The sequence below is a fragment of the Nomascus leucogenys genome, chromosome 16 (genome assembly GCF_006542625.1).
Source record: "Nomascus leucogenys isolate Asia chromosome 16, Asia_NLE_v1, whole genome shotgun sequence".
NCBI lineage: Eukaryota > Metazoa > Chordata > Mammalia > Primates > Hylobatidae > Nomascus > Nomascus leucogenys.
Genome location: NC_044396.1, coordinates 55,136,617 through 55,205,609, shown reverse-complemented (window position 1 = coordinate 55,205,609; position 68,993 = coordinate 55,136,617). Strand labels below are relative to the sequence as shown.

At 39.6% G+C, this 68,993-nt stretch overlaps 1 protein-coding gene across 1 annotated transcript; it reads right to left on the bottom strand.

The window, feature by feature from the left end:
• Positions 1-12,372: 12,372 nt before the first annotated feature.
• ATP6V1C1 (ATPase H+ transporting V1 subunit C1) lies at positions 12,373-66,248 on the bottom strand. The gene is made up of 13 exons (XM_003256081.4): positions 66,040-66,248; positions 46,128-46,298; positions 44,681-44,748; positions 36,453-36,538; positions 34,266-34,360; positions 32,598-32,689; positions 31,439-31,537; positions 29,481-29,549; positions 22,384-22,476; positions 22,206-22,299; positions 20,608-20,705; positions 18,976-19,102; positions 12,373-16,783 (listed from the first exon to the last, which is right to left on the bottom strand). Exons 2-13 carry the CDS (start codon positions 46,257-46,259, stop codon positions 16,688-16,690), a joined length of 1,149 nt encoding a protein of 382 aa, XP_003256129.1. The 5' UTR covers positions 46,260-46,298; positions 66,040-66,248; the 3' UTR covers positions 12,373-16,687.
• Between the last annotated feature and the right edge of the window lie 2,745 nt (positions 66,249-68,993).

The following is a 68,993-nucleotide window of genomic DNA, read 5'->3' as shown; positions in this document are numbered from 1 at the left end:
AAGAGAAATACTGAATAGGTAGAAATAGATCTGGATTGCTCTGGTCTGAACTCAGACCACATAGGAATTTAATTATTGAACAAACGAACCACTCATTAATAGTAGTTACACTTTTGGAACGTCCTGATCCAACATTGAGGTCGCAAACCCTGTTGTTGATAACGAACTCTAAAATAGGGTTGTGTTGTTATCCCTAGGGTAATTTGTTCCATTGATTAAATTGCTTAGGTTAATAAGCGATTATGTTACTTTGAATGGTCTAGTCTAGATTTTAATCATTTGGATGTTGTGTTGTACTCTGAAGTCACGTAAGCCAAAATTTTTAGTCTGGTAGATTAGGTGTTATTCCTTTGAATAGTTAGGTTAAAGTTGTGTTATGTAGACTAATTCATTTACGTTCCATAGGGTCTTCCTGTTTTATTTTAATATCCCTGCCTTTCCGCAGGGGCAGGAAGGTCAATTTCACTAACTGGAAGTAAGAGACACTTGAACCCTCTCGTGGTCATTCATACAAGTCCCTATTTAGGGAACAAATGATTATGCTACTTTTGCACTGGTCACAATACTGCAGCTGTTAAACATGTGTCACAAGGCAGGTGACATACCAGTCTGATACTAGGTATATGAGAGGTAATGTTTTTGGTAAATAGGCAGGGTTTGTATCTGCTGAGCTCCTTTCAGTTTCTTTAATCTTTCCTTAAGTAGTGCAGTAGTGGATGCCTGTGTAGGATTAACAATTGGACTTTTTTGTTTTTTAGAGAAAAGATCTCACTCTGTCACCCAGAATGGAGTGCAAGTGGCGTGATCATGGCTCACTGCAACCTCCAACTCTGGGCCCAAGGGATCCTCCTACCTCAGTTTCCCAATTAGTGAGGACTACAGGCACATGCCACCACACCTGGCTAATTGGCTTATTTTTTGTAAAGATGGGGTCTGGAACTCCTGGCCTCAAGCAATCCTCCCACCTTGGACTCCTAAAACTTTGGAATTATAAGTGTGAGCCACTGAACCCTGCAATATTTGTTTAGATAAACAGTCAATTGATTGGTTTAATTTACTGAGTTGGTAACTATCAGCTAACATTAGGAATGCTATAGTATCTAATATAAACTTATGCAAGGATAAATTTTTTATTGTTACTTATATTAACAGAATCGCCTCTATTTATAGATAGCTTAGTCCAGTAAAATATTAGGAGTTTATATAAATAGTTGGAATTAAGATATTGATTGTTGAGCTTGAACCCTTTCTTAATTGGTGGCTGATTTTAAGCCAATTATGAGAATTTAATAGTTTACATTCTATAAAAGCCTGTTTCCTGTTTCTAAAGTGTTGTCCCTCTTTAGATTAAATTCACATTAAGATTAAATATTTCTTTAGGTAAATTTAAGGTTGAATTGAAATTCAGCGCTCACCCAGCTCGATTGGCATTTTACCTCTACTCAAGGATATTCTCACAATTTCACCACGTGGACAAGTTTGTTCTTGTAACTGTCCAGGAGTAGCTCATCTGGTTTTGGGGTTTTTAGCTAAAGTTTTCTTTGTAAAATTGTTCTAGTTAATTCATTACGCAAAAGGCATAAGGGGTAAGCTTTTTTTTTTTTCCAGTTTATTCTTTCATCTTTCCCTTACAGTACTTTTTCTATAGCATCTAAATAAATTTCTATCTCCTATCCTCCCTGTTGTAAATAATGTTTTGGTTAAAATGGGTATGTAGCTGTTAAATTTTGTTAGTTTTAGTTCAAAGTGGTCAGATTAATATGGAATCTTCCAGGCATAAGCCAGGTGCCTTGAGTTAAACTACACTTTGGTTTGTCCAAGCACACCTTCCCATATTCTTTGTTCTGACATCTCCTCTTATAGGTGGGTCTGTGTTAATTATAAACTTGGGTTTATTGAAGCATTTGAGGAAGGTAATGGGCGGTCTATGTGTGCTTCACAACCTTATTCAATTAAGCTCTCTATTCTTAATTTACTACTAAATCCTCCTTTGGCCTGTACTTTCATAAGCCTTATCATGGGTTGGGTGTACTTTAATCAGACAATGTAAGTCATTTCTTTCCATCTTATAAGCTACATGTTGACCTAATGTTTCCATGTAAGTACTTGTGCTTACTTTATGACCCTTTTAGGGTTTGCTGAAGATGGTAGTATACAGGCTGAATTGACAAGAAATATTGAGGTTTATCATTGCTTATTAATTATGAACCAGGCTCCTCTAGGGGGCATGGAAACACCATACCACCAAGTCCTTTGGGTTTTAAGCTGTTGCTGATAGTACTCTAGTGAATAACTTTAAGTTTATGGCTAAACATAGTGGGGTATCTAATTCCAGTTTAGGTCTTAGCTATTGTGTATTCAGATCATATTAAAGTTGTTTTTGTAGTTTATTTGTATTATCCTAAACACAAACGTGCTTTTCAGATTTTATTAATTTGGGTTTATGACTGTGGTGGCTGACATGAAATTTACTAATCCTAAGGAAAATTAGCATAGTTTAGTCAAACTTTTCGTTTATTGCTTTTTATTATTGCTATTTTCTGTAGAAGTGTGGCTGAGCAAGATGTTATGTGCCACCAATTAGTGTGCTTGATGCCTGCTCCTTTTGCTCTTTTGCTGATTACACATGCAATGTAGATACTTGCACATGTAATCTTACTAAGAATTAATAGAAGGGCCAGAACCAAACCTGTGTGTTCATGGAGTTACATGAACTCATCTAGGTATTTTCAGTGCCTTACTTTAGTGGACTGAGCTACATCGACTTAAATCTAGAAAATTCTCTCATGGGGAAAAACTGCTAAATTATGTGCTATGTTAGTATTGGGGGCTCTTTTGGTAATCTTAGTAAGAAAAAAACTTTTAGCCTGGAAAGCCTAATTTTTAATTGATGTTTGATTTTTGAAAAATGCTTTAATTAGGAGTTGGGTTAATGCTAGATGAACTTGTAACTACATTTAATAGCATGTGAGTATATATAGGAGCCTTAGCTAGCAGTCAATAGATACAAGGTTTCTTATTTGGGCAGGGTTGGCAAGAATAAAAGACTTATTCAGATACTATAAGAGCTTAAGGAGGGTAGAGGGGTTTACAAAGTTAATCATACATGGCAGGAAGAACTGCTTGTATGTTCTGTGTCTATATCTTGTTTTTATTATGTTCATTGAGCATGAATCAATTAGCACCAAATGATTTTATGTGAGTAAAGAACATTCCATTTAAGCGCAGCTATGATCTAGTTGACTGTGTCAAGGCATTGACAGCCATGTTGGATCACAGCACCCCCCAAAATTAAAAAATACCAAATGCATGACACCACACTTCCATGTGATCTTGTGCTAGTTAGTCATTAGTCACTGAGATGTCTTATTTAGGGGGAACAAATGAGTGGTTTCAAATCTATGGCCCTGAAGTAAGAACCAGATGCCAGGTATAGTTTCAAGTCTAGAAGCCCTCAGGTTTTATGGGCCCTAAAGCAAGAAGGACATTTCCCGAGTAGGTTGCTGGTTTCTCAAAGCTTGGTGGCAAAGAAATCCTATTGGAAGTGATAAGCATGTTGTTAAGGATTGATGTGACTTAATGTGCCATGCACAATCAATCAATGATATTATCTCCTATGTAAAATAAAGGAATTAATGTACTGGACAATATCCAAGTGTTGAATCTATTTTATGTAATCTTGCAATATAACATGCTGTGCACTGTAATTAGTGCAATGTACATGTGCATATGCATGGGGAATGGATCTTAATGCACAATAAAACATTTATGTACACTCAAGCATACATAGCACTAGTACATTATTAATGGGGCAAGGCATGTAATGCAGGTGGAGGGCCTCTTTGGAGGTTAAAAAGAACAAAAATGTGGAGGAAAATGAAAAGATAGATAGTTCCTCAAATGAGAGGGACATAGGGGTCAAAGAAAAGGGCTGTCTTTTTTTTTTTTTTTTTTTTCGAGACAGGATCTGGTTCTGTTGCCCAGGCTGGAGTGCAGTGGTGTGATCCTGGCTCACTGCAGACTCAACCTCCTGGGCTCCAACCATCCTCCTGTCTCAGCCTCTTGAGTAGCTGAGACTACAGGTGTGCACCACTACGCCTGGCTAATTATTTTTTTTAATAGAGATGGGGTCTCACTATGTTACTCAGACTGGTCTTGAACTCCTGGGCTCAAGCAATCCTCCCACCTCAGCCTCCCGAAGTGCTAAGATTATAGATGTGAGCCATTGTGCCTGTGAGAGGTGTTTTCTTAATGAAAGAAACAGAACTGTGTTTATATAATGCAAATAAAAAGGAGAAAATTAAACAGAAAAGAGAAGAAAATTATAGGAGCAAACAAAGCGCCAAAGGCCTGTGTGCAGAGGGACAGGTGCTGGGCGGAAGATCAGAGCAGAGTGTGGCATGCAGAAGGGGCAGGGCATGCTGGCTGGAAGAGGACACACCCTCCCAGCATGAGGAGGACCCAGCATGGGGAAGTCTGGGTCATTTAGCACATGTCACAGTGCCTAGCACCCAGCACCCAGCAGGCTCCCATGACTACCAAGACCAACTGCTTCAAATTAAATCCCAGTCTTACCATACAGTAGCTGTGTGACCTTAGCAAGGTACACAACCTCTCCTATCTGGGAAGAGGCCAGATCTTAAGCAAAGCACAAAAGAGCTGGAGTTTTGGGAAGGCACCCTGTGAAAAGGGGAGAAGATTTGGAACAATTCTTGTGAAGAATGGGAGACAGATGACCAGAGACCAGTAAAAAGAATGCATACAAAATGTGGTAAATAGGCATCAGGGTGGTATAAATGTAAAAATAATGCCATGGCTAGGAATTGAGATTTCAGTCCTTTTTTTTAAATTTGGGTTTAATTTTCTGTATATATCAAACAACAAATAACCCCAAGGCCAGGCTTGGGACCTGTTGTAACTGAGAAAGCAAGAGCTGCCTGAGATGTTCAATTTATGCATCAAGTTGACAGGGCCTCAAGGTGCCCAGATGGTCAGTCAAACATTATTCTGGGTGTTTTTGTGAGGGTGTGTTAGTCCGTTTTCAGGCTGCTGATAAAGACATACCCAAGACTAAGCAATTTACAAAAGAAAGAGGTTTAATGAACTCACAGTTCCACGTGGCTGGAGGGCCTCACAATCATGGTGGAAGGTGAAAGCTACATCTCATATGGCAGCAGACAAGAAGAATGAGAGCCAAGTGAAAGCCCTTATAAAGCCATCAGGACTCGTGGGACTTATTCACTACCATGAGAACAGTATGGTGGAAACCACCTCCATGATTCAATTATCTCCCACTGAGTCCCTCCCACAGCATGAACGAATTATGGAAGCTACAATTCAAGATGAGATTTGGGTGGGGTCACAGCCCAACCACATCAGTGTTTTACATGAAATTAACATTTAAATTAGTACTTGTCTTGAGTAAAGCAGACATAATGTGGGTGGGCCTCACCCAATCAGTTGAAGGGCTGAACAGAATAAAAGACTGACCCTGGTAAGACTAAACTCTCCTGCCTGATGCCTTTGCACTGGGACATCAGCTCTTCTGGGTTCTACAGCAGCTTCCAGCTTTCAGACTCAATCCAGGATGTCTACTCAGCAGATTTTGGACTTGCCAGCCTCTGTCATCATGTGAGCCAGCTTCTTATAATAAACCTCTTCATATACTGGTTCTTGTCTTTAGAGAACTCAGAACTCTGAACTCTTGTCTTTAGAGAACTAACACACTGCCTCACTGCATGATTTTATAATTTATTCCCCTCAACCTCAGAAAGAATTTGAAATAGCTGCTTAGCTACATAAAGTTTCAGGAAAGTGGGCTTTCTTTTAAACTACAATCCTTGCAGGAAGAAAATGGCAGGTTCATTGGAAAGCAGTCCTGAAATGAAGCAAGGAAAAGGCAAGAAAGAATAGAAACAGAAGAATTCCCAAGGTTGAAGAGGAACCAAAATATTAAAAGAAAGATTTTGACCAACCAAAATTAAGAAGCAAAGAACAGGGGGAAACTAGGCAACAAAAAAGACAAAAGAAAAATAAGTAAATAAAATAAAAAATCAATGGATAAACAATGGCAGCCCGGGCAACATAGTCTCTACAAAAATTTTTTTAAATACCTGAGTGTGCCTGTGGTCCCACCTACTCAGGAGGCTGAGGCAGGAGGACCACTTGGGCCTGGGAGGTTGAGGCTATAGTGAGCCCTGATGGTACCACTGCACTACAGCCTGGGCAACAGAGTGAGATCCGATCTCAGAAAAAAGAAAAAAAAATGAGGCACCTAATAAATGTTACTGTCTCCTTGCAACGCTAATGTGGGATTTAATGAGTGTTCAAGGGCTGCTGAGCAGGGACAACATTGTGTACCACCATGTAGCTGAAGAGTTAACTTTCCTAGTCAGGAGGAAATGAAGCTGTGTGCCTGGTTGTAAAGATAAGAGCCATCCAAAACATTTATTTTAGAAAAGAAAGTCTGACACGAGGGCAAGCAGCCAATTAAAATCTGGAAAGCTGCGACTATGGAAAATTTTACATTTCCTTTCAACATAAGTACCTAATGACACAGGACTCCATTCCAGAACACTAACACTTCTCAAGCAATCAATTCATATATTCCCATGTTCACGTCTCTCCAAAGTTTCTGTATTTCCCCTGGAAAAATGGAAGAAATCCAATATAGCTACCCAAACAAATACCTTAAATGACTTAAGAGGCAGGGACAGACAGAAGTTAGAGCAGCAACAATTTATATGATAGACAAACACTTCTTCTACTGAGTGGGGATCATAGCCTCTTGTCTCTCAGCAAAAGCCTATAATAGTTTGAAGCAAAAAGACAACCCTCCCCTCTAAGAAAAGTGGAAGTGAGAAATACGACATATTGGAAAAATGAAAAGGAAACCAGAATGCTCTCCGCCTCATGCAAAAAATCCCTGTTGTCACATGTTGGCTATTATCAAAAGACTACCGTGGGACTAATTTGGAGCTGTAGAGACAGCCAGTTATGTGTCAAATATTATTTAAAATGCCAATTTGATAAACAGATGATGACTATGTTTGTGAAGAAATCAGGGCAGTTGCAAAAGAATTTAATAATTTTACAAATTACTATTACTAAATTCTGCCTGGATCTTCATGGGAAGATCCAGGCAAAGCATTCAGTATGCTTGCAAAACACTCTTAAAGTTTGAGAAGAGAACTTTCGGGTGCAGAGTCTGGCACACTTCCAGGTTTAGTACATTCTCCATGAATTCATCCACCTCAGTTCTGAACCAGAACCCAGTGCCTGCTACGAATGTGCCAAGCATGACGTAAGAAATTGGGGTTATAAACACACAAGTATGACCACTGCTGGGGTGATCCTTGAAACATGCACATGAGACCCTAAAATGGGTTCCCTTTGTTAGAAGAAAAAAGTCTGAGTTCTTCACCATGTTCTGAAGACCCCACCTAGGTGCATCTGCTGCACATCCCACACCCCTCACTCAGCTATTGCCACACTGACCCTCTGTTACCCAACCTCTCTGAGACACTTCCTTCCCCTAGGTCTTCACGTGGCTGGCATCTTCTGGGGTACATCTAGACACCCCTCTGAAGCAGCTCTTCCTACCCATTCCCAGCCAAGGTCAGTCCTCAATGTCCTTACAGGTGCAGAGGGCGAAAAGTCTTACCTTGTTCACTGTGTTTATTGTGTATCGTCCACCAGTAGGTAGGCTTCAAGTGGACAGAGTCCTTTTTCTCATTTGGCCGCTCCTGCCCTAGTACCCAGGTATTCAACAATTACTAAGTATTCACTAAGTGAATGAGGATTCTGCCCTCAATAAATGGTTGTTGAACAAATGAAGGAACTATGGGCACTTTTACCTAAGCAAGTTGTCAGTGACACATGTACTGAAACAACAGAAGATATCATCAGACCAGCAAAGTTTCAGACGCTTTATCCCCAGCCAGCCAGCTATCTTTTCTTTGGGGACTGCTGACATGAGTGACTGCTAATGTGATAACCAGTGAGATGAGCTACTCTGGGACGGATTTGCAACCTAACTCCCAAGTGGAGGAGGTGGCTGCAGATGGCTGCAGCCAAGGCCAACTGAGATGCTGAGTGGACAAATGAAAACAACAAAAAAGGCAAATGGACAGAATCGACAGCAAGAGCACTGGACGGAGTGAAACCCCAAAGGGCAAATCTCCTTACCATTCGTAAAAGGGAATTCAAATTAATGTTTAAAAACTCTATCGATATAAACAGACAAGCAAAGAATTAAGAGAATTGGTAGAAAATCTGAGCTAATTCCTGGTAGGTTTTTTAAAATGAGAAACAATTCATATACCATAAAATTCACCTTCTAAAGTATACAATTCGGTGATTTTTAATATATTCATAAAGTTGCGTGATCATCAGCACTATCTTAACTCCAGAACGTGATTGCCCCTAAAGAAACCCTGTACCCATTAGCGGTCACTACCAAATCCCTTCCCATCCTGGTTCCTGGCAACCATGAATCTTCTTTCTATACCGATTTATTTGACTATGCATGACATTTCCTATAAATGAAGTCATCTGTGACCTTTCGTGTCTGGCTTCTTGCACTTGGCATGATGTTTTCTAGGTTCATCCATGTTGTGGCATGGGTCAGTACTTCATTTCTTTTTATGGCTGAGTAATATTCCATCGTGTGGATAAACCAGATTTTGTTTATCCACTCATTCATCAGTTGATGCACACTTGGGTTGTTTCCAATTTTAGCTATTATGAATAATGCTGTTATGAACTTTCGTGTACAGGTTTTTGTGTGAATATATGGTTTCAGTTTCCTTGGGTTTACACGTTGGTGTGAACTTGCTGGTCATGTGATGCCAGCAGGTTTTTAATGGGAAATCTGCCTTCTAAACAGATGCAGTTAAAGAGGAACTAATTTCATCTCACATAAGATATGAGGCAATAGGCAAAAAAGAAACACAAATCATGCAGCATGGAAAAGGGTAGTACTCACGGTAACAACAGCAGTTAATATGTTGAGCCCCTCCTCTGCACCATGTACCTCGCTAGAAAATTTGGACCTGTGATTTAATCCTCATTCTCACAATAGTCCTATAGTGTTATCCTCATTATCCTTCTTCTACAGAGGAAGGAATGATTCAGACCCTGGGATGCTAGGCTGCCCACGATTTTACATCCTGAGAGAGCACAGATGTGAAGCTGGCCCATGTGGCCCGCTTGGAGGAGGTAGGAAAGAAGAGGAGACTGCTGGAGCATCCCTAGGAACCATCTATGGTCTATAATTCCTCCTCCAAAGTGGCCCCCATCAAATCAACAACAGTAAACGATATTCTCCTTCCAGAGAACACATACAGAAGCCAATTATAAAAGGGAAAAAAGTCCAGTTTGAACAGAGACTTTATCCCGAGGGCAAGTGATTTGCAGCAATTCGGGATTTGTGAGCAGTGACTTGCCAGTCCTCTGGTCCCAGAACCAGGGTGAGCTGAAGGTGACCAGAGACTGGGGACAAGTGGCCAGTTAGGAGGCTGTCAGAACAGACTAGGAAAGAAATATGGCCAGTGGGGATGCCAAAGGAAGTGCTGGTAGTGAAGGATGGGGCGGGGGGCCTCCAGAATGCTTCACAAGCCTGAATGCAGAGGGTGGCCAGCTAACAGTAGGAGGTAAAATCCATGCCACATGTCACCGATGGAAAACAAGTCTCTGACAGAGGGCTCTCCCCTTCCTATTTGCCTCTTTCCAAGGGCAACTGTGAGTTGCTAGACTTCTCAAATAAGGCCTTAATGGCTTCAATGTTTTATGAACCTCTTACATTTCTCGGAGTCAATAAAGACAAATAATACCATTCAAAAGCACGTGGTGAGCATCTCCCTGATGTCTCCCTGCAGAGGCTGGAATAGTGAATGCTCTGCACACAATGGATACTAAGTGAGCACTGATTGACAGAAGAAATTATATTCCCATTAGAACCACACAGCTGTGTTTTCAATTCTGCTGATTCAATATTTCCCATCAGAAACAGCTTCTGGTCTTTCAGTATGACAACCAGTTTACTCTCGTGCACATCAAAGCACAAAGTATATGTAGTTGTCTTTTGTGATCAAAGAGAATGCTGTCCTGCATAGCAATCTGAGGCACATCAACGATGATTCCAAGAGCAATTCTTTCCTCTGTTTCTCGGGCTTGTGGGGATGTTAAATCTGGCAATCAAAGCAAACAGAAGCAAGGCTGGCTCTTCTAGTCATAAAAAACAAACAAAAAAGCCAAAGGATATGGACTATATTGGAAACTCAAGGTCAAAAATGCTCATTAGCCAGGTGTGACCAACTAGACCTGTATGTCCAGCGCAGTAGCCACGAGCCACATGTAGCTATTTAGTTAAATAAGATTGGTCAGGTGCAGCGGCTTTCACCTGTAATCCCAGCATTTTGGGAGGCCAAGACAGGCCAATTGCTTGAGCTTTGGAACTTGAAACCATCCTAGGCAACATAGTGAGCAGTCTCTACTGGGAGAAAAAAAAAAAGTCGGATGTGGTGGCATGTGCCTATGGTCCCAGTTACTTGGGAGGCTGAGAAGGGAGGATGGCTTGAGGCCAGAAGGCGGCCTGGGCAACAATGCCAGACCTTGTCTCAAAAAAAAAAAAAATTAGATAGAAAAAATTCAGTTCCTCAGTCACACTAGCCACATTTCAAGTGATCTTCAGTCACATGTGACTAGGGGCACCACACTGGGTAGCCCAGGCATAGAATGTCCATCATCATAGGAAATTCTTTTGGACACTGCTAAGCCAGGCTGACTAGGTGGTCAAACGTGATAAAATGTGTCTATTCTTTACCCTCTGACTGATACCATAGGTTGACTTTTCTGGACAGATACCCTTAAATCAGTTTGTTTTCAGACCGTGGGTTCCACAGATCAGTAAAATCCTTTTCCTAACTTAGGGCTGCCGGGTTTGTGTTTTGTCCAGTAAGACTGCCACCAGATCACCAGGCTGCATGCCCCATCAAGGCAGGTAGGCACTGTGCCCATCTGACTGCTTGCATTAAATCCCCAGCGCCTAACACAATGCCTGGTTCATCGCGCATGCTCAGTAACTATCTGAGTAAGTGATTATATATGCACACGCACATGCACACACATACATATATCCTTACCTTTTTCATTTGATCTTCAGTGAAAACTGTCACTGGCTGGCACTGGTCTGCTGAAAGATGTGTGGGTTTTATGCACACACACACAGAGGCTAGAGTGTCACAAAATAAGTCATCTAACATTTTTTGAGAACTTTATATTAATAAACGCTTGTAACAAAATATACCGAACCAGAATGCGGAGTGTAGGTTTCTCTAAACTGACTGTACGGGTCAGAACCAAAAATGCAGGGAGGAGAAACTACCTATTTGCTTTTCAATGGCGCCAGAGTGCCCTCTTGTGGTAAAATATGATATCTGCATAGTCACAATTTCTATTTAAAAAACAAGCGTCTTTATGCTTCTAACTGCATAAAACCTGTGCTGAACTATAAATCACTCTTGAGAAACAGTCTAAATATGTATCTAAGTAGTTTATATAAAATACGGCAAGTTGTGTTGGTAAAAAAAATAATTAAGATTTGTCACAGGACTATGTGGTGAGGCCATCCACGTACCTAGGAAACAGCAAAATACATGAAAGCTGCTCTTGGGATTTGATATTCTAAATAGTTCCTGTTCATCTTCTGGTTAAAAAACAAATGACTTTCAAGTTCAAGGTGGCGTCATACAGTTTATTCCTTCCTTTGTCCAACATCAACAATAACCTTTGCTGCCTCCAACTCCTTTTTCACTTTCATCTTAATAGCCCTTTTCTGGGGGGAGAGGAGGGCTTCCTCATCATATAAACCATTCCTTCAAAGTCTGTTTTGGTTGTTCCTTTTTACACTTTACAAGCAGTGACAAATCATGTCCACAATGAGTTCTCAATTAAAAGATGAAAATGTGACCTTGATCATTTTAGAGTTTTTGCAAATTTCAACTTGATATTCTATGGCCTTCCAAGGGCAAAAGACATCTTTATTGATCAATTTCTGCTGAGACAGAACTCTCCAGTTCTAATGATTTAGCGTTGTGGAATATTTCTTCATAGAAAAAGCTGATTTACCCATGATGATTCTATTAAGTGTGGTCTCTGTGAATAGAGAAGAATCACTATTTGAATGAGACCTCAAGATGCTCAGAAATTCTAAATCAACACCCCAATCTGAGGGTTCAGAGGAAGAATCTTTAAAAGGTAGTATCTGATTACAATTGACTAACCCCTAGCCTCTGATTCTCCTGGGTATTTGTTTAAAATGTAGGTTATTCCTTGGATCTACTTAAGACTTTAAACCACATCTCTATGGAGTTTGGTAATGAGCATTTTTATTAAATTCCCCAAGTACAAGCCCCGGTGTACACAATAAGCAATTTCAGTTTTGAGCAACTGCCAGGGAAGGAATGTCCCCGTTTGTGTTTGTTGACTGCCTTCTGATTTGTTTGAAAGCTTTTTTCTTCTTGCATTATCTTGACCATTCCTGGTATGAAGGATATTGTCTTGTTTCTCCTCAGTTTCATCTTCTGCAGAAGAAGAAACCATGCCAGGCGGCAGTCTCTTACTGTTCATGGCTTCCATGGCTTTACTCTGTTCCTTTTTTCTCTCACAAGTCATCAGCTCAGATCTAAAAATACTCTAAGGGTAAATCCACTGGTGAATAAACTGGTTCCAATGTGCCATATTCCTTTTTTTAGAAAGCAAGAATTACCTCCATATATGAATCTACAGAATCAATTGTTATCTATGCTAGAAAAATAAAGACCACGAGTAAGTCTGCAATATTGAGATGGGTGAACGTCAATTTAGAGACAAGTACTAAACTAGGGAAGTTTTTGCTAGGTTTCCTCCAGAACATAATACCATTTATAGACTTTCTAGGACAAACCATCTTTTATTGACATTAACAGAAGAAGATAATCACATTTTTTATAAAGGCAGGCAAGGTTTTCATTATAAGCTGTTCTATAATATTTGTATATGTGGTTTTTAACCTTGTGCATATGCTACTTTGATTTCTTCGACAGCTGAGAATGAAGGAGAAAAACCTCATATCTAGATCAATGTCTTATATTTTATTTCCAACATTTTGCACTAATTTTGAAGTAAGAGCAAATAAAGGTTCACACTTGCTGAGTATTCGTTATGTACAAAGTGTTACTTTAAAGGTACTACTAGATATGCACTCATTCAAAAAGCTGGAATATGTTCCACAAATATCTTTTGTTCCACGAAGATTACAAAGTGTGGAATATGTTCCACAAAGATTTTCTGCTGAAGAGCAACTTCGGCAGGGTAGTAGAGAGGTAGAAAAATCTAGGCTGAATAACTGAGGCTACTGAAATTGGCATGCAAACAACTAGACACCTTATCTAACCCATCATAGATGAAATGTTCTGACTCCTGGGTTCCTGCCAAATATAATAGCAACACAGGCCAGGCATGGTGGCTCATGCCTGTAACACCAGCACTTTGGGAGGCTGAGGCGGGAGGATCCCTTGAGCTTAGGAGTTCAAGACCAGCCCGGGCAACATAATGAGACCTCATCTGTGCTAAAATTTAAAAAATTGGCCAGGCGTGATAGTGCGCACCTGTAGGCCCAGCTACTTGGGGGTTGAGGTGGGAGGATTGCTTGAGCCCAGGAAGTCGAAGGTGAGGCTGCAGTAAGGCCTGATCATGCCACTGCACTCCAGCCTGGGTGACAGAGCAAGACCTTGTCTCAAAAACAAAACAAAAAAAATAGCAACACAAGTTAACATCTGATTCTCCATACCTAGTATCTTTCCTATACCATTGTCCATCTAGGACTCAGGTTAAGCAATGTGTCTGGCTCATTCACACAGCAGTTGAGTGTGGGGTGGGAAGTGTGACAACCAGCAGTCAGAAATCTTAGGTTCAAATTCTAACTGGCTCAAAATTTGTGACTCAACAAAGAATTCACTTAACTTCTTTGACCTAAAGTCTCCATACATGAAAATGGGGACCGCCAGTACTCCCTCCATGAACAACACAGGGAGGGGCCGGGAGGATGATGTGGATGTGAATGATCCCTGACAGACACTCAGTAAATGTTTAATGGGTCTGTTATCTAAGCACTATCCTCAAGGAGAACCAGCAGACTCCTCAGGAAGGTAAGTGGCTTGGGACAGTCCCTTTCCAGGAATGGTGACCGCCACCAACAATATCAATAATCCAGCACAGACTGCAGCTCAGTGACACAAACTGCTCTGATGTTATATTAGACACAATGACTTCCTTCTAACCCTCAGACTCTACAATGATGTGGATCTGGATTTTCCCAAATTAAACACAGTGAAAACGAACTACATGTGTTCCCCAAGGGCTAAGTACCTGCATCAACCTCTTACCATGCACCACTGGCAGCACTTTCCGTGCACGTGGGGTCACACCGACTCACCCCAACATCCCTAATGAGTTGGGCCCTCTAATCATGCCCATTTTACAGTGGAGGGACTGGAACTCAAGAGACCACTCTGCCCAGGACCACACAGCTCGTCAGCAGCAATGCTGGGGCCTGGCCTCAGAGCACATGCTCAGCCACTCCGCTATAATTTCCCTGGTGGAAATCACAGTGAAAGTCCCGTAGTTTCAGACATATGCTGGGATTTTAAACCTTATACAGTCTGTACCTACTCTCAGGAGAACAACAGTAAAGTCTAAATAAAACCTTAAAAGTCACTGTGTGGCTGAAGGTTAGTGACATGTTTTTCTTAAAAGTCAATTTGTTGTCAAAACATGCCCCCCTGTGACAGAGAGAGTAGCCCCATGTTACAAATACTAAGACTCAAAGAACATGTGCAAAAGAAGACAAAGAACCAGAATTTTCTGATAGTAAAATCTTTCACAGCTTCCTCTTGTCCAAAGAAAAACTGAAGATAAATCCACACTCCAAACATGTCTTTAGTTTAGAATTCTGACAGATGACTTGGCAGTGAGTGTCAAAAACTTAAATGTACATAACCTATGACCCTACAAATTCCACTTCTGGGATCTTACAGAAATACTAATACAAGTATACAAAGAACTCTGTGCAAAGATGCTGACTGCAGCAGTGTTTGTTAAGAGAAAAACTAAAAACAAGCAGACTATCCATCCACTCGGCTAAACACATGATGGCAGACACTCAATGGAACACCACGTATCCAGTTAAAAGAATGAGGTAGCTCTAGCTTCACTGACATAAAGGATTATCTTAGATATACTATTAAGCAAAAAAGCAAGTGACAGGATGTGTGTAGTATAATCCTATTTTATTAAAAATCAACTGTGTGTGTGTGTGTGTGTGTGTGTGTGTGTGTGTGAGAGAGAGAGAGAGAGAGAGAGAGAGAGAGAGAGAGATGTAAAGACATAGAAAAGGGCCTAGAAAAATACATAAACTTCCCTTGGGAGGTGGAAATTGAGGGAGGGGGTCTCTCATGTTCTACACTGTGGACGTCTGTATTTGCTTCACGTCATTTATGAAATAATATAAAATTTTGAAACAAAAGATTTTGGAGGCTAATTTTCTAAAAGGAATAGCATAGCTTAGACACGCCCCTAAACTGAAATGTAAACTTCTTTTTCCCATTTGCAAACCTGTGAGTACACAGTAAGAGAAACATTGCCACAAAATCCTCTTTCAAAAGCTCTTTTAGGACACTAAACTAAGTCATTCATTTCTGAGATTTTAAAGGCCAACATTGTCTCTATTTTCAGACTATGTCACAAATGACATAAATGCCAAAATTATACATCTTAAGAAGACAACACATAAAATACAGATTTAGACAAAAGAAATGACTAAAGCTGCATAGTTCTGCTAGACTTTATTCAAAACTGGCCCTATTCTTAATTATTTGAGAGACCTAAAATTCTAGTGTTCAAATGTAAATACCCATCATATACTGAAAAGTAATCTTCAAATTTGTGTTCTGACCCAAATTTGGCTCAATTAAATCATACGAAAGTCAGACAACACAAATGGTTACACCTCAGCATATAACAAAATCCTGGCAGTAGCATAGCAATTGAGCTATGACATCATTTAACTCTCAAACCGAACTGTAATCTTAAGTTACACACACCACAAATACCTTTGCACAGGTAATTTTATTCTCTCCTGTGGGTGTTGACAGTGCTCATTGATTGAAATTTGAAACATTCAGAAATCCCATACCTGAAGATGGTTGCATATTCTTTACATCATGATTCAGTAACTATTCAACAGTTAATGTCTACTAAATACAGTGAACACAACAGTATAAATGTTTACACCATTCCCCTGTGAACAGGGCTTTTGTGCACAATAGTAACAAATGGAATTAATGCATACCATGATATCAATAAGGAAAAGACCTTCTCTTTAAATAAACTATTCTGCTTATAAATAAACTCTGATTTTTTTAGTACACATTTACAGACCTGATCAATAAAAAGAAACAACATATATATATATTTTTTCCTTTAAAAACAAAATGTTGAGATACAGACTACTGTGGGAGAATTCATCTAGGAAAGAGGGTAAGAAGCAAGCAAAGGATACTAGAGTTAAAAGTACGACCATACTGCAACTTATTTCTGTTAGCACACACCAACACAAGGACAGGATTGTCGGGGGAGGAGCCCATTTTCACTTGAATTCCAGCAAGTTGCAATCAATCTTGTAGTACACATAGGGGTAGTATTCTTGTTGACTCAGGTTTAAACCTGGAATATCCATAGGAGCCTATAGAAAAAACAGACAATTATTCAATTTTGTATTTACAGACCTCAAAAAAAGAAAGCAAGTATTAACATTTACCTTTTTATTGAACATCTACTCTGGGCTAAATGTATGCACTTCAGGCTAATTTATCTGAGTTAGACATTATTCCCATTTTGAAAATGAGAAAACAATCTGAAAGACTGACTTCTCCTAGGAAACACAGACAGTGAGTGGTAAAGCCAGGTTCAAGCATTCTGACTGCATATGTATTTAGCATGATCCCACCAACCTTTTTTATGTATACTGTAAAAATTAACTTTTTAAATCTTGGACTTAGAATACCTAGTTGATGGGATACAAGACTTACAAAATGTAGAGTAAAAATAAAGCAAGTATGATTTAAAATTAACGCTTATTCTGTAATATCAGCACTTTGAGAGGCCAAGGCCTTGAGCCCAGGAGTTCAAGACCAGTCTGGGCAACATAGTGAGACTCTATCGCTACAAAAAATAAAAATAAAAACATTAAGCAGGAGTGGTGGTGCGTGCCTATAGTCCCAACTACTTGGGAGGCTGAGGTGGGAGGATCACTTGAGCATAGAGGTTGAGGCTGCAGTGAGCCAAAACCATGCCACTGCATTCTAGCCTGAGCAAGATCTAATCGCAAAACAAAAAACGAGCAAGGATAACACTTATTATATGTGCATGTTATAAGAATTTACTGCTAGAACATTTATGTATCAAATAATTATACCTCTCATTTTATCCACAATTGCATGAAAGTGTAGCAAGTCAGCCGGGCGCAAGGTGGCTCACACCTGTAATCTTAGCACTTTGGGAGGCCGAGGTGGGTGGATTGCCTGAGGTCAGGAGTTCAAGACCAGCCTGGCCAACATGGTGAAACCGCATCTCTACTAAAAATACAAAAATTAGCCAGGCATAATCCCAGCTACTCGGGAGGCTGAGGCAGGAGAATTGCTTGAACCCAAGGGGCAGAGGCTGCAGTGAGCCAAGATCATGCCACTTCACTCCAGCCTGGGCAAAAGAGCAAAACTCCATCTCGAAAAAAAGAAAAAAGAAAAAAAGTATAGCAAGTCATTTCCCGCATTTCCTTCTATCAAGAAAAACTGATTTTTCATAGTTCTAATTAATGCCTATGTGAGATGCTACCATCCACCCTAAACTTTTAAAGAGAAAAAAAAAATCAGCAAGATACTTAAAACCAAAAATATAAAGTAAAAGCCCACTACAATTTTTTTTTTTTTTTTTGAGACGGAGTCTTCCTCTGTCACCCAGGCTGGAGTGCAGTGGCGCAATCTTAGCTCACTGCAACCACCCCCCTGGGTTCAAGCGATTCTCCTGCCTCAGCCTCCTGAGTAGCTGGGATTATAGGTGCCCGCCACCACGCCCAGCTAATTATTGTATTTTTAGTAGAGACGGGGTTTCACCATGTTGGCCACACTGGTCTCAAACTCCTGACTTAAGGTGATCCCCCTGCCTCGGCCTCCCAAAGTGCTGGGATTACAGGCGTGAGCCACCACACCCAGCGGCCCACTACAATTTTAAACAGCAACAACAAAAAAAACACAAGTAACTCTGTTTATATCTTCTTTTGTTTAAAAAATAACAGTTTTGTTTAAAAGAAGATATAAACACATATATACATTTTTTGGTCTGTTTTTTTTTTCTTTTTTCAGATGGGGTCTTGCTATGTTACCCAGGTTGGTCTCAAAGGCCTGGGCTCAAGTGATCCTCCCGCCTCAGCCTCCTCAGTTGCTGGGACTACCGGCATGTCCCACCACGCCCAGCTATGCCATTTTAGAAAAATGAACCTACCTTGAAAATACTCATCTATTGACTCTCTCGCTTCTACCAAATAAAATTAAAATAACTGCTTATTTTCTTCCTCTCTGCAATTTATAGTTTTTGTAAATAACTAGTATCACTGGTTTCTGTATTTCTGCAGTTATAAACATCTGATACACAGCAAGATAATTACTAGCTTGTAGAAATGCCAACAAGCAAAACACAGCTATAATTAGTATCAAACAGGGTAAACAATGTAAATTACTATGTTTACATAACAAATTGAGAACCTCAAAGTAATAAAAAATGATTAAGTATCATACTTACTCTCCCTTTTCTATCTTCTTTCATTTTTTTTCTGAAATTCACTCAATTCTTACTCTACTGGGCTATCTAATAAGTACTTACATCAATAATAGCTGCTGCACTGCTGTCTAGATGTTTATACAATTCATGTAATACTTCTCTCAGTTTCTTCAAAGTTTTCTTATTGGGCTGAAGTAGCATTGCTTGGAAGTTCACTGGCAAGCCATACCTTACAAAAAAGCAGAAATACAGTACGCAATACAAGCAAACATGTAAAGAGATTTTCTTTTCAAAGCAAATATTCTCATACTCTTTAATCATGGTTAACGGGGAGAGAGTATCTCCCTTTATCTTTACAAGTTCAACTAATATATATAGAAACTGAAACTAATATACACAAAAAAACTTTAATATAAACAGAAACGCAAACCTTTAGTCCTCACTGTCCACTAGAAATCTCTACACCAATTACTAGGAATTACTTCAATTACCATTCATTTTTTTTTTCTTTTGAGACGGATTCTTACTGCTGCCAGGCTGGAGTGCAGTGCTGCAATCCTGGCTCACTGCAATCTCCGCGTCCTGGGTTCAAGCCATTCTCCTGCCTCAGCCTCCTGAGTAGCTGGGATTACAGGCATGTACCACCATGCCCAGCTGATTTTTCTATTTTTAGTAGAGACGGGGTTTCACCATGTTGGCCAGCATGGTCTCAATCTCTTGACCTCGTGATCTGCCCGCCTTGGCCTCCCAAAGTGCTGGGACTACAGGCATGAGCCACCACGCCTGACTTACCATTCAATTTTTAAGGTAATATATGAATATCCTCAGGAAATAATAATAAGTAAGGTCAGCAGATACTTTTATGGTAATAGCATGAGGTTACCCACATCCACTTTGAAAATTTGAAAAAATCTAAAAATAGCATGGTTACAGGTAAGTTTTGGGGTGTTTTTTGTTTGTTTCGTGTTTTGTTTTTTCAGGCGGAGTCTCGCTCTGTTGCCCAGGCTGGAGTGCAGTGGTGCAATAGTGCAGTGGCCCAATCTCGGCTCACTGCAACCTCCACCTCCTGGGTTCAAGTGATTCTCTGCCTCAGCCTCCCAAGTAGCTGACACTACAGGCACATGCGAGCACGCTTGACTAATTTTTTTATATTTTTAGTAGAGACGGAATTTCACCATGTTAGCCAGGATGGTTTCAATCTGACCTCGTGATCTGCCCGTCTCAGCCTCCCAAAGTGCTGGGATTACAGGCGTGAGCCACTGCGCCCGGCCAAGTTTTGGGTTTTTTAAAACTATTTCTAATATGAGAAACCCATACATTGGGCCAGAATATGATTTTTTAAGTATCTCAAAATATTAAAATACTTTAGGTTAATATGAAATGATTTCAATAAGTCATTAGCATACTATGTATCCAATGACATATAAAACATCTGAAGGATCTTCCTTTTAAACAAATATTGGCTAATATTTAATCTACTTTTAAGTACCTACACAAGAAAAAGAACCTGAGAGTATGGCAGCATAAATCTCTTTTTCTAAACCTGGTGCTAAAAAACAAGACTAATATGCATTTTATAAGCTGTATGATGATACTGACAATCTCTGTCTCATGATTGGCCCTTTGGTTTCTCCAAATCAATTTCCTATTGCCGGACTGTGTTATAATAAAGAGGTCCAATGTAGAGAATCTATGAACTCTTCAGTTCCAAGTTTGGCAATTAACTTTCTTTACCTTAAAACAGACTCAACAAAAACCCGTAATGCTTTCACGTGAATCCATGCAATAAATGCTTCACTAAAATTCACTTTCAGCCACCGTACAAGTGGTCCCTATAAAAAGAAAAAAAAATTACCACAAATTTGGTCTTATAAATAGCAATTAGATTGACCAAATATTTTTTTAAGTGACTACCTACTAGGAATCTATAGAAGAATTAAGTCGCATAATTCACTTTCTACGTTTCACTATTATTCTCATTATCTCAGATACTTTACCTTAAATTAGATTAAAAGGTTTGCCACTACAGAGTGATCTCAACAGACACTAAAATGCATTGAACCAATTCACTAACACAGAAAAAGGTATGTATTTTAATAAAAGTAGTTAAACTGGTACAAAATATAGAAATGCCTTAGGTTTGAAAATCAAAATATAAAGATCTGAATTTACTACAGAACACTCTAAAACATTTAATACATGTAAAATGAAATTCAACTTACAAACAACTTCTTAGTAACAAAGATAAACAGTTATGTAGACAAGTCATTTAACAGCGCTAGCTCTTAGTTTTCCCATCTGTAAAAAAGGGAGTTGGTCTAGACATCTAAAACCTCTTTACATTCTAAATTATGTAGTGTAAGTTCTTTTTAAACTTCAAATATTTAGTAGGATTAAGCGGATTTCAAATACCTCCTCTCTCCATACTTAAAAGACATACATTAACTATTCAGCTAACACTTCCTTGGATAACATTATTAGGCTCATTTGGATGTACCAACCAATTAATTTAAACAAAAGGATAGCAAAACAAAGTGAAAATCTTTGGTCAAAATATCTATTTTTTAAAAGGATTTTGGGTTTTCCCTAAAAAGCTGGTTATTTTGACATTAGTTGGTTAGAATGAGTTTTCTCCTAGTTGAGATGATACGGCTTATAAAGTACTTGGAAATAATTTTCAATATTTCCCTTAATTTCCTCTTATTACATTATTAAGAGAAACACATTTTCACTCATTATGTTTCCCTTTCCAAACAAGCTTTTAGTCTTCACAGTAATCCCACACTTGAAGATGGCAAGAAAGTTAACACCATCTTTGATTTTCACAATTCCATTCGTTTCCCATTACACCTAGAACACAACAATTCTCCAATAGCTTAAATACAAATTGCTTCAATAAAAGATTGAGGCACTGAAAAAATCTGCCTCAAGAAAGTGAAAAGTCTTACTGAAAAGAACTTTGTTACTTAACTAAAATCGTCCGTCACCTACAAGGACGTTAACCAGAATATTGCATTTAAAATTAATATCTGATATGGATTTAGGTTGAGTAATTTCTTTTTAAGTATGTATTTTAAGATAACTATTCTATCTATTCTATTCTATCTCAGATAGACGTAAGCTTTAGAAGAAAGCTTTCTTAGAAATAGAATAGTTATCTCTAGAATAGTTAAGCTTCAGAGGAAATTCATTCTAATTATTCAATTAAAAAAAAACTAAAATCAAATGTCTTAAAACCAAAGCAGATTTTTACTTTCTTTTAAATCAAAGGAAAGCAATACCACTTTTTCTTCTGCTTAGTACTGATAATACTAAATATTAAAAACACATACAAATTGTTTTTTCTTGTCAGTAGAAAGCCTGTTCATTTCTTCTTTATCTGCTTTCATCTCCTCTTCATTATACTGGAAGTCACGAACAATGAATCTAAATTTGGGGAAAAAAACAAAACTGTTCACGTTGTATACAGCTGATCTAACAAAGTAAATAAACAAAAAACAATAATCTTACTTGTTTTCTCTGGCTTTGTGTCTGAAGTCATCAACTGCCTTCCTAAACAAGGTGACATTACACAGGTAACTGTCTTGGTCCTCTGAAAGAACACTACGGAAAAAAAAAAAGAAGTCCATTTAAAGATTTATACGTATTGCTGTCTTTCATATTAAGGGCAAAATTCAGAAACAGGTGGAAGAGAAAAGTAGGGTATAATAGCCCTTCCCAAATCACCTCAATGCTTTTCAATCTGGATTGCCTCAAACTCTGAAGACGCTGAATGTTTATGATTTATTTTGCTTATGATACTTTAACACTCTCCATTTATTTCTTACTAACCAACAAAATTAGACATTAACTCCAGTAAAGCATCCAAACGCTAAGAACCACACTTTTCAATCAACATCAGCGCCAAGCTGCTTTGTTTCCAGTGTCTCCTTGATAAGCATGCTCTTCTTTTCTGGAAGCCTAATTCTTCCTTTCTCCAGGCCAACTCAGCCCCACTGAGGCCCAGCCTAGCCTCTCTGCATTGCCAGTACCTCAAACCTTGGATCTTTCCTTTGCTCCCATGACATCTCTCAATCAAAAACTGACAGGCTGGGTGCAGTGGCTTATGCCTGTAATCCCAACACTTTGGGAGGCTGAGGTGGGGGTTTGTTTGAGTTCAGGACTTTGAGACCAGCCTGGGCAACATGGCAAGACTGTGTCTGTACAAAAACTACAAAAACTAGCCAGGCGTGATGGTACACGCCTGTAGTCCTAGCTACTCGGGAGGCTGAGGTGGGAGGATCACTGGAGCTGGGGAGGTTGAGGCTACAGTGAGCTGAGATTGCACCACTGCAGTCCAGTCTGGGTGACAGAGTGAGTCCCTGTCAAAAAAAAAAAAAAAAACCTGACGAACACAACTGTCTAAATAATCTCTGAATAAATGTGCCTGTATGCATCTCATGGCTCCAATCTAGGCTTCAGAAGGTCCCAGTGAGGTCAGAACTTCCATTCAGTCACAGCTCCATGGACATCACTAGAAAGACCTTTCCAGACACAACTGCCAGGAAATTTTAATGGTCATTTAAATCTGTAATACCTTGGGTGAAAGTCCACTGTTTGAAAGGTGAATGGTATCGCTTGTGATAGTATGGTCCAAATTTGGCTTTCAGAATTTACCTGTAGTGCCTCCTGTATAGAAGTCCTTATGTGAAGTCCACGAGACTGCACGGGCAGTTGTTCCACAGTGATAACCTTGGGGCAGGGGAATGTTACTGAGGGGAATCTCTTCTCCTTTCTTTCACATACTGGAGGTCTTCTAATGTTTAGTGTTTTTTAAACAGCTTTACTGAGATATAATCGTTATGCAGAAAACTGTATGCATTTAATGTCTATAATCTGAAGTGTGGACATACGCATATACCCATGAAACCATCACCACGATCGAGACAATAAACATACCCCTCACTACCAAAAGGGTCCTTGTGCCCTTTTGTTGGTTGTTTTCTTTGTTTTTAATGTTTAGCTTTTACTTACAATGTGGTACTTCTGAAATCAGAAAAAGGAAATTTTACAAAATGGAGGAATGCTGGGGAATTTAAAGATAGTATATTAAAAAAATGTTTAAAGCAAGTGTAGTTTTTCCTGAAGCCTAAGAACCACCTGTTTAGCCAAGTAAATTCAGGAGGCAATTACAGTGTTAATCACAGAATGGCTTTGAGTACTGAATCTACCCCACTGTCAGCCAGCCAGCAGGGGCACCTCCCTAGTGTATGACCAGCAGACACCTCCGGGAGTACTGATCACTGTAATCGCTGACATGCAGAAAAAACCCAAGTACTCTGGATTTAGAACCTCCTGTTAAACTATATCTTCTCAAAATGATTACCCTTAATTCTTGCTCCTGATGTCCATCAAACCCAATGAAGGGCAGCTACCAAGTGGACAGAGCTCGATTTAAAAAACTAAGGATCTTCTGCTTTGCCAAGATTTACTCAGTGATGTGTGAACTGCTTGAGATCAAAACAAATCCAAATCTAACTTGACAGGCTATTTCAGAGCCAAAAATAATGTTTTACCGTTATCATACTAATCTTTTAAACTTATCCAACACTTTGCTGTTTTGAAGACCCTTCCAAAAGCATTTGGTGTTTGACATGGCCCTGTGTCAATGAACAGGTTACCTATTAAGCAGATTCCCAGCTATTGTGCAGAGATCTGGGACACAGTAAATTCCTATGGCTTACTCAAAATCCTGATGGTGAAAAAAGCCAAGATAAAACTTCCATCTTATCTTATAACTAAATCCTACTATGCCACCTTATTATGAAAAATAAATAAAAGCCACTTGCTTTCTCTCTTTCCCCTAAGGAAAGGTATTTCTTAAAACTGTTTAAAAAATAAACCAAGAGTCCTTACTATAACGGACTTGTAGTCATTTAACATGTACTGAGACTCTGTAATTCAAGCGCTTGCTAGATATTAGTATAAAACTAAGACAGCATTTCCTGATCTCCAGGTACGGGTTTAGTAAAGGAAACAGGCATACACAAGTAACTGCAATACAGAGTTGTTAGTGCTGCAATAGAAAATATACATGATACACTGGGGAATTAGTAACTTTATCTGAGGGGATTCAAAGGAGTTTCACCAAAGTGGTGATGCCAGGTGGAAGTTTGAAAGAAAGACAAAAAAGAGAAGAACGTTCCAGACAGAACCCCATATGCAAATGAATACAGATGTGGAATAACATGGTGCATCTGAGGAATTGCCAGAAATAAGTATAACTGGGGCTCAGCGTGGTAGCTCATGCCTGTAATCCCAGCACTTTGGGAGGCCAAGGCAGGCAGATCACTTGAGGTCAGGAGTTCGAGACCAGCCTGGCCCACATAGTGAAACCTCATCTCTACTAAAAATACAAAAATTAGCTGAGTGTGGTGGCACATGCCTGTAATCCCAGCTACTTGGGAAGCTGGGGAAGGAGACTCACCTGAACTCGGGAGGCAGAGGTTGCGGTGAGCCAAGATCACACCTCTGCACTCCAGGCTGGGTGAGAGAGAGACTGTGTCTCAAAAAAAAAAAAAAAGAAAGAAAAAAAGAAAGAAAAACAATATATATATATACATATATGGCTGGGACATAGGGTACAAGGAGAGGGTGTGTGTCTGTGTGTTGGGGGCAGGCAGTCAAAATGGGGAGGGACAAGCAGGGTTTTAGACAGGAAAGTAACACATTTGTATGTCACAAAGATGAAAACAGCAGCAATGTGGAGGACTGATGAGAGGAGAAAAGGAGACCAGCTAGGGTCAATTACCATGGTCCAGGCAAGGGGTGAGGGACTCAGAGCTGGAGCAGTGGCAGTGGGTCTTGGGGGAGTGGGGAGAGTAGATTTAACCATATGAAATTGTAGATATTTGACCATTTTCTGACCTACAAAACAGCAATTTTTAACGGTTCAACCAAATACTATGGAAGATGGAAACGACACAACTGATTAGACTATTGCAGGCAGGGAGCCGGTGGGGGGAGGGGGGTGCAAGAGTGAAGGAAGATTCCAAAATGACTGACTACCACACTTGCGGTTTGGATCACTGGGCAGATATAGATGCCATATGCTACAAGGCAACTAGAGAGTCTGAGTCTGAGATTGGGGTGATAGTGTCAGTTACCTAGGAAACACCACATGGAGTGGTCCAGTAGGAACCAGGTATGTGAGTTTGTAGGTGGGGGGAAGGCTGGCTACAGATGAACATTTAGCAGTCCGAAAACTGCAGGTGAGGCTAGAGCCAAGGGTGTGGTTGAAGCGGTACTGACAGGAGAACAGACCATCTCCCTCAGAAACTCTGAAACACAGAGAAACTTCTGGACAGTGGCCAGTATCATTTTTCCTGCACTTCTTAGCTAGGCTCCTCTGCTTCACTGGGGACTCCAGATCCCTAAAGAAAAACCTCTGTGAAGCACCCATGAGTTTGTGACGTTGCTTCCAATGACAGAGAAAAGGCAAAGGTTAACCAGTGATCTGACTCAATCAGACTATTTTAACAAGCAAAAGCAGACCAAAAAAAAAAAAAAAATAGGAAAGTGGTAATTCTGAAAGGACAAGTGAAAAGCACCTCTTTCTGAACAGTGTTTCAACAAAAAAAAGCAGAACAGCAACACAGCCTCCACTTCTTTGGCCACAGCCTTGACATGGCATTTATACACATTGCTGCATTTAGCCTCACAGCAATGGTAGTATTTCAAAACTGTCCAATCTTTGTAGAATATGTTACAAATAGTTATATTTTGTGAATTTTAAAATTCTTTCAGGTTTGAGGACAGTTAGAAGAATAGATTGAAAAATATTAGATTGAATATTAGAGTGAATATTTTTCAATCTACCTCAAAATTCCACTTTCATCTTCACTGCTCCCAACAATAATCACTCAAGTTATCACACCAAAAAGTAATGTGTTACTACCTATAATTAATTAACTTGTGTAAAGCACATAGAACAATGACTAGCTCATAGTAATTACTCAAAAATGCTGGTTGTGATGATAAGCCAAAAATTCAGCATCAGGTCATAGAGATCTTTCCTAAATGGCAGACAATATTCCAGGCTCACTCAAAAAAGCCTATCTGCCCTACATGAAGTGCACATACTCTTGATGGTGCTATTTGAGCTAGTGCTATGTTCTCTCTGACTAAATTTAAACAGGTAAGTTTTTGAGTCAGTGATTCCAAATGTACTTTGAACTGAGAAATAGGTAGAAAAGATGTTTTCACTGAGCAAGGAAAGGCTGGGAGCTCTCGGAAGATTAGTGTGCACTTACAAGTCATTTGCAAACAAGTCTTGACCGCATTAAACTGTTCCCTTCCTGAAATTTGCCCTTTAAACTACTAAAGTGACTGTCCAAAGATCTAAATCTCTGATGGAATATTTTTAAAGTCCTTCTATCAGAGTAAATCTGAGCTTACTTAATGAGCCTACACACCATCCCCCTGGACATCTGGGTTGGTGTATGTCCATCTCTGGAGGACATTCTGTGTGCACCATGTCCTCACTCTCCTCCTCTACCTGCCTCCTGGACACAGAGTCAACCTCTATGGCTCTAATGCCCTAAAGACCTGTCAGTATCAACAGCCTAAGTGAGACACACCAATATCAAGACACAACTGTAGTCTTCAGTTTACCATGTGAAGAGCTGGTATGAAGGAAAGATATTCCTCCAAATGAAAAATAAAAAAATTCATGATGAGCACAAGTTTGTTGTTAAGTTCCTAAAAGATCAAAATTTGTGAAAATGCAGTAACATTATCTTGTATTTTGAATACTCCATTAAGCCTTAAAATAACTTCATAATATATACAAGGAAGGTGCTATGCTCATTTACAGACAAAGAAAATGAGGCCCAGAGAAGTTAAAAGACTTACCCCAGGTCACACAGCAAGTTGGTAGCAGAACTGAGGCAGGAAATAGGGTCTGGAGGCAGGGAACCTAAGGTTGTTTCACCCCGGTTTCCTAGAACTAAATTGAAAGGAAAACCCTAATTTTCCACGCCTAAGTAACAAAAGGACCAGAGACTACTCCTTTTGACCTTTCCTGCATGGCAGATGGGAAATTGCCTGTCTGCAACAAATCAGACTGATTGAGAGGCCGAGTCTTCATTTGCATAGAAGTATAACTTTGTAACTTCACCCTAGCCTCTGATTGGTTGCACAAAGCAACCAGTATTTGCACAGGCGTGTGACCTTTGTAACTTCACTTCAGCCTCTGTCTGGCTGGCTGCTTTCTGCAACCAATGATACCGACTGCAGGCTACCATGTCATTTACATGAGGTGAGCATGAAGTGGCCAATGGGAAACTTGTAGGAGTTATTTGGACCCAAGAAGATTCTGTATCTGGGCCCTTGAGCCACTGCTCAGGTCTGCTCCTACACTGTAGAGTGTACTTTCTTTCGTTTTTAATAAATCCCTGCTTTTGTTCTTTTGTTGCTTCATTCTTATTTTGCTTTGCTGGGCATTTTGTCCAATTCTTTGTTCAAAACACCAAGAACTTGGACAACTTGAAGTCACAACCCTACAGTGATGGACCCCACCAGTGACAGACTCTACTGGTGACAGAACCAGCAATAGAACTCAGATCCCTGGGTCCAGGACTCTTTCCATCATACTAAGCTACTTCCCACATGACACAGTGAAACTGGAAAAGAAAATATTTCATGGGCCTGACCTTACTAATTCTACTTCTTTACTGCCTCCTATATCTTCCTCCCTGCTGCCTCCCCTTGAAGCATATATATATATATCTCTATAAGAATCCTTTGGGGTGGAAATACACTGTATTTATATTTTCTCAAAGAATATCTGGTGTGGCAATGGCAGAACACAGAAAAATGACATGGAATAGTGTTAAAAGGGTACAGGACCTACAGCTAAAAGATGTGAGTTCTAGCTGTAACTCTGCCATTGGACACTTTACACAGCCATATGCCTCAGGCAACTATTTAAGCATTTTAACTTCTTCTTCCATGAGAATAAGAATGATAAGTGTCCATACTTCTTCACACACTTGTTGTAAATTTCAAGTTAGACAATGCATGTTAAATCTATAAATTTTAAAAAGTGCTTAATAAAAACAGGTTTGTTTGTTTTTTAAATAAAAGGAACATACAGATTAGGTAAAATCTAAGCTCAAAGTGATGGTGAACATCTGGAGATCAACACGGCAGTCCAATAGCCATTCTGGTACACTTCCTTTACCAAGTAAAATGAAGAATTATAGACACATAGTAGGTATGCAATAATGAATAAAGAATTTTCAAACGGCAGCACAGTGCGGCAGAAAAAGTACCACACCAGAGACCTAGGTTCTAGTTCTAGCCCTGCCACAAATGAGATGTGTGACCCTGGGCAAACTATTAATACCTCACTGGCCTCCAACTTCTAAGTCTATAAACAGGAGGTTGTCAAACAGACTGTGCCAAGTCCCTTCTAGGTCTAAAATTATTACAACTAGAGCTCACAGAACTCACTCATGAGGTTAATTTATCACAAAGGCAAGACAGCAAACATATTTCCTAAGCCAACATCCAAACTCTAAAAGGAATTCTAGGAAACATATGGTTTTATGAAGACTTCTACTTACTTGCTAGACCTTGGAACTACCATTTCGGCTAGTGTTTCATACTGCTTAATCCAGTCGTTGTGGTTTAACCTGCAGAAAAGGTACAATACACATTGGAAAAGAAAAAGAAGTCCTATTTCCTGCCTTATCCAGGAAGAGAAAAAATTATGAGACAAATAGGAAATCTGGCTATAGTAAGTATACTTCAACTCTATTTAACAAAAAAAAATTCACGTTTCCTACTGAGAATGAATTTCAAATACACTGAGTAATGCAGGAAATACAGATCACCACCCTACCTCCAGTAACTATTGCAAAAGAGGCACATCCTAGAACTATGTTTGGAAAGGAAGTAAAGCACAGTATAGATTCTAAATTATTTTCAAGCTGCATAGTTCATAGGTATTGTGCCTCATTTTTTAAAAATGGTCATGCTAAAATCACTATCGTTCCGGCTCAGTGGCCGTTATGAAGGACTGAAAAAACACTTTATTTATGGAAAGCACAGAGTACCATGAGGTAGTAAGTAAATGAAGTGACAGTAAACTATGTTGCCACAAAACATTGTGCAACAACCTTCTCTAGAGACCACTGGCTTCCAGGGGTGTGGAGAGACACAACTATGTTTGAGATTAAAAACAAAGAATTATAGTGTGTATAGGCCAGGATAGAGAATAATTCATCATGTAAGATGTCCTAGGTCCTATGTTTCAATTACAAGATACAGAAAACTATAAAAATTTCTGGTTTTGAACCCAAGTTTTAAATAAAGGTTGAGTGGGTCAAATATTTTATCTGGGCAAAAGTTATTTTCCTACATAGTATAAAAGCACAGATACATAGAATTTGTTATAAATAATCAGTGTTTCAGTGTAGCAGAGGGGAGTTACGTAACTAGAACACAAAATAAAATTTCTGGAGTGAAATCCTTAGATTTAAGGCCTTCTCCCTGTGCAAAGAAAAATCCAAAAGCTAGCGTACTGCAATAAAGGGGAAAAAATGCAGAATTGAGATAATATTGTAGCCACTGTAAATTCCATGGAGGCATCATTTTCTAGTACTCCCAGTCTCTGAACCAGATAAAAATGCAGAGCACAGCAAGGAAGTCTTCATGCAATGATACTCTGAAAAAGACCCAAATCTCCCACCTGAGTGTGGATCCCCCAAACATTCCCTGATAGCCAGACTTCAGTGTAAGTCAAAAGTGAAACCATTAATAGTGCTATACAGACACACACAAAGTCCAGGTCTTCCTACAAGTACCCAGAGGTTTCATTTCATTTCATTCAAGATGAACTATGATCAAATATTAAATAACACAGAAGGCCTAATCCTAAGGAGATTTCAAAGGTTATCTAGTCCAGGGGTTAGCAAAATATGCCCATAGCCAAGCCTGTTTTGTTAATAAAGTTTTATTGAAACAGCCACATTCATTCGTTTACATATCATCTATGGCTACTTCAGCTATAACCACAAAGTTGCCACAGTGGAGTAGTTGTGACAGGGATCACATTGCTTACAAAGCCTACAATACTTACTATTTAGCCCTTTATAGAAAAAAAAATTGTTAATCTCTGATCTAATCCATTGTTTGCTTCTTACAGTGCTTAATTAATCCTAACCAGTCATAAAGATTTTTTCAGGAAAAAAATGCAAAGACCTTCCTATTTTGAGAAATCTAAAATCTGTATTTTTTAAACAATCAATAATTTAGCATTACTTATGTTTGAATGAGCCAATTCTACCAAGCTGCTAAATTTGATCTGGAAACTCAATTTATAATTGAAGTCTCCATTGCCAGGTTATGATCTAATTTCTACTTTATGTGCCACATGAGCAAATGTTGATTGACAGAATGAATGGCAAGGTTATATTCTTTTTACGCTTGGATTTTATGGAAAACTTCAAACTACAATACTAGATACTAACATTTTTCTTGTATTTTAACAAGTAAAACCTTTTATAATAGAAAGACTTACTTGGGAACTACTACCAGTAATGTGACGAGATACTCTGAATCAAGAACAAAGTCATCCTTCTTCACAATTTCTGCTAGACTTCTAGTTAGCAAACTTCCTCTGAGGAATTAAAAAAAATCATTAGGCTGATAATTATGTGCTTCTGTAACACAAGTAAAGAAACAGCAGGCTAATCATTTTCACATATACTATATATACATTGAGAGGGATTAGTCTTAGTTAACATTTTTACTTTGTAAGAAGTCACCATTTAGCTGAATATATCCTACCCATGCAACCAACGAAATATCTTCTATCAAAATTTGCCTCTAGTGTTTTGTGTTTGCTTTAATTATTATAACTCAGCTCTTCTCTTGCCTACATATATAATATCTTGACTGGAAAAGTGCTATCTACTCATTAGATATCAATTAAAGTCTATTCCATCATATAATCATGAAACTATGTCATCTAAGCACAATACCTTCGGTGTTCTTCCCTCCCTGGGTATCATTTGATACCAGGCAATTTTGGTAGCTAACCCAATAATTAACTCTTTCAAATCAGTCTTCATTTGTCTTCCAGTAATCACTTTCCTATAATAAATATGTCTTGCCCGGTTTGTATCACTCATAGCATCCAACCAACTTTCCCTCTAGGATATGAAGGCACTTGAATATTTCCATGCTTAAAGTTGCACTTGTAGTAGTCATAGTACAAGGGGATTAACCAAAACAATTCAGTCCTATTTTAAAAAACCTAACAAGTGAAAAACCTAAATTCTGAAAACAGATAAGAGAATAATTATTACATCATAAAAGGATTATTCTATAATTAAGTGATAGGTAATTACTATGCAGTTAAACTATGATTTCATTTAAAACAATTAATTTTAGACTATTTTTCAGTGAAACATCAAATGGATAAAGGGATAAGCCAGGACCCAGTTCACAAGTATTATTTATAAAACAAGTATAATAAATCAGCCTCACATCTGTTTTGACTAGTCTGAATTCTATAAACTTACCTTAGTGAGCTTTTCTCCATGAAGTAAAAGAAATACCATTTTGATTACAGAACAACATAAACTGAAACTAACTAAATCCCAACAATATATCCTTTGGTGCATGCTAGTGTGCTTCCCCAGTTCTTAATACTCAAATATACTCGATCTGCTTACGCATTCTTTCGTTCCAAATTCTGAAGATTTCCTTTCAGGTTATTGTATGCAGATGCTCGAGATTTCAGGTCATTATCAATCTGAGTTACTCCCTTTGAAAAAGAAAATGAAGAAAAATAGATAAAATTTTCCTAAATCTGCCTCTGCTAATACTATCAAAGTAGCTAACCTTTAATTTCTACAAAAAAACCCACTAGTTTCTAGTGTAAGAATATTCTATTATTTTAAAAGCACAACTTTAGGAGGTTATTTAAAAAACAGCCGACTTCATTTTAAATATAATTTCCACATAAATCTTTTCTACTAAAAATAATGTTTTAGTCCACAGGTATTTTAATTATTATATTACTTCTTAAACCATGGAAATGGAATCTAGGCCACTGGGTTTGGAGATTACTATTTACAAGGCTTCCATTCACAAGACTGAAGGATATTTTCCAAAATAAACTAAATTACATGAAGAGTTTTGACTATTGCAAACATCATTATTACACAGAGTATTTTTCTATGAAATTAAAATTATACTTGAATTTATTCATAAATGTTACAAAAGCTGTTTTTCTCAAAAGAATACTAAACTAACTACATGGGGAGAAAATGTGAAGTAAACAACATTCGAAGAACTGACTTTAACATAGCTCTAGCATTATTAGCTGTGTAGCACGAGAGTAAGTCACTTCACCTCTCTAAGCCTGCTTCCCTATCTACAACAGCATCAGGAAGCAGATGATCAAATCCTTAAGGATACAGAAAAAAAGGCTCAGTCATAGTAAGAACACCACTTTATATTATCAAATAATGTAAATAATAGTTTCTTAAACTACAGTCATCAAATTACATGATGACTTTAGTTAAAATCTTTGATAGTCTACTTATTTACATTTAACTATACAGCACACTGCATAACTAAAGTTACTGGGAGCCAAGGAAAGTCTGTCCAATAATTTAAACTACACTTCTTGCCCCAGCCAGGTCAAATGCTGGCAAACAATTAACAGGTCCTTGTCTATTTGTCTCATTATAGTTACTGTTAAGACTTTTATTCCACCAACAGATCTTGGGGGAAAAAACAGACTTTTACATTTCCTCCCAAGTTCAAGGATTTCTCAATACAAAAGGAGCTCTTAACTTGGTGGGTTCATGCATCGGCTTCAAGGTCCATGTACTCCCTGAAACTACATAAAATTATGTGGCACACGAATAGGGGAATTTTTCCAGGCAGAAGATCAAAACTAAATAGTCGGAAGGGGTCAGAGAACCCACAGAGTTTAATGTTTGAACAAGTATTGTATGCACAGAAACATACTTCAGTGACTACTGTCACCTACCTGAATGACTAAGAAATCTCAACAGACTCCAATTTCCTATTCTACACAATCTCAGGTACCCTTAAAATTTGTATAAATACAGAATTTTCACACTTTCTTAAACACTGTTGATGTAATATTTAATTACATAACTAAGTATTCAACTTAGATAATCTACACATGAAAGTGTTATACTTTTTAACATCTTTTAACGTCTAAAGTTGTAGTAAGGATCTCTTCTATCTGTGAAATATAATTAAGTTGCCTTATCAAAACCTAAAAAGTATTTCATAGTGAAATTATAAAATAAGCACAGCCACTATAAATCAATGTGTCCTACTTGTCTCAAGTATTATCTTACCTTGGCAATTATTTCAGAAATATTTTTCAGGGACTGCTTGATTGGATATTTGGCCATGTCCCACTGGAACCTTGTTATATAAGTAACCAAGTCCACTGAAATAAGGGAATAAATTAATTACTGAAGAAAAGCAATAGAATTGTTCAGTTTTTTACACAGCAATATATTTTAATGCTGAAATTGGCATTGAGGAAATCAGCAAAGATGTCATTTCTGAAGAATCCTGATTAAATGTGAACTATATTAAGTAACATGGATTAATCAAAATTTCTACCTTGTAATCTCTTCTCCTTACTCAAACTTTAATACATATTAAGATGCTCCTTCTAATTTGATTACTTTAAAAATGAAGTATGTACATATTCCTAATACGAATCATATGCAGGAGACACAAAGATTAAGAAACTACTTCAAATTATCTCCTCAATAAGGAGAATTTCACAAAAGTATGTTCTTTCTTTGATAACTTACCCAAACAAACTGAAAATAAACTTGTCTGTTAAAACCATGTGATGATTGTTTCCAGGAGTCCACATTTTAACAATATTCAAAACATGGACCCTTGCACTTTCAAATGGAAAGAATAAAACATGTAGAGCTGAAAAAATACTCAACAACTTATTCCTCGGAAGTTTAGTAATCAAAGTGACTTCACCCCAACGGGATCAAGAACGGTGAAACCAAATGGTAATTATGGCAGCACTAACTGACGGAAGTAATTCATATAAAAATATCTTTCTCTTCTCAATATCTCCTTACATAATACCAGTCAGTCAACAACACAGATGGTATTTCCAAAAGCAACTCTATCTAGATGCACTGCCCCTCTTGGTCAACCACCATTCCACCTACTAGACTGACTGCCCTAGTTCATAAAATACATAGAAGATCAGTGAAGGCCACACAAATTAACTTATTAATATCTAACATATCTTCTGTTGTTTCTCAAAACACAAATTAACAGACACAGCAAACAATGAGATCAGAATTACTTGATAATAAAGAGCAAGAATAAGTTACTACATTTTTAACTGATTATTTATTGAGCAGCTATTATTTGCAAGAAGAAAGGAGATTTCAGGAACACTGGATTTAAAATATAGTAACCTTATTAGAGTAGGTGATCCCGTAGAGAATGAAAGGAAAGGGTTATAAAGGGTTATTTCCTTCTTCTTTTTTTTTTTTTTGAGACAGGGTCTTGCTCTGTCACCCAGACTAGAGTACAGTGGTACAACTGTAGCTCACTGCAGCCTTGAACTCCTGGGCTCAAGCAATCCCCCCTCCTCAGCCTCCTGACTAGCTGAGACTACGGGCATATGCCACTACATCCAGGTAACTTTTTTCTTTTTCTTTCTTTTTATTTGGGTTTTTTAGAGACAGGGTCTCCCTATGTTGTCTAGGCTTGTCTTGAACTCCTGCACTCAAGGGATCCTCCTGCCACAGCCTCCCAATGTGCTGGGATTACAGGCATGAGCCACCATGCCCAGCTCATTATTTCCTATTATAATAACATATCACTAAAGATGGGCTAATTTTAAATGAAGCAAAATGCTAAAATGACATTTCATAAGAAAACAAGAAATGCAAGTACAAATGACAATAATGGGGTCAGAATCATCTTTCTAAAGTCATTACTACATAGAGCAAACTCTGTGTAAATACTGGCTTCTAGCTACAGAGAAGTCAGTAGGCTATTTTACGGGTATTAAGTAAAGAAATGCCAAAATCATATTGGGGGGCACTATTCTGCAATAAAATTAATAATTTCTGTTCTAAGGCTTTAACAGTTATATACTATTAAATACAAAAACCTACATAAGACAGCAGGTATTCAACTGGAACAATGCTGAGATATACAGCTTGGAAACTTACTTGTAAACGAGTGAACAAATAGAACCTGGAAAGAACTAAGGCAAATCTTTACGATACTGCTCTTGCAGGAGACTTGGCATCATATTATAAGCTATATTATATATTATGTAAGACTGTCTTCTATGAGATTATGTTTCAGGGAACAGGATGTACCTGGACGTATCACCAAATTCAGTAATAATAATTGTATTTTAATGGCTTTCTATTGTATTTAGTGTCCTTTTCTGTAGACTTTTTTACATTATTTTTTGTTTCTGTAACTTAGTTATTTGCTTTGTATTAGTTAATAATGATCAATCACGAGCATTAGCTTACCTCCATTAGCCAACAGATTCTCTTGAACTTTGTCTTTGCTATCTTCCAATACATCAGCCATGTACTGAGCTACTTTCTTAACCACTCTGGGGAGGAAAAAAAATCAACAATCATTTTCAGGAAAAATATCTAAATTCCATTCCATACGATGAACATGATATAAAGACATGAATTTGACTATATGTTCCCATTATACCTATCCATATAATACACAATAAACGGATCTTACCTTATAATGTTTTAAGGATAAAATGGACCAAGATTTTGTTACGTGCAAAAATCAACAGAGTAACTGTAGAGTTTTAAGGAGACTACATGCAGTGTGTCTCCTAGTCTAGAAAGAAAGTTATGGGAAGCTAGTGAGAAAGAGTCTGTAAATAGCCATATATTTATATGCCAAGAAACTAGACAATTCAAGGACTGAGAACAAAGAAGGAGGCTGAGAACTAGCATTCACTATGTTCCTATGACATGCAAGACACTGTGCTTTCCCTTAGGAAGAAAGAGACCTGACAGGCAAGACAACGTAAGCAATAGTCATGATGAAAAACTAAGTCCTACATTATTAATTCATTAACTGTTTATTGAGCATCTACTATTTACAAGGAGCTATGCTATGGAGGAAGCCATAATGCCAAAACTATTAGGTTGGTGCAAAATAACTGTGGATCTGGCCATTACTTTAGGAAAAAAAAAATGGCAAAAACTCCATTACTTTTGCACCAACCTAAACCAAGGCACCTATATATGACCTTGTCAATTCTTTCATTTATAAGACACTGAGGTATAAAAGAATAAGTGGCTTATTCAAAGTCACGAGACCAGTTAATGGCAGAGCTGTGACTAGAAACACGTTGTCCAGCGTTCTCTTCCTTATTCCATGTCTGCCTCTAGGCCCTGGGTGGGATTCACAATCATACAAGACAAAATCACTACCTTCACACATTGCTTAAAATCTCATTGGAAAGATACAAAAATATATAAATTACTAAATATAAAGCAATCTGAGGTCAGTGCCAGCTGAGATTGCCAGGTTGCAGAGAGAGAGAGAGAAAGGAAAAAGGGATCACTTGCAGCTATGCAATCAAAAAAGCCCGAAGGCTCATGAGTAGGGCGATGAAGGACAGAAATGGTTTTACAAGGATGATTACATGGGAAGAAAGCATATTGTTGCCATGGGGCATATTATGAGTCATGATAAGAGGTGGAAAAGCAGTAGGCATCCAGAGAATGGTGAGAAGTCTAGACTGATGGGAGCAGCAGGCTGAGAAGTAGGGGAGCTTAGGCTAGGAAAGTGGGATGCCAGATTGCAGATACACAGCCTCTGAAGCCACACTCTAGACAGGGACGTAACACAGTCGAAACAGGGCTCAAGACAAGTATTCTGATGACTACATGCTCAACAGCTAGGAGGGGAAACTGGAAGACAAATTAAGAAATTCCTGTAACGGTTTTTTTTTCCTTAAAAAAAATTGTGTGTGTGCGCATTTTTTTTTTAAGAGAGAGTCTCACTCTATTGCCCATGTTGGAGTGCAGTGGTGCAATCACAGTGCATTGCAGCTTTGAACATCTGGGCTCAAGCTTTCCTCTTGCCTTGGCTCCTCAAGCAGGAGGGATTACAGGTGTGAGCCACAAGCCTGGCTTGTTAACAGTTTAAACAAGAGCCAATATGAGCCAGGAAAGGTGACAGAAGAGCTAAATTTAAATGACAATCCTATGCTGAGTGGTCTCAAACCTAAAAATCAGAACAATTTCAGAAATAATGATGTAAGTCCTAAGTCTTCAACATGTTTAACTTGAGGTTTATACATATACTTGCCTGTCTCCAAAATTCACCCATTCCTTCAAAAGGGACAAATCATTCTCATAAACTTTGGCAAGCATCTTGTAGACAGAACCATTTGCTATGAACATTCTAAAATGTTGCATGTTTACCCATAGAAGTACTTCAGAGTGTAGAATCATCTGGTGTCAAATTTATAAACTTAACGTCGCATAACCCAGAACTTCAAGATCTCCCTATGCCTATTTACAAGAGGATCTGTATCAATGTACACAATGTCACCTTGAAAATATCTGCTCTAATGATTACATTTTTAAGAAAGTATAAACTATGATTTACCACATATACCATATTCTACAATATTTGGCCTTTAACATTTGGAGCATTTAAGTCATTAAGCTATCATCTGTCAATACTACCAAAGTCTAACAACGACATCATTTTTAAATTCCTCGTATCTTTCAGGAGGACTGAAGAAGATGTGCTTGTTGAATAATGCAGAAAAGAACAGCTGACACACTGCATAGGTAACTTTAAGTTCTACTCATCAAACTAACTACATTTGTCCTTAATACTTTTCAGATTCCTTCCCTAAAAAAATCTGAGCTGGCTAGGCACAGTGACTCATGCCTGAAATCTCAGCACTTTGGGAGGCTGAGGTTGGAGGATCGCTTGAGGCCAAGAGTTTGAGACCAGCCTGGGCAACATGGCAAGACCCCATGTCCACAAAAATAAAAATAAAAAAATTAGCTGGGTGTGGTGGTGCAAGCCTATAGTCCTAGCTACTCGGGAAACTGAGGTAAAAGGACTGCTTGAGCCCAGGAATTTGAGGATGCAATGAGCTATGACTGCACCACTGCACTCTAGCATGGGTGACGCCAAGACCCTGTCTCTAAAAAAAAAATAAATAAAATGTAAAATCTGAGCAAACTTTAAATTATATTCAGGACATCCCATTAACAATTTAAAGATAAAGAACTATAAAGCCATCAAGGTGACTAATAAGGGCACAAATAAATGTTAATAATTATATTCTCGGGGACCTCCTTTCTCAGTGTCTCTTTGGTTGTCATAACTTGTAACTATAATGAGGTAGATGAGACCTCAGGGAAGACTCACTCCAGGGATGACAACTAAAAAAAAAAGTTCCCTCACATTTTTTTTTTTTTTTTTGAGACGGAGTCACGCTCTGTCAACCAGGCTGCAGTGTAGTGGCGCTATCTCGGCTCACTGCAAGCTCCGCCTCCCGAGGTCACACCATTCTACTGCCTCAGCCTCCCGAGTAGCTGGGACCACAGGCGCCCACCACCACGTCTGGCTAATTTTTTGTATTTTTAGTAGAGATGGGGTTTCACTGTGTTAGCCAGGATGGTCTCGATGTCCTGACCTCGTGATCTGCCCACCTCAGCCTCCCAAAGTGCTGGGATTATAGGCGTGAGCCACCGTGCCTGGCCCATTTTTTTCTTAATTAAAAATGTGTAAGCAGCCTCCTTCCTTCCTTCCTCCCTCCCTCCCTCCTTTGTTTCTTTCTTTCTCTCTCAGTGGCCCAGGCTGGAATCTACTCGGCTCACTGCAGACCCCCTGCCTCCAACTCCTGGCCCGCGGGCTGCCTGGGATTGATGGCGCGGGCCACCACCGCTGCCTGCTTTTTCTCCTTTGGCTGGAGGCGTGGTTTCGCCATGTTGGCCAGGCTGGTCTGCAGCTCCTGACCCCGAGTGCTCTGCCCACCTTGGCCTCCCGAGGTGCTGGGACTGCAGACGGAGTCTCGCTCACTCGGTGCTCCGTGTTGCCCGGGCTGGAGTGCGGTGGCGTGGTCTTGGCTCGCTGCAGCCTCCGCCTCCCAGCCGCCTGCCTTGGCCTCCCAGGGTGCTGGGATTGCAGCCCCTGCCCGGCCGCCGCCCCATCTGGGAGGTGGGGAGCTTCTCTGCCCGGCTGCCCCATCTGGGAAGTTAGGAGTGCCTCTGCCCGGCCACCCATCGTCTGGGAAGTGAGGAGCGCCTCTGCCCGGCCACCTATCATCTGGGAAGTGAGGAGCGCCTCTGCCCGGCTGCCCCATCTGGGAAGTGAGGAGCGCCTCTGCCCCACTGCCCCGTCTGGGAAGTGAGGAGCCCCTCTGCCCGGCCACCCATCGTCTGGGAAGTGAGGAGCGCCTCTGCCCGGCCACCCATCGTCTGGGAAGTGAGAGCGCCTCTGCCCGGCCACCCATCGTCTGGGAAGTGAGGAGCGCCTCTGCCCGGCCGCCCCGTCTGGGAAGAAGTGAGGAGCGCCTCTGCCTGGCTGCCCAGTCTGGGAAGTGAGGAGCGCCTCTGCCCCGCTGCCCCGTCTGGGAAGTGAGGAGCGCCTCTGCCCGGCCCCCCGTCTGGGAAGTGAGGAGCGCCTCTGCCCGGCCACCCATCGTCTGGGAAGTGAGGAGCGTCTCTGCCCGGCCGCCCCGTCTGGGAAGAAGTGAGGAGCGCCTCTGCCCGGCCGCCCCGTCTGGGAAGAAGTGAGGAGCGCCTCTGCCCGGCCGCCCCGTCTGGGAAGAAGTGAGGAGCGCCTCTGCCCGGCCGCCCCGTCTGGGAAGAAGTGAGGAGCGCCTCTGCCTGGCCGCCCCGTCTGGGAAGAAGTGAGGAGCGCCTCTGCCCGGCCGCCCCGTCTGGGAAGTGAGGAGCGCCTCTGCCCGGCTGCCCCGTCTGGGATGTGGGGAGTGCCTCTGCCCGACCGCCCCGTCCGGGAGGTCTACAACGGAGGCCACAAGCAATGTGGGGACTGGACGTGGTGGTTCACGCCTGTAGTCCCCGCTCTGGGAGGCCGAGGCGGGTTGATCACTTCAGGCTAGGAGTTCGAGACCAGCCTGGCCAACATGGCGAAACATATGAAAAATACAACAGACAAACCAACCAACCAACCCAGCGACAACAAAACAGGTCTACCCTGGAGTCATACTCTAATTTTTTCTATTTTCCTCCCTTTCTGATCCTTTATCCCAGTTTCTTTTTCTTCCTCTTCCTTCTCCTTCTTCTTTGTCAAATAGAGGATTGAGTTATTATGATTGATCCATACAAAGTCCCTCTCTCATTCATTCTCTTTAATTCCCACTCCCCATTTCTATTCCCCGTCTTCCCATGTGCAACCTTCCTAATATGTTTGATACGCATCTTTTTGTTTGTATGTATTTTTAGAAAATGTTTATTGTTTTGTGTGCAAAAAAAAATTAATAAAAAAAAAAGAAAAAAAAATGTGTAAGCAAGGAACCAAGAGACTATTCTTTCCATCAGTTAGTGCTTTGAGTGCATCATACTTATTTTCACTATATTTATAATAATTCATAATAATCATTTGCTGTATATGAACATATGGAATTATAATCCTAAAAATTGCTTTTCCTTTCATCTTCTCTTTCCATTCTAACAGCCAGGTGTCTGGTCCCAACTGAGCTTTTACTATCTCTTAACTAACGTACAGTGAAACTGTCTGCTAAGTGGCCTTCTTGACTCTAATATTAAAGAACATCAATACATCCTTACATCTGTTTACTTCCTCACTACATGGTGTTATGTTAAAAGATCTCTCTCTCTCTCTCTCTGTAACCCTGACCTCAGTCTCTATTGCCACAGTGTCACTTTGAGGTGGTTCTATCAATTCAGAAAAGCATTTTAACAGCAGAAATGAGAAAATCTTCTGTACAGATTTCAAGAAAAAATTCCATTCTATCCAAGGCTATTATTCCCTTAAAGCTTCAATCAAATATAGATTTCTGAGAGTCTCCAAATTCTGTACTTTACAAATTACACCTGTGTACCTAAACTCTAAAATAAAATCTTTGTATACCCAGAGTTGAAGGAACTGTAGACTGATTCTGCCAACTAATCAAAATGCAGTTATCAAAGAGCCTATAACCATTTTCAGCTCAAATACACATGTACCTGAATTTCAAAAGTAATAAAAACTGCAATTTAGAAAAACTCTTCCAACTGAATTTTGAAGACAAAAGCACAACCATCTTCAAATAAATGGAGTAACATCCCATGTTCATGGATAAAGACAATAATATTAGGATGATACTACTCCCCAAACTGATACATAGATTCAACACTATCCTCATCAAAATTCCAGCTGACTTATTTGCAGAAATTTGACACTGTGATCCTAAAATTCATACAAAAAGACAAAGAACCCAGAATGGCCAATCTTGAAAACAAAAAAAAGTCAAAGAATTCACACTTTCTGATTTTAAAACTTACTACGAAGTTACAATAATCAAGACAATGTGGTACTGGCATAGGAGAGAAACATAGATCAATGAAACAGAACTGAGAGTCCAGAAATAAACCCTCATATTTATGTTCAATTGATTTTCAGTAAGGGTGCCAGGACAATTCAAAGGGGAAAAAACAGTCTTTTCAACAAATCGTGCTGGGACAACCAGATATTCACATCCGAAAGAATCAAGTTGGACCCTTACCTCACAACATACATAAAACTTAACTCAAAATGAATCAAAGACCTCAATGTGAAAGCTAAAACTATAAATCTCTTAGAAGAAAACATAGACAAAAAATGCTACAACCCTGGATTAGACAATGGTGTCTTAGATATGATGCCAAAAACACAAGCAACAAAAGAAAAAAATAAATTGGACTTTATCAAAATTTAAAACTTTTGTGCTTCACAGATACAATCAAGAGAATGAAGACATGGCCAGGCACGGTGGCTCACGCCTGTAATCCCAGCACTTTGGGAGGCTGAGGCACATGCATCATGTCAAGAGTTAGAGACCAGCCTGTCCAACATGGTGAAACCCCACCTCTATTAAAAATACAAAAATTAGCTGTGCATTGTGGCAGGGACCTGTAATCTCAGCTACTCGGGAGGCTGAGGCAGGAGAATCGTTGGAACCCAAGAGGCAGAGGCTGAAGTGAGCCGAGATCTTCCCACTGCATTCCAGCCTGGGCAACAGAGTGAGACTCTGTCTCAAGAAAAAAAAAAAAGAAAATGAAGACAACTCACAGAACAGGAGAAAATATTTGCAAGTTATATCTGATAGGGGATTTATATCTTGCATATTCTGTATAAAGAACTCCTACAATTCAATAATAAAAAGGCTAGCCAATTAAAAATGGGCAAAGGATCTGAACAGACATTTCTCCAAGGAAGAAAAACAAATGGCAAAAAAACCACATGAAAAGATACTCAACACATCACATCAGCCAACAGGGAAACGCAAATTTTTAAAAATGAGATATTACCAGCTGGGCGCGGTGGCTCACGCCTGTAATCCCAGCACTCTGGGAGGCCAAGGTGGGTGGATCATGAGGTCAGGGGTTTGAGAACAGCCTGACCAACATGGTGAAATCCCATCTCTACTAAAAATACAAAAAAAAATTAGCTGGGTGTGGTGGCAGGCGCCTGTAATCCCAGCAACTCAGGAGGCTGAGGGAGGAGAATTGCTTGAACCCAGAAGGTGGAGGTTGCAGTGAGCCGAGGTCGTGCCACTGCACTCCAGCCTGGGTGACAAAGCGAGACTTCATCTCAAAAAAAAAAAAAAGAGATATTATCTCATACCCCCTGGGATGGCTATAATCAAAAAGACAAATAATAAAAATAATAATAAGCGCTGGCAAGGACGTAGAGAAATGAGAATCTTCATGCACTGCTGGCGGGAATATCACACGGTGCAGCCACTCTGGGAAACAGTTTGTCAGTTCCTCAAAAAGCAAAGCATAGAGTTACCATATGACCCAGAAATTCCACTCTTAGGTACGTACCCAAGAAAAATGAAAACATTTAAGAACACAAACTTGTACACAAATATGCACAGCAGCATTATTCTTATAAGCCAAAAAGTGGAAATAAAATAAAAGCCCATCAACTGATGAGTGGATTAATGTGATATGTGTGTATACATATATGGTGGAATATTAGTTAGTAATAAAAAGAAATGAAATATTGATACATGCAACAGCTTGGATAAACTTCAAAACATTATGCTAAGCAAAAGAAGACAGTCACAAAAGACCATGTATTGTATTCCATTTACAAGAAATGTCCAGACCAAGCAAATCTATAGTGGCAGAACAATTTGTGGGTGGTGGGGACAGTAAGTGACTGCTATTGGGAACAGGAATAGAGGATGATGAAATATTTAAAACTGATTGTGGCAATGGTTACACAAGTCTGAATACACTAAGAATCATTGAACTGTACACCTGAAATAGGTGAAATGCATGGCATGTAAACTATATCCCATTAAAGATAGTAAAAAGAGAATCAGCATTTTCATATTTCAAACAGGTGCATTTTACGTAAATTGTACCTTCATAAAATTGATATACAAAGGGAAAAAAGTCGTTTTCTGAAACCATTCCAATAAGCAGAGTATACATGTGATAATAAACCCAATGTCCACGAAGCCTGATAATAGTGTCTCCCATTTTGCTCTACTCCATGCATGTAAGTACATTACCCTTCTACAAATGCATCCAGTTTAGCCAGTTCATCTGACAAGCCAACCAAGACATCCAACGTGCCAACCTAAAAGGAAAATATATTCTGTTATTTAGGTGGCATCCTTTTTTAAAAAAAACAAGATGATACATCTTGACTTAAAGTTCTCACGAATCTTAAATTCTCCCTATTTTATTTCATAACATGTAAGTATAGTTAAAAGATGTTTGCCAGACATTTCCAAGCTATTTATGTGTACAAGATAATCCTTTAATTCACGGGCACAAGCACCACTTAAGACTTGAAGACTCCTCAAAGACAGGTCTGTGCTTGTACCATTCAACGACACTGGATCATTTGAAGTCTTAGTTTACAACACAGGCTCTTAAGTAGGAGGTCCACGGATGTGCACTAGAGGGTCTGTAATTAAATTTGCATGCAAAACTGTGCATTAAGTGAGTACGTTTTGGAGGAAACGTCTTGTCTCAAGGTATCCGTAACTCCAAAAATATTAAAAATCGGTCATTTTATTGTACTTATTATTTATATTTTTGAGATGGAGTCTTGCTCTGTCACCCAGGCTGGAGTGCAGTGGTATGATCTTGGCTCACTGCAACCTCCGCCTCCCAGATTCAAGCGATTCTCTTGCCTCAGTCTCCCAAGTAGCTGGGATTACAGGCGCCCACCAACACACCTGGCTAATTTTTGTATTTTTAGTAGAGACTGGGTTTCACCATGTTGGCCATGCTGGTCTCAAACTCCTGACCTCAGGTGATCCGCCTGCCTCAGCCTCCCAAAGTGCTGGGTTTACAGGTGTGAGCCACCATGCCCCATCATGAATCAGTCATTTTAAATATTTATTAAATGAATGCTGCCTACGACTCCCTCATTCAGTTAACCAGCAAAATGTCAGTATCGTGATCTTTTCCATTCTTTACAAACGTTCCATCAACTGATTACTGGACACCTGCTTCACTTTGAGGCTGCTAGATGACTGATCTTTGATAGAGTGAAATCTTACATAGATTAATCAGATTAAATAACTGGGTTAGATTTGCCAAGTATGATTAAGTAGGTGCCACGGTAACATATTTACAATGTAAGAATCAGCATAATATAAATTTACTAACAAAAACTTCACTATGATATTTAAGAATATATATTACTAAGAGTTTTAATTTCCGAAAATCGTATTTGTGAGTGTAACACATCAAACATTTTCATAAGATTTTTTCATAAGATTTTTCACTGCAATTTAGAAGAGCACAAAAAGCCTAAGTAGAGAGACATTATTTCAATTTGGTAGTTTACTTCTAAAATTTCAAAGACACATTTTAAATCATGCCAACGGCTGGAGAGGAGGTTTTCTTTGGAAGGAACCTGGGTATCTCATTTCCACTAAAAGAGAGAACTGGCCCTCCCCTGGATGATGAACTCATATGCAATTTTGCACAATGCAGCTTCACCTTTAAGTCAGGAATATTGAACTTGGAAGTGACAGCAAGATTATTGTTCTTTGAAGTTGCCGCATGCAATTTCTCCCATGTTTGCTGACAGGTTTTCTCCCCAGGAGCAGATATAAGCCAGAACTCAGTCATGTTTGTTACTTGCTATTTCCTCAAAAATCAAGAGAGATTCTGAAATGTAAAACAAACAAAAAAATACATTTAAAATCATTTGTTTCTAAAGTGTTTCAGAATCATAGGAGAAGTTATAACACATAACCTGTTTCAAAACTAATCTAATATTGGCATAGGATCTCAAGCAAAGTGAAATTTACCTACCTCGAAGTAAATCTATACAAATGGTGAAAAAATGATTTATTTATGATACTAGGAAAGTGAGGTGATAAAAACCTAATATGTGAAGTACTTAGTTTTTTTCATTATAAAACATCCTTAATGGGAGTTAGCCAAGAAGTGAGATTACCCCAAATACCAGCCACCAATAGTTTCCTTCAACCAACAAAGCTGGAGAGTTACAAATTTATAGGTTTATCATAAACTTTTTTTTTTTTTTTTTTTTTTGAGACAGTGTCTCACTCTGTCGCCCAGGCTGGAGTACAGTGGTACAGTCTCAGCTCACTGCAACCTCCGCCTCCCAGGTTCAAGCAATTTTTGTTCCTCAGCCTCCTGAGTAGCTGGGATTACAGCCATGCACCATCACGCCCAGCTAATTTTTGTATTTTTAGTAAAGACAGGTTTTTGCCATGTTGGCCAGGCTGGTCTTAAACTCCTGGCCTCAAGTGATCCACCACACCCAACCTATCTCAAACTTTTAAAGCATACAACCAAAATAGGAAATTTAAAAAAAGAAAAAAAAAACAAAGCATTTTATCTTGGAGAAAGAATTTAATTGAATCAATGCATTTATAAACAGAAGTCACCAAATAAATTTGTCACATTGGCTTAGCAAATCCTAAATGGCTAGTAAATTTGGTGGTTAATTCTAATCCATAGTCAACCTAGAGAAATCTCCTCAAATCTTTGACGCATAGACTTAGTTGCCATCGAACATTTACAAATCTGAAAAAAAAAAAAAAAAACATCTTGCCAATCTGCTTGCCTATTTTAAAATATAGGGAGCTGAGAGGGTGGCGTTAATATAAAATTTTTGGATCTGAGAGGCAGGCTGCAGATCTCCCTTTCCAAAGAGTCCCATTAAGATTCACCTAACCCGCTTCTATAATCTCTTTTCCTCCTCCTCCTCCTTCCCCTTCCCACACACACAGAAGGGGGAAAAAAGTACAGAGACAAATCTATTCAGAATCTAGGTAGTTTGTAAAGCACATAAACACAAATGATAAAAATCAAAGTATTATGGTATCATTATTTCCATTTTAATCTGCCTTCATGAGAACCAACATAAGCTTTCTGCTAACACTGCTTATTTAACCTCTCCTGAAACTAATATTCAATGTCTCTAAATTGAGCATAACTATCTTACAAAGTTGTCCTGAGAACAAAATCAGATAATTAATGTGAAGAGTTTATAAACGTAAATTTCCTTTAAAATGTAAAGTATTATAGTTAATCATAATGGACTTTCATAATTATAGTCCTAAAATTTAATTAAAGTACCTACTTAAAATACCTATGAGTAGGTAATCAATGCTACCTACTCACTACAATACCATTGAAAGTGAACTTAACATAGATGCCATCCTATATACTTGTTAATTTTTCTAACTACTGTTTATAGAGGATCTACCATATAAAAGGTACTGCTCTAAATGCATTATTATCTCAATTCATTTTCCCAACACCTCTATGAGGTAAATATCATGCTTCCCATTTACAGATAAGAAATGGAGGTTAAACCCGGTACAGATGTAGACGGTGGTATTAAATGAATGTTAAGAAACTATATTCTAGAAAAAAAATTTTAAAAAAGAAACTGTACTGTATGTGGACTTTTCTAACATTACTGATGAAGTTAAACCTTTATCAGCTCTACCTACACCTTCTCAAATGAAAGTGCTACACTTTCCCAAATGGCCGACAAGCTAAACACAAGCTTTTTAGTGACAGCCAGTCTGGTCAGAGAACAGCACAGCTCAACTGGCCATCCAAGGATGGAAGCTACTCATGAGCACCATGCTCCAATGAGGCCATCCAAAGATAAGTTTTGATTTCAAAACAGAAGCAAAAGCAAAATCTTCATTAGCCTACCCAAGAAACTTCAAATACTGAACTTTAAGGCTGTTATACTACAATATTCTTTTCCAATCTGATTTTTTCATTCAACCTATTTTTAGAATCATCCAGTGATCATTAATTTTAATTGATATATGGTATTCCATTATATGAATAAACTAAAATTTATTATCTGCTCCTTCCTGGAATGACTTAAATTGTTTTTACTTTTTTGCTATTATAAACAATTCTGCTGTGAACAATGTGTACATGTCTCTCTATCTGTGAAAGATTTTCTCTGGGATAGATAAAAGTAAAATAGCTGAATTACAGGATATGTCCTCAAAGATGGAGGCGACATGTCTTTCCATGCTCCTATGCAGTGTGACTTTGCCACTCCTTCCATCAAAAGGTGGAGCTGGCCTTGTGACTTGGTTTGACCAACAAAACGCATGGAAGCCACATTATGCGAGTTCAGGGCTCAGACCTCAAGAGGCCTTGCATCTTGGACCACTGCCCTCAGACTACCACATAAGGAAGCCAGTCTAGCCTATTGCAAGTGATAAGGCCACATGTAGAGAACCAACAACCAGCATGAACCACCAGACATGTGACTGAGGCCATTCTGAGCCCTCCAGCCCAGCCAGTCTCCCAGCTGAATGCAGCTGCATCAATGAGTCCAGGCAAAACAAGCAGAGGGACTACCCCAGCAACTCACAAAATTAGGAGAAATAAGAAATCACTGTTTTAAGCCACTAAGTTTGGGGTAGTTTGTTGTGCAGCATGAGACAACTGACACAAACCACTGCCAACTCTTTTGGGTATTGCCAAATTGTTCTCCAAGGCCCCTACCAACTTAAGTTCCTGCCAGCAGAGTAAGAGTTTCTATTTCCACAACTGAAAAACACATAATAGTATATATTGTTCAGAGTTATATATACTTACAGAAAATACTAAAATATGCATAGGAGAAAGGAGCTTTAGTTTTGTATGTAAGATTTCATTTAAAAAATCAGGCAAATAGAGCAAGATGTTAATACTTGCTAAATCTGCATGGATGACATTAATTGGCAATATTTAACATTTTTCTGTATATCTGAAATACTTCAAAACTAAATATTTTTAAAATTTTTACAAGAATGTATTTAATTTACAAGTTAAAATATAACATTGTATGGCATATTTATTAAAAATAAAATTTTAGTGAACTTTAAAATGGATATTCAGAGAACAATCTAGATACCAAATTAATCCTCAAAGTACAACCTTTTTGTTTTACACCTAGTAGAAATGCTTACTAGTCTGTTTATATCTTCTTATGACCAAGTATAATACATTGCAGACAATGCTTTTAGAGTTTGGGATTTATTTAAAAGTATTTTTGGATCCTGAGGCAGGAGGATCACTTGAGCTCTGGAGTTCAAGATCAGCCTGGTCAACATAGCGAGACCCTGTCTCTATTCTTTTTAATTATTTTTATTTTTAAAAAATAAATTTAAAAAAGTATTTGGGGGGTCAATATGTTCAACAAGCTAACTGCATAATGTTGCAAGTGCGGGAGCTCAGGCTACACCTGTACTAACTCCAGAACTTATCTCAAGAAGTTGCTTTTAAAAATAAATCCCTGCTGAAATCTTGTGGACCTATCTCCTGCCTTCTTGTCATCCTGTCTCTGTTCTTTGCAACACCTGGATCACATCACCACCTATCGCTGGTTTCTTCCAGTTAATACTCTTGCACTTAGCAAATCTAGCTTTTTTAGCACAAACTATCTTGAACTTTAACATTTTCAGTTATTAGAAAATCTAGTAGCATCTTTAAATCTCTTTTAGTAATCCAGATCTTCTAAGTGATCGTGGTTTCTGGAAAATTGAGATTTTATTATAATAATTTTATGCAAGTGGTTTTCTGTTAGTATATCAAATGATACATTTTTATACCTCCTCTCCCCCAAAAATGGCAGGTAATAAAATCAACTGTTAAATTCTTCCTGATGATAGTGCTAAATTATCTAAACTGCAGCTTCCTCAAAGATTGTAATAATATGAGCTATTACAGTAGATGTCACTATCATACTACTTAGAGTTCCAGAAAATCTTTTCTTCTAACAGGCTTCCAAAGGATTTCAAGGAATAGGAAAGAGGACCCCATTTCTCATCTATAAATAATACCTGCCCTATCTACTTCACTGAGCTTTTATTAGGATCAAAGGAAATAATGTCATCATAAATTCTGATCAAAACTATAGTCTAAAAATATTATAGAAGTTCTCTAATTTAGCTTTAAAAAATTTATTTTTTGTAGAGATGGAGTCTTGATATGTTGTTCAGGTTGGTCTCAAACTCCCAGCCTCAAGCAATCCTCCTGCCTTAGCCTCCCAAAGTGTTGAGATTACAAGTGTGAGCCACTGTGCTCATAATTCTAGCTTTTAACTGAGACCTCCCTAGAGCCTAGGTGTTGGAAGATGAGGAGGAAAGGAAGGAAAAGGTGCCTTCTAAGTCTGATGTTGTGCTTTTCACTTCTCATACATCATTTTATTCCATTCTCACTACAACCCATGAGATAGGCAGTAATACACAGAAAGGTTAGTAGTTTACCCAAGGTTGCACGACTGGCAGATGGGGTTCAAATTTAGTTGTGTTTGACTCTAAAGGCCATGTTCTCTCTATTGTGTCACACTAAGAGAAAAGAATATTCTGTGCTCTGGTACAGCTGGGCTCTCCTATTTGAAGAGAAATCCACATGTAAGCTTCAACACCTTCACCCTACATTTGGTTCCAGGCTCAGAGCACCGTTCGTCCAGTGAATTCTGATAAAAGGATCCAAGCTTCCTTTCCTTGTTCCCTTCATCCAGGATCATCGCAATTTCTAAAGCAGCATCACCCAGCATCCAAAACCATCCTACCTTCTAGAAGGAACAACGATTCCTCCAAACGAAAGGACACACACACAAAATTTGAGACTCAAAGTACATTTTGAGACTAGAGATCAGATACTAGAGATTCGATGGACCTGCCAGATCATGACGGAAGGAACACAAACTTTGGAGTCCTGCAACAGTTAAAACTCTGACTCTACCCCATTACTAGTTTCCTCATCTGTAAAGTGGGAATACAACACATCTCTTCACCCAGCTGTTGGAAAGTATGAATAAAATAATGTACCTAGACCTTCCCCTTTCCATGCGGCCGCCCTTCCTGGGGTTGACTGTATTAGCTGCTGCCCCACCCCATCCTACCTCCCAAGACTCTCCCCCATATCCCAGATGAGAAATATCCTTTGCTTACTTATACTTTATAAATGCCCCTACTACGCACTCATCATATTCTCCCTCATTTTTATAACATATTTTCCTCTCCACCTTACTGAGAAATCCTGAAGAGCTAGAATCATATCTTCTTCTCTGTGAAACCCTGAGAGCCGGAATACACTAAATTCCTGGCAATAGCAGGGACTTAATAAATGCCTGTTGAATTAATAAATAAAATTCAAATTCAAATATAACAATGATGGAACCAATCAAAAAGTCTGATTTAGAGATAAAACAAAGGCAAAAAAAAACAACATGTTTTTAAAAAGTGTTTTTTAGTCTTCCAGAAAACACTTTACAGTAAAAATTAAAAATTGGTAGAGTTGCAGGTTCCTAAGTAAGCCTTTGTCTTTTATGTCAAGGGTGAATAAAGTCAAAAATATAAAAAAGAGGGTTTGATAAAGAACTTATCTGTACTTCAGGGAAAGCCATGGCCTCAGTTCTTCTACCCCTCGTCAAAGCAAACTAACTCTAAGTAAAGAGCCTAACAGGAAAGACAAGCTACTTAAGTACCTAAGGAGGAATGTAACAATTTCCTATGACAGTAACATCATCAGTATTTTGCAAAATCTGTTTTTTCCATTTTTAAACAATGTCCACTCTCAACTTGTCACTTACACAATTCAGGTAAAAAAATTTCTCCTTGAGGTCAGGCACAGTGGCTCACGCCTGTAATCCCAGCACGCTGGGAGGATGAGGCAGGCAGATCACCTGAGATCAAGAGTTCAAGACCTGCCTGCCCAACATGACAAAACCATGTCTTTACTAAAAATCCAAAAAATTAGCCAGGCACGGTGGCATGCGCCTGTAATCCCAGCTACTCGGGAGGCTGAGGCTAGAGAATCACTTGAACGCTGGAGGCAGAGGTTGCAGTGAGCCAAGATGGAGCCACTGCATCCCAGCCTGGGTGACAGACCAAGACTTCATCTCAAAAAAAAAAGGAAAAAAAAAAAATTATCCTTGAAATTTAAGAACAATTTAAGTTTAGTTTCAAACAAAATTTATCTTTGCAGATAAATATGTATGTCTTTACTCATCAGAAAATGGAATCCATGTTGCTAAACATATTTCCCTTTTTCTCTCAGCTGCAAGGAAACAAGGAAACAAATTGTCAAAATTGTTGGCCATTTGTTATCAACTCGCCAAGAACCTGACACCACCTTCTTCACTGCTTGTTTTTACTCATAATTATTTCCCTTTATTTTATCTTGAATACGAAGGAAGTCAGGCCTAAATGTAGCAAATCGTATGCTAAACAGAGGAGATGATGATCAAAAAGGCACCCTGATTAAATGGTAGTTTCTCAAGGCTCTGATCCAGGTCTATGTCCGTCTTCTCTTTCTCTGTGTGTGTGTGTGTGTGTGTGTGTGTGTGTATGTGAGAATGTGTGTGTATAGCACCTTTCTTGATGACGATCTCTACACTTCAGGCAATTCTAGTTTAGATGCTGGACACTTTCTGAAATGTATGTCTCCAGCCCAGGGCCCTCTGCAGCATCTACAGTTGTACTCAACCAGTATCCACATCTGACTACAAGACATTTTCCACCTGAATGTCTCAAAAGCAGCTAAAACCCAATGCTTCTAGTCAAACTTATCATCTCTTCCCCAATATGTAGTCCTACTCCAGTGTTCCCTGAGTTAGTATAGATATACCCCTGCAGTATTAGACAATTAGAACTGTCAAATGTTCATAGCAGCCAACACTTACTGGGCACTTCCTATCTACTAGCACCAGTCAAAACACTTCACGTGTATTAACTCACTTAGTAGTTAGAGAAACCCCATTAGAGGGGTAGTAGTTACAAAGAAACTGGGGCACATAAAGCATCTTATATATTATACAAGGTATATTATATAGTATGTGTCTCGTCATATATCATATGACAGCATATATTATATGCTAAGGATGAATGTATTATATGCTCTCATAGCACCTTCTTTGCAGTATTTCTCTGGGGGTGAGGGAGCACTTTTTACTAGTATCTGTCTTTCAAATAAACTGCCCAGGAGGGTAAGTGGAAATCATGATAGTTTTTGCTCACCACTTTATCCTCAGTACCTGGCACAGAGACCAGCATGGTAGAATCTCAGAAGATATTTGCTGAATATTCTTCAACAAAAACTACTGTGAGGATTAAATGAGATAACATCAAGCACCTGGATTATAGTTGGTTAGCTTCCCTCACTTCCCCTGTTTTTTCTATAAAATCAACTTTATTAAAATATAATTTATATAGAATTAAATGCACCCATTATAAGAGTTTGATGAGTTTTTGACAAATGTATATGCCTGTGTGAGCACTGTCAAAACCAAGATTAAGGACACTTCTATCATCCCCAAACCTTCCCTCACACTCAGTCCAGTCAATCCCTACCTCACTGCCAGCCCTGGGCAAATGTTGGTCTGCTTTCTGTCACTATAGATTAGTTTTGCCTGATCTAGAATTTCCTTGTAAATGGAAGCAGGCACTAGATACTCTTTTGTACCTGGCTTTTGCTCAGCAAGTCTTTGATATCTGTCCATGTTGTATGTATTAGTAGTTCAATCTGTTTTATTACTTAGTATTCTACCACATACATCTACTATAGTCTGTTCATACATTCACTAGTTGATGAACATTTAGATTGTTACTACTGGTTTGGGACCACTAAGAATACAGATTCTATGAACATTCCTCTACAAAGCTTTTTGTGAAGATATATTTTTCTCTGGGATAAAAAATTCTAAAAGTAGAATTTCTAAGTTGAATGATCAATGTATATTTAACTTTATAAGAAATTGGCCAGGTGTGGTGGCTCACACCTGTAATCCCAACACTTTGGGAGGCTGAGGCAGGTGGATCACTTGAGGCCAGGAGTTCGAAACCAGTCTAGCCAACACGCTGAAACCCCATCTCTACTAAAATTACAAAAATTAGCCAGGTGTGGTGGTGCAGGCCTGTAATCTCAGCTACATATGAGGCTGAGGCACAAGAATTGCTTGAACCCAAAAGGTGGAGGTTGCAGTGAGCCATGCCACTGCACTCCAGCCTGGGCAGCAGAGTGAGGAAAGAAAGAAAGAAAAGAAAAAGAAAAAGAAAAAAAGGAAGGGGAGGGGAGGGGAGACTGCTAAACTGTTTTCCAAAGCAGATATATAACATTTTATACTCCCATTAGCAAGGTATTCAGGCTCCGGATGCTCCACCAACACTTAGTGTTCTTGGTCTTTTCATTTTTAGCCATTCCAGTGGGTTGCAGGGTTATGTTGCATTTCCATGATGCATTTCTATGTGGACTAATGAATTCAGGAGCTCTTCATGTTATTTTCCATTTGTATATTTTCTATTCAAGTCTTTTGCCCAGTTTTTAAAAAACTGGATTCACTTACTGAGTTGCACAAAATTTTTATATGATCTTGACACAATTTCCTTGTGAAATATATATATTTACATATTTTCTCTCAGTCTGTGGCTTGACTTAATGATGCTTTTGAATAGAAGTTTGCAATTCTGCCAATGTCCGATTTATCAGTTTTTTTTTTGTTTTTTTTTTTTTTACAATATATGCTTTCTGTAGCGTGTGAAAAATCTGCCTATCCCAAGGTCACAAGTATTTACTCTGCTTGGAGTTTGTTGAGTTTCTTGGATCCATTCACAGTTTTCATCAAATTTGAAATGTTTTCAGTCATTATTTTTCCTCAGTTTTTTTGCCTTCACTTCCTTCTTTTGAAACAAGATCACATGTATGTTAAACCACTTGATACTGCTCCACAGGTCACTGAGCTTTCATTCATTTTTCTCAGTTGTTTTTCTTACTGTGGCTTACTTTGGATAGTGATATAGTTTGGATGTCTATCCTCCCCAGATCTCATGTTGAATAAACCCCAATGCTGGAGCTGGGGCCTGGTGGGAGGTGTCTGGGTCATGGGGCAGATCCCTCATAAATGGCTTGGTGCCCTCCCTGTAGTAATGTTACCTTGAAATCTGATTGTTAAAAAGAGAATGCCCTCCCCATAGTAAGAAGTTATTATGAGATCTGACTGTTACCTTCCCCCTGACTCTTGCTCCTTCTCTCACCATGTGACACTCCTGCTCCCCTTCCCCTCTGCCATGACTCAAGAGCTTCCTGAAGCCTCATGAGAAGCTGAGATCTGGATGCCATGCTTGCACAGCCTACAGAACTGTGAGCCAAAAAAACCTCTTTTCTTTATAAATTATCCAGTCTCACAGACTCCTTTATGGCAACAAATAAGACTAACACAGTCTCTTGCTGTATCTTCTAGTTTGCTGACCTTTTCTTTGGAGTATCTAATCTGTTACTCTTCTCACCAGTGAATATTTCACTTCTTATGTATTTTTTTGCTTTAAGTTCCATTTTTAAAATATCTTCCATTTCTTTCCTCATTATGTTCATGTTTTCTGTTAAAACACTGAGCATATTTGTAAAAATTTTGTACTGTTTATCACTGGACTTTGCTGTCTTCCTTTTAAGAGTGTTGTACTTTGTTCTGGTGGGCAGGTAAGTTAGGGGAGGATCAGCTTGATCCACCCAAGGCTTGTTTTCAAACATTGTTAGGATAGATCTAAGGCCTTACTCTAGGGCTAACTTAGTCTCTGATACCAAGATCTAACCTTTTGGGGATTCTATTGAACGTCCCAGGTATTCAATAAGGTCTCTCTCCCATATCTGGTCAGAATTCAAATGCCTCCCAGCACCATAAGCTCTGGCAATTCTTCAGTTTAAAGCTCTCTGGTCATTCTTTGTTAGAGCTCCTGCAGAGACCCCTCTATAAGTTTCTGGTGTTTATTTCTCTGCCTAGCTCCCTCTCTCTGTCAATCCCACCTGCAAATTCCAGCCAGATAAACCTTCCCCAAGTCCAGTCTCCTTGACTCAGCAAGACCAAGATGCTCTACACACGTGTTCCCTTCCTAAAACACGGTGCAGAAAGAGTCTACAGGAAAAAGCAGGAGGAATTACACAGCTCATTTCCTTTCACTCTGCTCCCATACTGCCTGTTGTCCAATGTCTGGAAGCAGTTTTTTAATATATCTTGTCCAGATTTGTAATTGTTTATGGTGGAAATGCAAATATGGTACCAGTTACTCCATCGCAGACAAAAACTGAAGTCTCATCTAGTTTTGTTGTATGTATTATTCACGAGTGTTCGGTTTTTCTAACTGTTCGGTTTGTTTCTATGCAGGAATTCAGCCACAACCTCACAGCCTCTCTCAGCCCCATGATTTAACATTTAACAGAAAACAGGACTGACAACAATAAATGCCAAAAATTTACCAAATCTAGGCTAAAAGACTGGAGTACTACTGTGTTTGTGAAAAATGGAACACAACAACACAACATGTATTGCTTTTGTACTAACAAGGAAAATGTTCATTTTTGTTTAAAAAAAAAAACAGCTGCAGCTTGAATAAATGTCTCCAACATTCACTTATGTGCCATTTATTTGCAAATGTATGGCATGCTATCTTGATGGGTAAAACATGAATTTATTTAAAAGCATTAATAGGCTAGGTGCAGTGGCTCACACCTTTAATCCCAGCACTTTGGGAGGCCAAGACAGGCGGATCACTTGAGCTCAGGAGTTCGAGACCAGCCACGGCCAACATAGTAAAACCCTGTCTCTACTAAAAATACAAAAATTAGCTGGGCATGGTGGCGCATGCCTTTAGTCCCAGCTACTCATGAAGCTGAGGTGGGAGAATCACTTGAACCCGGGAGGTGGAGGTTGCAGTGAGCCGAGATTGTGCCACTGCACTCCAGCCTGGGTGACAAAGCAAGACTCCATCTCAAAAAAAATTTTTTTTAATAAAATAAAGCATGAATACAGCTATAACAATTTGTCATCATTAATAAAATATCTAAAATATATCTTAGATACACTGCATCATCTATTTCTAAAATAATCTAAAATAATTACACATCATATGGGAGCCCAAGAAAATTCTGCAGATGAGAAACAACAGATGGGCTGGGCGCAGTGGCTCATGCCCGTAATCCCAACACTTTGGGAGGCTGAGGCGGGTGGATCTCCTGAGGTCAGGAATTCAAGACCAGCCTGGGCAACAGGGTGAAACCCCATCTCTACTAAATACAAAAATTAGCCAGATGTGGTGGCACGCATCTGTAATCTCAGCTACTTGGGAGGCTGAGGCAAGAGAATCGCTTGAACCCAGGAGGCGGAGGCTGCAGTGAGCCAAGATCACACCTCTCGCTCCAGCCTGGGTGAGAGAGAGAGACTCTTGAAAAAAAAAAAAAAAGAGAGAGAGAAAGGAAGGAAGGAAGGAAGGAAGGAAGGAAGGAAGGAAGGACAAAAGATGGGCAATTTATGGAACACAATTTGGCAATATTTATCAAAACCCACAAAATGCGCATATCCTTTGGCCTAGCTATGCCAATCTTAAGAAAGAAAATAAGGATATGCATAGGTATAAACATTAAATTATAAAAAAAAAAACTGTTAACAATTACCTCTTGGGAGTGATTATGAATGTTTGTTTTCATCCTTTCTGTATATGTTTCCTAATTTTTTAATAATAAATTATTACATGTAAACACAAACAAAAAAACGCCCCACCACATCCTTATTAGGGCAATATCCTCATATTTGAAAACACTGAACAGTTTAGAGACCATTAAATGACATCATAACAAAGAGCCCTGGAGTTCATACAAAAGAGAAGGGCAAAGCTGGTTAATTGTAGCTACGTCTGAAGATGTGATCAAAGTTGGTAAACGGCCCTTTTACCTCACTGGGAATCACAGTCAAAGAAAACTCAAATGTCAGTTTCAGGAAGCACAATGTAATCGCCAGAGCACTGCACTGAGGATATGAAGACTTGGAATCTAATCCCAGTTCTGCATATAATTGTCTGCATAAATGTCTTCACTTGTAAAATGAGAGGATTGGATTACAATATCCAGGATCCTCTTCTGCTCCCAAACTCATTACCTGAACCTATACTAGGTGAGGCCCAGGATTCTTTTTTCCTATTTTAAGTCCCTCAGGTAATTCACCCAAATTTCAGAACCATTGTAACAAGACAGGCATTTCTATGATTATACAGTATATTTAATGTTACAAGAAATGGCAATACTCTTGAAGGCTATGGACAGAAGGCTGAGCAACTCACCAAAACATACACCCCTAGTCCTGCTTCTTTCTTGGAAACAAAACTCAAATCTGCCAATCTTCACTGTCATCACTACTAGCGTCCCTGTCTGAGTTTTTCTGCCTTATCCTCGCATTCTTCCTGAGCTCTCTTTATCCATCTTGACCTCAGGCCTCCTTCTCTTTCCTACCCTGCCTTTGATCGTTTCACACAAAACAAATTTCTCTCTTCCAGTTTAAGCCAACCCAAGCCTCCCTTAACAAAATGATTTTCCCAACTAAGTCCATCCATGCACCAAACTATAATCCCACTACTTCTCCCACATGTCTACTTACACTCATGTCATTAACAGCATTAGACATCTATTTTATGTTTTGTCACACGTCTCATCTGACTTTAACTGTTCTCAATTTAAGCTCTTATTCATCTCACAAAATTTTGGGTGCTTAAGTTCCCAAAACTGTAATAGACTCTGAGAAACAAAACAAATAAAATGTAGACCCTGTCCTCATGGAGCTTACAATTGGGGGTGGGAGAGGGTGGCAGGTCTTATAAGTAGGCAGGTCTGTGTGTGTGCAGGGATGGTGGAAGACTTCATGTAGATGTTAAGACAGAAAAAAACACTGAAGAATACAGGGAGGCACAAGGGAAATACTAGTCAATTCTGTAGGCACTTCTATTTTGTCTGACTGCAATGTGTGCTGCTTAAAAAAAAAAAAGTAACAATTATTTTTCAACATGGAAGGGAAAAAAGTGTGAGGAAAGGGAAAAAAAAAACCTGGATCCAAAGCTCTGGAACTGTTAATTTTATTTACTTTATCTCCCACTTCTGAGAGTTTGAAGGCTATGGATTATTTTCCTACCACAATTGATTTGCATATAAACACAATAAAACAATAACTATTACAACATAGAAGGTGGGTGGGGGGGGGTGCTTATAAGCCTGAACAAGACATCTGCTGGCACTGCTTCTGTAAGTGGAAGGTATGGGATTGACCCAAGATAGGGGCAACCACAGAAAACAGTACCGCACTCCACTAAGTGCTCCGACACTTAACCAAACCGTGGTCTCTGAAATGCAATCACCTTTCACAGTAAATTAAATTTCACAATAAATTAAGCCTAGAAGGTGGTCTCCATGCAGAACAACTTCCTTTTCAGTACTTGAAAATACCGTTTACTAAAGCAGCTTATTTTAAGAAGCACAAGAAGGCATACCTCAGCTATCAGTGAAATATCACATAGCCTTCCAAGTGTGCACATCAACTTTTAACAGAATTGATCTGTGCGAAACATTTACCACAATCCACTCAGTTGAAAAGTTGCCACATCCTACCCTAGAAATCACTAACACTATACATATAAAAAGTAAAAATAACTGCTTCCTCTTTGAATGTAAAAATTCTATCCTTCAAAACAGAAGCATCTTAATTGGGATTGTGGGAGGGGCTTGCTCATAATACAACTTGTTTAAACATTTTCAGTAACTAAAAGGGGGATTTTACCTTTCAAGGAATACGTCCATGATTCATACGAAATGAGATTTTAAAATTGTCAGAAAATATGCCTTTTTATTTTTTTTTGAGATGGAGTCTCACTCTGTTGCCCAGGCTGGAGTGATCTCAGCTCACTGCAACTTCTGCCTCTTGAGTTTAAGCGATTCTTCTGCCTCAGCCTCCTGAGTAGCCGAGATTACAGGCACGAGCCACCACGCCCAGCTATTTTTTGTATTTTCAGTAGAGATGGGGTTTCACCATGTTGGCCAGGCTGGTCTTGAACTCCTGACCTCAAGTGATCCGCCCGCCCTTTGCCTCCGCCTCCCAAAGTACTGGGATTACAGGCATGAGTCACCACGCCTGGCCTCGCCTTTCTTAAATAAATCTTAAATATTCCATGTTTTGTTTTCAACAGAAACAATGCCTATAAATGCTCTAAAATCCTATTAAGACTACCATAATTTCTTGCCATAAATATACTTAAATATGAAAGGCAATTTAATCTTTATTAGACACATTTTATCAACTACAATTTTTTTATTCCACATTTGCCTAGAAAGCAATCTGTAAAAGCAAAGCCTTACTTTCACGCAGATGCCTATCATAAAAACCGGAAACACACTGTGACATTGTGGAGTGGGGGCTGGGGATGTTAATACAATGTTGGAAAATTTCTAGTAACTTCTGGTAAAGTTTCTAGTAACTTCTGGTAACAGCTGGTAAAGCTGCTGAATTGGCAGACATGCCCAGGAGGGCCCTGTCATACACCCATTACTGCAAGTAATCACCAAAACCTTCTCAGCTTCTAGAGACTCCTCCTCTGCACAGGCAACTCAGCAGTGACCCAGTGGGCAAATAATTCCTTCCATGCCAGGGGATTCCCTGAATCTACACTCATGGCTCCCAAAACATGACTTCCCTTTTCTTCAGGGCTGGCAATTTATAATAGTGACCGGACCACGGTACCACATTCTGCTAGAAGGTGCTGATATCTCCAATACAATGTATTTTGGCCTGAAATTCACCAACTTAAAGACTTTAAGATTAGTTTTCTCCAATTCATGACCCTAAGTAAGCTTGAGATTCTGTTTACTGGTAACAACAATCACTGAATATGTACCACATGTTGTGCCCAGTGATAAGCACTTGCATCTACTAAAGCAATTTTGTACTTAATTCCTTCAAAAGATATGTTATCACCACCCCCACTTGCAAATGAGGGAACAGCTGGTGAAATTAGTTGCCCAAAGACATTTAGTGACTACATTTTATTGGGATTGAGGGGACTCTATTTGAGTTATTCACGCAGTTTTACAAAAGACGAGTGCCTCAAAGAAATACTAGGATATAGTTTCAGTAATTTTATACTAAAGGAGTTACATTAAAACATCAAAAACTGGATTTTAAATTACTTGAATTCCATTATATGCAGTTTATTAAAATATTACTTTTAACCTCTGTATCCTCAACATCTTAATATTTGTCCAACAAATAAACAATGACACCACATACATGTTTTGCACCAAATAGTGCCTCTCTCCTCCAAGAGTCTGGAAATGTATGGGAGCATTTTGGGTTGTCCCAATGTGGAGATCGCTAATCAGCATTTAGTGGGTAGGGGCGAAACAGACCTCCAAACTGCCAAGAGCACCCACATAGAAACACTAAACTATGGGCTGATTCAAAAGGAAAACCTTTCATGGTAAAGTTAAACCACCTGTTAACACGCCTTAATTTACAACTTCTTATTCATTGATAGTCTGCTTAAAATACCTTAGAAGATACATTGATCCCTTTCTATAAAACATCACTTACCTAGCATTTTATTTTCAAATACACAAACATACTCACACAGACACACACACACACACATACACCCCACATTTTAGATATACAGTTAATACTCTTTTATCCCCTGATGTAACCAAAGCACTTCTCCTCCACTGCCTACCTGGCTCATTTTTTTAACTCAATAAATGCATAGTAAACAAAGCACCTCCCCTCCACTGCCTACCTGGCTTATTTTTTTAACTCAATAAACGCATAGTACATTTGCACATGGTATAATGTTAGAAGTAGATGTACTGCTGGAAAAAAAATTTGTTTCAGCATCAAGAATATAGTTTGAAATTTCTAGTTCCGAGAATCACTCACGTCAACAGGAAATTTTAGACCGCCTTGGTTCACTGCCTAAGCATCCCAAGGGCACTATGCTAATGTTTATACTATGTCTGTCTTTAAAAATTGATGAAAAATGGAAATCTAACATGAATTAATTTATAAATGATATATAATTCCACACCCAAAGAGTGAAAAAGATGTAACCTGTAGATAGATTTAAATATGTACAAGAGCAAAATTTTAAGCAGGAGGTACTCAGTCAAAACTGTAGTACTCCTAAGCAGAATCAAGTTCAAAAGAAGTCTTGCTGCTTAGGGACGGGTAAACTACATGGAGACCTTTGGCAAAGGTTTACTTTGGCATTCCAGTCGGCTAATGGTATTATCTCATGAGTTGTGGAAATAATCACAAAATCAGATTTTTGAAGCCCTGAAGTTTGTTTTTAGGTTGCAAAAACTAATGTACACGAGGCTCCTAAGACTAATATACCAAAAAAATAAAAATTAGTATTTTGTGCCAAGTTTTAAAAGCTGAATTACCCTATCTAGCTCTCAGCATTTAGTTAGATCCTGAGTACTGTTTCTTTAGATTTTATCTAGTTCCTACAAGGTATACCAAAAGAGAAAAAAGATCCAGGACTTCCGAGACAGAACCCTGAGGCTCAGTCTTCAGCATAATTTGAGACTCACTTGTTGCCAAAGAACTGTGATTGACAACCTGAGCACTTTCAGTTCACCTTATTGTTCACTATTTCCTCCAGATGAACTGTAAATTGAACAGCTCTACCCAAGATTATAGATAAGACATAGCCCACCATTGCCAATTCCTTTGAAGCTGTTCTACTAGAAAAAGTTCATCAAAAGTGCTGAATCTTCAGGGAGAAGTTTGCAAAAAAAACAAAAATGCTGAATCAAAGACTACTGTGCACTTCAAAAAACTCGCCCTTTTCTCTAGATGTGACTGTGGTTAGTACTGTGTAGGTAATCAGCAGGAATACATCAGCAGTCAGAAAACTGTGGCAGTGCCGGGCGCGGTGGCTCATGCCTGTAATCCCAGCTCTCAGGGAGGCAAGAGGCGGGAGGATAGCTTGAGCCCAGGAGTTCGAGACCTGCCTGGGCAATATAGCGAGACCCCATTCTCCCCCCCCAAAAAAAAAAAAAGAAAGAAAATTGTGGCAGTTACTCCGGACTCAGCCAAATCACTTTACCTGTTTCTCTAGCTCCAGGTTCCCATCTATACAATAAATAGCATTTTCATCCACTGTCTTTCAAAGAACTGTGAGAACAAAATAAATATGAAAGTGATCCCTCCCTGTAACTATATTTCAATAAAAGATATGCTGAAATAGACGACCTTACAAAAGGATAAATTTGAAAAGCCAAAACAAATTTTTGCAAAAGAGCCTCCGCTATGTACTTCAGGACTGCCTCGAGGGTAGTTACAACTACCCTGTGAAGGGTACAAATAGAATCGAATCATTCTTTCCCTTCCCCAAGTCCTGAACCCTCTAAAGGTGAGTACAGTTAAACATTCTGAAGTCCTCAGTGCAGAGAGAAGGTATCCTGTCTTCAAATCCTTCAGGGGATTACAACAATGTTCCCTTGAGCGGGTCTCCCCTCATTCACTTTTGCCACCCTCCACATTATTCCCCCCACCAAAAAAAAGCCACAACCTGTCTCAATCCACTGCCTGTAATCTTCATTGGCTTCCTTCTGTTTTTAGAATGAAAGCTCTGCTTGGCCTGATCCCAGCTTTCTCCACCTGCCTCTCTCCCTCCCCGTTTCAGCCAGGCTAGCCTTTCAAAAACGCTGAAAAGCTTTTTTCCTGTTCACATTTCAGGGCCTTGACATATGCTGTTGCTTCAGCCTGAAATGTTCCTTTTTCGTTTTTCAGAGACAGGGTCTAGCTCTGTTTCCCAGGAGGGAGTGCAGTGGCATGATCACAGCTCACTGCAGCCTCGAACTACTGGGCTCAAATGATCCTCTCGCCTCAGCCTCCCGAGCAGCTAAGACTACAGGCACACACCACCACTCCCAACTAGTTATTTTTTTATTTTTTGTAGAGACGGTGGTCTCACTATGTTGCCCAGGCTGGTCCTGAACTCCTGGCCTCAGGCAATCCTCCCACCTCACCCTCCCAAAACGTTGAGATTATAGTCATGAGCCACCCTGTCAGGCCTCGAATGTTCTTTTCACTCACACCTTCACATTCCCTTTTCAGTCTCTTTTCAGATCTCAGGTCAAAAGTCACATCCTCTCAGAGGGAGAGGGTATGAAGAAAATAAATAAAATTTTTTTAATTTTTAAAAAGTCATATTCTTAGCAATGCCTTTTAAAAATCTTTCATAATACACATGCCCCTAGTACACTCTTTCATACCACTGTTATTCCTTCAAAGCACATTTCACGCTTGTTTGATTTTTAAAATCCATCCCCTCTGCTTGCCTGTAAGCTCTATAAAGACAATTTTCTAAACCCTACCATCAGCACTGTACCTGCATATAGCATGTATTCAATACACATTATTTGCACGAATAAGTAAACGACTACCATTCAAAAGTCCTCGTTACCTGACTCCCAACTTTCTTTCCCACTCCTCCACAGTGCAAATCCACTATAAAAGCTAGACTTCTTACTTCCCCAGAAGCATTCCCTACCCCCATCTTCAGGCTTTCAAATCCTGTGGCTTTCCCTGCCTGTAAAATTATCCCCATTTCTCTCAACCTGTTCAAATCCTAAGGGCTTGCCAAGACTCGTTTTCTTTCCTCCAGAATATTTTCCCATAGTGCCAGTTTACACATGTGTCGTTGCTCCACACTTTCAAAGCACTTCGCATTCTCTTTTTGGTAATTATATATAAACTGCATCGTATTTTAACGTGTCCTGTGTGTGACTTTTCTCTCCAACATTAGTGCGAACTCCTAAGGATAGACTGTTCACACCCCACCGTTCCATTCCCAGAGCGGTGCTTGGTACTGGGCTCTCACTGAAGCATGTGATTTTTTCCCTAACATACCAGAATTTTCCTCTGAAAAGAATACTACCTTCCCCCTTACTCCTGTTTCTCAAGTGATTCCATATGCCTTATGTGACTCTCACCAAGTTCTTTTCTAGGGGTTTGTTTTGTTTTTTTGCCTACCCTCCCCCATTCTACTAAAAAATAGTTGAGTTCTCTGGATTCCTGTTCTTTCCCATTCCTAGAGGGACCTTGTGTACTCTGTGAGGGTTCCTTGCCTGCAGTGAGGGGCTCCTAGGCCTTTAAACTGTCATCCCACCACCCCCGACCCCCCGACACCCGCGCCCCCCACACACACACCCAGTGAAGGCACTTGTGCTAGCTGTGACCTCACACACACCACTCCATAGCCTCACCTGGACCTCTCTGTCACTTCATCCCCCTCAATCAATCAGGCGGCGTGCATTCCTACCCAAGAAGGTCCCAGACCGCTGTATGTCTCCTTTCTGCCTGTCATTAACTACTAACGAGAGCTCTTTCTCTTTTTCCCTCCTTCTCTTCCTTGGAGACGGAACCTAGGCCCAAGACGGTGAATTGGCGCCGAGAAAGCAGACACAGCCACCCAGCCAGCTCCAGCTCCAACGCCACGGTCTCTGCCCCCGCACCCGCCCCCATCCCTCCCAGGCGGCGACCGCAGCGCAAGCTTCGGCCTGACCAGGACTCCCCATCCGGGGAGAGCCATCGCTCACTGACCCAGGAAGGTGTCAAACGAGGAAGTGGCAGCAGTAGCAGGTACGGAGGCAGGCAGCCTAGCGGACGCTATCGGCTCAGCGCTCCATCCCTTCCCGACCTAAGCTCCGACCTCACGGCTTCCTCTACCCGAGCGACCACAGAACAAGTCACGTGCCAGCTCAGCAGTCAGCTGACCGCGGCGCGCGCCGCTCCGCCTACGCCCGCCCCACTGCGCAGCCGCAGCCGCTGCCACTGCCGGGCCTTGGGAGACGGGCGGGACTAGGAGGCTACGGGGCGCCAAGGGGACCCCAGAGTCGGGGCTGATCGCTGTTGTTCCAGAGTGGGTGGGGTCTTCCGCTTCTTCCAGTGTTGCAGGTCGGGTTTGTCCACCACTTGTAAACGTCAGCGCCACTTCAGGTTTCTGCGGGTCAGAAATTGTCTCCAGCCCCCTACAAGGGCTTCTCCGCTTGGGGTTTTCTTCGTCAGCTGGGTTTTCTACGTAATATACTGGCTAGTAGTTCATTTCAGCAGATTCACATTTTCCTGAAGTCCACTTAGACTTAATTTCATAAATGGTCCATGGAGCATTTACTGTGCGCCAAGCACTGCGCTCGTTCTTAGGATTGCCTACTGGAGAGAATCACTGCTTGCCACGAAAGCGCCTCAAAAATAGTTGAAACCACATTAGATAGTGGGAAACCAAAGAAGGTTTTAGGACAGAGGCATAGACAGGGGAAAGCATGTCCTTTGGAGAAAAATAGGTAACAAGCTCCTCCCAGGAACCCTGCTTATTTCATTAGCTTGGGGAGATAGATAGTAATGTCCTAATTTAGAACACAGAGTTTTAGAAGCAGTAGAAATTTTGATATTTTCTAATTTAATCCTTTCAGATCTACAGATGAGGAAAGTGAGGGCACGGAGTTGTTTAGCACAAGGGAATAGATGCCAGGTGTTGAATCCAGGCTCTCCTACTTACTAGTTGTGTGACCTTACACCTCTGAATTTCAGCCTATTCACCTGCAAAGTGGTGGTAATAATACCTTACAGGGGTATTGTGAGGATTAAATGAAGCATGTGGTTAGCACAGTGCCTGGTACATAGGAAACAACCAGTAAATGGTCGTCATTATTACTATGTATTATAGGACCCAGGTTTTCTGACCTATACTATGCCTTTTCTGCTGTGTCCTCCTACAGAAATTCACCACAGAATTTCTTAGAGCCTCAGTATTAGGTTGGACAGAAAGTAACAACCACCAGACTATCCCCAACCTGATGCTTTCACCAGTTTTGGATGAAGTTCACGCAATTACAATAATTGCGTTCTGTAACATGGCTTCAGAAACTTATCAGAATTCCAGAGGCTTTTATCTGCCATCACGAAATGAGCCTAAAGACAATTTTTTTTTGGTTAGGTCCACTAAAACTTTCTGCCATGATGCAAATGTTATCCTGTGCTGTCTGTACAGTACCCACTAGCTACATGGAGCCATTGAGCACTTGAAATATGGCTAGTGTGACTTAGTAACTGAATTTTAAAATTTATTTCACTTTAATTAAAATTTAAATAGCCACACGAGACCAGTGACAACAGCTTTAGACAGTGCAGTTTTAAGGTCTATGCTTGAACTATCTTGGTTTCTTCGTGCTTGTGTGTGGTCCTGAGGCACTTTTTGTCTTGGATTCTTAATTTCTAAACTGAATTATACCTCGCACAACTTTCCAATGTTTTGGGTGTTTTTTTAGTTTTGGGGAGTTTTTTGAGATGGAGTCTGGCTCTGTCGCCCAGGTTGGAGAGCAGTGATGCGATCTCAGCTCACTGCAACCTCCACCTCCCGGGTTCAAGCGATTCTTGTGCCTCACCCTCCTGAGTAGCTGGGACTACAGGCGTGCACCATCACACCCAACTAATTTTTGTATTTTTAGTAGAGATGGGTTTTCCTCATGTTGGCCAAGCTGGTCTCCAAGTCCTGAGGTCAAGTGATCCGCCCACTTGGGCCTCCCAAAGTGCTGGGATTACAGGGATGAGCCATCGTGCCTGGCCTCCAGTGTTTTAATTACCATGTTATACTTGGGAGACAGTATAACAGAGTGTTCAATAAATGTTAGCTCTAATTTTTATGAGGTTTAATGTATCTCACTTAAAAATTTAGCAAACATAGCTGGGCATGGTGGTGCATGCCTATAGTCCCAGCTACTCGGGAGGCTGAGGTGGGAGGACCCCTTGAGCCTAGGAGTTCGAGGCTGCAGTGAGCTACAATTGCACCATACACTCCAGCCTGGGCAACAGAGCAAGACCCCATCTCAAAAAATCAAATAAAAATCTAGCAAAGATGTTTAATATAAGCAGGGCATGATTGCTCTCCAGTGGTTTCTAATAGTAAAGTAATATGTTTTTGCAGAGAAGCAACTCACTTTTTAAAACTGTACTAGGCATAGAAGCATACTAGGTAGCCATGGCCATGTCACACCTTTTCCTCCATTTCCACCTATCTAAAGACTACTCATCTCCAAACATCTAAGTTTAAAGCACTCCTAAGGTGCATAGGAGAAGATTTATTTTTTTCTTACAACTTTTTCCAGGGAAAAAATTTATTTTTTCCTTTATTAAAATATTGAGCTTATTTCATTGGTATATTTTTGTCTTCCCACCATTTCCATTTGTCTGACCACAGCTACTACTATGTCCTATCATAATATTCCATACATACATATATACTGAAAACCAAGCAAAGAGCCAGGCATGGTGGCTCACACCTGTAATCCCAGCACTTTTGGAGGCTGAGGTGGGCAGATCACTTGAGGCCAGGAGTTTGACACCTGCCTGACCAACACGGCAAAACCCCATCTCTACTAAAAGTACAAAAATTAGCTGGGTGTGGTGGCGCATGCCTGTAATCCCAGCTGCTTGGGAGGCTGAGGCAGAATTGCTTGAGCCTGGGAGCCAGAGGCTGCAGTGAGCCAAGATAGTGCCAC

What these genes read in the sequence shown, in the direction of transcription:
- ATP6V1C1 (XM_003256081.4), bottom strand. Translation starts at nt 46,259, where the DNA reads ATGACTGAGTTCTGGCTTATATCTGCTCCTGGGGAGAAAACCTGTCAG. An exon ending in GAATCTGTTGGCTAATGGAG is followed by an intron (nt 34,361 to 36,452) that starts GTAAGCTAATGC and finishes CCCTTATTTCAG; the next exon opens with TGGACTTGGTTACTTATATA. An exon ending in CACAAAGCCAGAGAAAACAA is followed by an intron (nt 22,300 to 22,383) that starts GTAAGATTATTG and finishes CCCCAAATTTAG; the next exon opens with ATTCATTGTTCGTGACTTCC.